The sequence below is a fragment of the Erythranthe guttata genome, chromosome 5, assembly GCF_056151865.1.
Source record: "Erythranthe guttata isolate IM_541 chromosome 5, IM_541, whole genome shotgun sequence".
Classification (NCBI taxonomy): domain Eukaryota; kingdom Viridiplantae; phylum Streptophyta; class Magnoliopsida; order Lamiales; family Phrymaceae; genus Erythranthe; species Erythranthe guttata.
This window is the reverse complement of record NC_142537.1, coordinates 11,556,368-11,628,456: the sequence shown is the minus strand read 5'-3', so window position 1 is coordinate 11,628,456 and position 72,089 is coordinate 11,556,368. Positions and strand designations below refer to the sequence as shown.

Below are 72,089 nucleotides of genomic sequence, written 5' to 3'. Positions count from 1 at the left end.
AATTTTTTGGAGTTAAGAGCTATTTTTTTGGGATAATGAGATCCCACTAATGCCTCTAATTCCCTATTAATAGGAGAAAGTAACAATAACTAAAACATGACTATAAATTGTGTATTTAACCGAAAAAGAAATAACAATAATAAATATTTTTTTTAAAGAAAATAATAAATAAAATTGAAGACTTTGATTCTTAAAAAATGGAAAATAAATATCAAAATAGAAATAATAAATAAATATAGAAAATTCGAATATATATATAATATTAACATTTTATTTAACTTTTTTTGCTTTCAATATTCTGTTACTTAAATATAATCATTTTAATTTGAAATTAATTGATCACATAATATGTTTTACTACAAATAAACATAAATATGTGTTTTTATTCTTGTTTTTAATTTATTTAAATCTAATTTGTGTGTATATATAAGTTTTTTTATTAAAAAAAGAAAAGAGTTGAAGAAAAGAATTGAAAAAAAAAATAAAAAAAAAAATATAAAATTTTTAATAATTTTAGCATATTATTGTATTCTAATATTGGTATTAAAAATATATTTGAAATAAATTATATTTATAGCATTTTAATTAAAATTTGTCCGTTCCGGCCGCGACGGAACCGCGACGTTGCAATGGAACTGGAACGGCAGTGTCCGCGACAGCAGACTGTTCTGTGCCGACGAACTATGCTTGTGATAATACCATAAATGTTTGTGACAAACAATAAGTTGTTGTGCTAATAAACATGTATGACAAACACTACATAGAAAGTGATATAGTTCACCTATTATTATGCAGTAACTTCTTTGTTTTTTTCCCATTGATATCCCCACCTACATGAAAAGCAAAAAAAAATAAGACATACAATAAGTATTCATTAGTGTAATCACAGTGTTAAAAAAATTGAAACATAAACAATTAGAAGAAGTCCATCCCTATGTAGAGTAAGAGGAAAGAAAAACACTTCGATTTTTTTCCCAGTATTTGAAAAATTTAGTGGAAAAAAGCCCATGACAAGGGCACTTAATTAAAATAGGACATCCAACTTTTTTGTCTTCCAAATAAATCCACTCCATTCAAACTTATTTGCAAATAAGGAAAATCCTTTTATATATACCAAAACTACCCCTAATTCATTGAAACCCAATTCAACTCCAATTTCATGATTTACACCCCAATTTAGCCCAATTTCATCAATTAACCAATTTTAACCCTAATTTCAATTTTGACCCCAATTTTACCCCTAATTCTTATCAATTCCACCAATCATGCTCTTACTTCCTTAATATTACACATTGACCCCGGATTTTAACAAATATATCACATTAACCCCCAAAACTTTTTTTTTTCTGAAAATAATTTTTTTTCTGAAATATTTTTTTTCCGGCCAGATTTCGGCGTTGACTTTTTTTTTTTTTTTTTTTTTTTGAATTTTGTTTTCATGAAATTTTTTTCCGGCCGGTCAACGGCCGTTGACCGTCGGGTCTCCGGCGTTGACTTTTTTTTTCTTTTTTTTTTTTTTCTTAAAAAAAATATTTTAATTAATTTTACTGTCTTGGCTGCTAAATTACTGTCTCCGGCAGCTATTTAACTGTCGGAGACAGTAATTTAACTGTTAATTGACTGTTTTTTTTTTTTTTTTTCTTCAAAAATATTTTAATTAATATTACTGTATTCGTTGCTAAATTATTGTCTCCAGCAGTTATTTAACTGTCGGAGACAGTAATTTAACTGTTAATTGACTTTTTTATTCTTAATTTTTTTTTTTAATTAATATTACTGTATTCGTTGCTAATTACTGTCTCCGGCAGTTATTTAACTGTCGGAGACAGTAATTTAACTGTTAATTGACTTTTTTATTCTTAAAAAAAATATTTTTAATTAATATTACTGTATTCGTTGCTAAATTACTGTCTCCAGCAGTTATTTAACTGTCGGAGACAGTAATTTAACTGTTAATTGGCTTTTTTATTCTTAAAATTTTTTTTTTAATTAATATTACTGTATTCGTTGCTAAATTACTATCTCCAGCAGTTATTTAACTGTCGGAGACAGTAATTTAACTGTTAATTGACTTTTTTATTCTTCAAAAAAATATTTTTAATTAATATTACTGTATTCGTTGCTAAATTACTGTCTCCAGCAGTTATTTAACTGTCGGAGACAGTAATTTAACTGTTAATTGACTTCTTTTTTTTTTTAAATTTTTTTCCTTAAAAAAAATTATTTTAATTAATATTACTGTCTTGGATGTTAAATTACTGTCTCCAACAGCAATTTAACTGTCTTAGACAATAATATTAATAATATTACTGTTCGGAAAAATAATATTCATAATATTACTATCCAAAACAGTAATATTACTGTCTGTGACAGTAATTTAGTAGTCAAGACAGTAATATTAATTAAATTTTTTTTTCTAAGAAAAATCAATTCAAAAAAAAAAAAAAAAAAAAAAAAAAAAAAAAAACAGTCAACGCCGGAGACCGGCGGTCAACGGTGGTTGACCGGCCGGAAAAACAATTCAGGAAAAAAAAAATTCAAAAAAAAAAATTGCAAAAAAAAAAAAAAAAAAAAAGTCAATGCCGGAGACTGGCGGCTTCCGGCGGTCAACGCCGGAATCTGGCCGGAAAAAAAACATTTCAGAAAAAAAATTATTTTCTGAAAAAAAAAAAGTTTTGGGGGTTAATGTGATATATTTGTTTAAATCCGGGGTCAATGTGTAATATAAAGGAAGTTAGATCATATTGGGTGGAATTGATAAGAATTATATTATTGAGGGTATTTTAGACTAAAGACATGGGGATGGGCTTAATTGAGAGACTGTTTTTTTTGTGGACCAAAATGCGTTTAAGTCCCATGTGATGGGCCTTTTTGCCATTTGCCCTTTTTACTATTTACCCGACATAACAAATCCTAGGACTTACTTTCTTGAAAATTATAAAATTCGCATAAATATATTATTTTCCATTAAATGATAACAATACTAAGATATTTGTTCCCATATAGGATTTATTCTTATATAAAATGATATTATTTCAAAATTTAATTCGAAATATTTCAAGAATTGTGTTAAAAAAGTCTGTGACTAAATAAAAATGGTATAAAAGTTATATATTCTTAATTATATATACTAATGATAACTTATTGACATACGTAAGTTACGTTAGTTGTAATAATTTATTGTTAGGTTGGTTGACTGCAAATATAGATGAAATAGTTGAGTTAAAGGTCATGATTATTTTATGGCGATGTGATAAATGTCGTCGTTTTCTTTTAATAATACGGTTTCGATTTCAAACGTGATTTTGACTCTTTTTAAGGTTGAATTTGGCAAACTCAAACTGAATTTTTAGTTCCTTAATGAGTTAACTTTCTAATCCAACTTGAATAACCAAGATTGGATGTTGGATGAAAACGATATGAATGAATCAACGAACATCATTTAAAATTCAAAATGTAATTCATTCATGCATAATTGTCTCATCCGACATCCAATCTAGTTTATTCAAGTTGCACAATTCAGCCTAAAACATGGTCAAAATCATGTTAGAAGTTAAAATGACATTTAACATTTAACATTTCAGTTAGTTAATATCCTTTTTTTTTTAAATCCTAGATATCTTTGTTTTGTAACTTTTTTTATAATTACTTAAAATTTGAGATAACTACATCTTTTAAATAAATTATTTTGCATTAAACACAATAAGACTAATATATAATGTCCCATAAAACTAAGCTTGGTTTCGGTTGTTTAGCACACTCCCAATAAACTCTATTTAAGGATATTATAGTTTTCCAATGGATTGAAGGAAGAAGGATATCGACGGTTTTGGATTATGGGTCTTTAATTTGTATGACTCTTGAGTTATTTTACAAACTGTTTCAACTGCCCATCTTTGAAATGGCCGTAGTAGTTTGTTAGCTTAAATTCGTTGTTAATAATTAAATACTAAAACAAAGAAAAAAAAATACAAAACAAAGAAAAAGAAAAAAAATACAAAAGCCGATTTAACACATTATGAAAGGAGAATTAAAACCAACCCTCATTAGGAATGTTGGTACATAGCCTTTACCAATAGGGTAAATTTCTAGGGTTCGAGTCCCTCCCTCCCTTACTTCCCCTTATAATTGACTTGAATTCACTAAAAAAAAATAGGAGAATTAAGAAAAAGAAAGAAAAAAGAATAGAATAATCATAGACCCTCTAAGATTTATATATGATAATATGAATTTGTATATTTTGAGGGGGGAAAAAGCCCTTTTGAGTAATTATATTATTTGGTTAAATTAATAGCATGTTCTAATTTGAGAAGAAAAAAAATTAAATAAAAAGATTGGTAGTGAAATTGCATGAATTTAATTTCCCATACATGAAAATCCCGTTGGATATTCAAATTGATTTTTTTTAAAAGAACAATAGAAGAAATTATCACGTAATACTTCTATCTAACATGTTTCACGTGTAATTAAAGATGAAAGTACAAGCAAAACACGTACTCTTAATTCAGTAAAACATCGTTAATATAAAAGGCCCACAAACTCGCAAGAGGACATCGGCAACCTTCAATCAATCAAGTCCTCGATGTCAAATTCTCGAAGATTTTTTTTTTGTTTTAGCAGAAAAACATATTTATAAATGAATGTGAAGAACCATATTGTCATTATATGAACGTCCAGTACTATAAACTATACATGAATCACATTAATTCTAATTAATAATAATATGTAAATGTGAATTGTAACATCCGTAACATTTGTGCATATACATGTACTTACTAATTCGTAAATGCATTTATACAAATTCAATAATAATAAACTAATTATATTAAGTTAATCTCAATCAGTTAATAATTGTGAGTGATTAAAAATTCTGGTGTGATTATCAATTGTGGTAAATGGGTGGACCATTCACCTATTCAACTTCCATTAATTTTTTCACCTTCAATGATTTCTATTTGCCTTTGTTTACAATTACTACAGACTATAAACTACATGCATTTATAGTTATTTTATAGTTAAATGTGACCGAAGCAAGAACTGAACAGGCATCCTAGATCACTTTATTTACCAAAATGTTTTACAAATAAATATATTATGGTTAATTAAATGAACCGGTAATCAATATATATTACTGAATCATTGTATATTAAATTAACTAATTACATCAAAATAACATTACTACATTGCCCTTGCATATTTGATCTAATTAGGGTCATTTTTGTCTCTTCAAAAAATGGAAGAAACCACCCCATGATTCCTCCTTTTATAGATACGTGTCTAGTCAATTATTTTGTTGATCTTTATTGTATATATATTGTCTTTCTATATTATCCTAGAATTATATTAAAAATTAAAAAGTTGGTAATATCTAAAATAAAAAAAATAAGTATATTCCGAGAAACTAATATAAATTCACGAGGATGTTTTAATCTATTAAAGTTCGGAGAAAGTTTTACGATCAAGTTAAAATTTGCACTTATTTTCGTTTTTCGCATAATGAGATCTGTGACGCCAAATTTCAGGCCATTGTAAAAATTTCAGAACACGATATGTTGCAATATAAACATTTTAAAAGCTTGTATTAAATTTTATAATTTAGAGCGAAATAGAGAAAAATTGGTTGATGACTGGAGTTAGCCCCTTATTTGGTGACATCGGCTATGACTTGGGTTTGGCTGAGTCATGGCCGGGAAATGATGCATGCCAAGTGAGCATTTGCACAAGACAACCACACATCGGCCAATGGGTGGTCGAGTATTGCGCATGCATTGGGGGTGCTTGTCCAAAGATTCAAGGAAAGGTTCTTGCGGTTGGGCACGGGCGTGACTTGACAACCAACACGAGCAAGGGATGGGCAAGAGTTAGGGCTGTCTAGAATGAGTCTTGGTAGCCCGGCACAAGATTGTGGGCAAGGGTGACATGGGCAAGTCTCGGCAGCCTAGGCAGACCGATGCAGGCAAAGTAAGGCAACGTGTGCGGACAAGGCAATCTAGGCGGGCTGCCTAGGAACCGGTAGGGCGGTCTCGGCCGTTTGGCGCGCGTGCGCCCGAGCAAGGCAGGGCGCAACAACTGATTACTTGCAAGATTTTGAAGGACAATTGCGAAGCAGTTGAGGCTGGAAAGCATGCAAAACAGACCCTTGTAACCTGTAAAAGTTAGCCACATGTAAGATATGCGTGGCGCCAAGTGTCCTATGCAGTTAGGGGTGTAAACTGTCATCTTCCTTGTATTTATTTGACTTTGAATACACAATTCCGATCCATCTTGTATTAGAGAATTTAGATTGTAGTTGCGGGCATTCTAAGTGAGGATTTTGTGTGTGCATCTTAGTCTCCTTTGAATTCTTTGTTGGGAAATCAATATAAAGGTTGGGCATTGCCTGTAAACGTGTTGTGTGTTTGTTTGTGCTGCATACTCTTGTCTACGTTTATGTTGGCTTGAAAGGACTTTGAATTTGTGCGTTTGTGTGAAGAGAATCGAGGGAATGCATTTTACGCACATAACCACCTATGTCGAATATTCCGACGAATCTTTTCATTTGCCGGCCGATGCACATGCGAAAGTACAAGGGTGTTTTTGTCTTTCAGCTAAAAATATCATATGGGGTGAAATTGAAATTACCAAGACTCAATTAAACTTAATTTAAAACTTACGTAAATTCGAAATTAATTAAATAAAGGTTTGTGTCTTCTTCTTCCATGGGGAGTATCCTGATGATGCGGTTGTAAATTCTTTCATGTTTATGACCTGATCCTTTCTAATTCATATATATTCCAAAAAATTAAAAAATAATATCATATGATTTGGTCTTCTTTCTTGAATATTGAATCTAGGGTTTACAGATACTCTTCTTACCAGACACGATCTATTTTTCCTACACTTTCCGATTCATTTAAATGTTAATATTCTAAACAAATTATACTAACAATTTTGAGCATTTTCTCTGTACTTTTGCTATCTTTGGGAGTCAACCAGCACAATTCCCTCGTGTGTATATATATATATATATATATATATATATATATATATATATATATATATATGTACTCAAATAAAGGTATATAAATAAAAATGGTGAGGGGAAAAACACAAATGAAAAGGATAGAAAATGCGAGCAGTAGGCGGTGACATTTTTGCGTAAGTTTCAAATTAAGTTCAATTGAGTCCTTGGTACTTTCAATTTCACCTTTGTATGATAGTTTCAGGTGAAAAGACGAAAAATCCATTGTACTTTTGCCTGTGCGTCGCGCATGCGCTGGTAAATGAGAAGATTCGTTAGAAATAGGTGGTTATGTGAGTCAAAAAAGTGGATTGGGATGTGCCAGTGCAAATTTTTTTATGCAAAGTCGAAAAAAATATTATTTGATCATCTGACAATAATATCGTTCACAGACAATTTTGAGAATTCCCTCCTAATGAGGTGGGCATGGGTCTCTTGCATGGTGGTGGCTCGTTCTCTCTTGCAAAGTTTAGAGATCATGAGTTTGGTTGGGTGCCAATGCATGGGTAATTTGAGTTAATATGAGTTAGTTTGACGAAGCATATCAGCAGCATACATGTGAGTGACCACGTGGATTAATCGTCCATATCAGCAGTATATATTGAGATTTTCAGGTCCACGTCAGATTTCCATCCAAAGTAACAGCAAGAATTAACGGCAGGACGGAAACAGCTAAAAATGGCATGTTTAGGGACGAATAATGTCACTCAAACTTGTTTAGGAACGAAAAACGAATAAGTGGTAAAGTATAAGGATGAAAAATATAATTATCCCGTACTTATTTTTTGAGAGAAAAATGGATTATAAATTAGACATGAACAGGAAGAGTACATCACACTCAGTATAGCCATTTGAGCTAGCGCATGTTGGAGACTGTTGCCTTATCTCTTTGTAAACATAAAAGAACCAGCGGAAAATGAATTCAATAAAAGAAAGCAGTCATCGAAGTAGGCCCCAAAAGATGTACGGACGTGCCCAATCCCTCCATATATAATTTGCACGCAATCCCCTTCCAAAATAACCGAGAGCCAATACTTTGATGCCGCTATGGACAGTGCATGAAGAGTTCCTGATCTGATGCTTCGCCCTCGACAGGCTTTCGTCGACCCAAATTTTTTCCTATAATCCACCAAATACACTGAAATATCATGGCCGTTGGGGAAGTGGCATCAAAATTTTGCTGCAGAACTATCTTTGTAAAGCTCGTCAACTAATTGCCTAGAATTCTACAAATGAATAAATTCTGATCTCATAATCACCCAAATGAAGAACAATAAATAGAAGCAATCATAAAGTAAAACAATCAAAAAATCTTAAAGAGAAAAATAAAAATAAATAAGTGAATTTTACATATATTCTTTACAATTATCCAAGTTTTTGTCAGACCGTTACCATGCGCATAGCTGTCCATTTTGACGTACGCCAACAAAGAGAACGAAGCCGAAGATGTTTGAAACCGTGCCACCATCAGTATTTTTCCACACCACGGGGAGGATCTCTGCCACCTGGACTTATATGTCATGATTTTTTTTAATAGTGTTGGAAAAAAATATATGTTATTTTGCATTTTTCTTGATCATTTAATTTGCAATTGTTTTGGGTGTTACCAATGCATAAAACTATAGGAATCCCCTTATCAATGAATTTGGTGCTATATATCTTAATGTCAATGATTCGTCTCCCTGTACATTAATTGCACCAATTAATAAATTGAATTAAAGAGTATTCATATTATACAAACATCTAAGAAACAACAATCAAATATATCGGAATATAGTGATATTACCCTATTGTCCTCCAAACATTGAATATGAAAGGGGTATATTTGTACATACAAAAAATGGAAGAAACCACTAATCATATTGGTACTTTTATAAGTAGTATAGATAGATAGATAGATGATAGTATAGATAGATAGATAGATAGATAGATATAGATATAGATATAGATAGATTAACTAATTTAAGTCAACAATGAAACATTTATCTTTTTCTTCTCCTTTTGGGATTGATTATTTGAGAAAACCCCCTCACATGCATTATAACATTAGACTCATGCATTATAACATTAGACTGGACCCTTTTTTTTTTTTTTTTTTTTTCTATCATTTGGAGACAAATTCAATAGTATTTTATTCAACAAATTATATTATTAATAACCTCTTTGACCATTTCTCAATTTATTTAATCTAGTCACGTCTATCCTAACTACTAGCCGTCTCTCTCATTTCTCTTCACTTTCCGTTCTCTCCACAACCCACGCCTGCACCCACACTCACAACCATCCCCCCCCCCCCCCCCCCCCCCCCCCCCCTACCAACCCCCTTAAGGCGCTTGGGCTCTTAGCCAACGGTTTGCCGGAGTCGACATGCGCATCCACGTCAAGGGCGGCGGCGACACCTCGCAGATCTACGCCATCCGACAATCTGTTTCCGAAGATCTCGTCGCTTCTACCAAAAATATATTGGCGTGTGGTGGTGTGGTGATGGTAACGCAAAATTAAACAAAGGGGTGTTTTTTTCTTTATTAGCAGGAAAGCAGCTCATGAAAATTTCAGGTAATATCTTTTTCTTTTAATGAACTTGTATACATAATTGAATTATGCACTATTTTCTATTTGGAAGATTATGGACAAGAAAAAAGAATGAGGTTTTCGAATTTAGGATTTCTACTTTTGTATATATAATAACAATGTAATATGTATAAATGATTAGTTAAAATTAAAAAAAAGGGGAGTTTATCTGATATAGACTTGTATTTACATCACATTGAAACTGGCTGATACAGAAGAGCCAATTTTCACATTTGCTGATATGAGGAAATTGGATTCAAGCGGCTTGACTTTCAATGGTGCTTATCTTCAGAAAATTGTTGTCTATAAAGTCAATTTCACATGTATATATACAATTTATAGATTGCATTATGATATAGTTGAGTGGGATGTTTAAATAATTGCACAGCTTGTCATGAGATATGCAACTTGTAATTGAAATTTTGATTTATATTTTGTTGGGTCTTAGTTATCCTTCATTAGATTTATTGTCGGTACTCAATATTTTCTTAGTTTGTGTTTGTACCGTAGTTTAAATACGTAAGTTAATCGTAGTTTGGAGAACTTGCTATTTTTATGGTGGATTTCGATAATTTTTAGTGGATTTCGATAAAATTTGAGTGAATTTCATGTACTTATATGTTTTGTTATATATTGTTCATCTGTTGTATTGTATAGTGGACTTCGTTAATTTCATAGTGGATTTCGATAAATTTATTCTGAATTTCGATAAGTATACAGAGTGGTTTTCATATTTATATACTTATTTATACATAGTGATTTTCATATTAATATAGCTGTTTTACACAGAGTGATTTTCATGTTTATATAACAGTTTATATAGAGTGGTTTTCATGTTTATACGACTGTTTTTTTTTTTTTTAATAATTCTTTAGAGAATAAAAAATAATTAGGAATCAACCCATAGCATTACTGAAATGATTTGTGCAGGCACAAATTAAACATTCAGGCACATTTTTTACCATTTCTCAAAAAACAAAAGGTAAAAAACTCAAAAACTCTCTCTACCCTTTCGATTTTCTTTCGCAAAGCCCGTGCAAATCGTCAACAGATCGGAGGTAATTTTTACGTTTTTACGATCCTCTTGTTATGTAGATTACGAATCCGAAAAAAAAAACGAAAAAAAAAACGAAAAAAATCGGACTTTGGCCTGCTCGTGTGAATTTACGTGAGCACTTGGCAAGTGCTCGCGTAAATTCACGTGAGCACATTAACAATTTTTTTTTTTTTTTTTTAATTGCTCGTGTGATTTCACACGAACAGAGACGTTCTGCTCGTGTGATTTCACACGAGCATATCTTCTCTGTTCGTGTGAAATCACACGAGCAATTAAAAAAAAAAAAAAAATTGTTAATGTGCTCACGTGAATTTACGCGAGCACTTGCCAAGTGCTCACGTAAATTCACACGAGCAGGCCAAAGTCCGATACTCGTGTGATTTCACACGAGCATATCTTCTCTGTTCGTGTGAAATCACACGAGTGGGTTAAAAAAAAAAAAAATAAAATTGTTAATGTGCTCACGTGAATTTACGCGAGCACTTGCCAAGTGCTCGCGTAAATTCACACGAGCACTTGCCAAGTGCTCGCGTAAATTCACACGAGCACATGAATAAAAAAAAAGTCCGATTTTGTGCATATGAATAGTACAAAAGGTAAATAGTTATGGTAAAAAGGTAAAAAAATCATGGTAAAAAAGTGCCTGAATGTTTAATTTGGCCTGCGTATATCATTACCCATAGCATTATCTCAGCTGCAGCTAGCTTGTATATCTCTTCCACCATAAATAGTCCCTCTGGGAACTGATCCGAACCTCCATTTGCCTGATGTATACACACACACAAACATATATATACATAGAAGCAAACAATTATTATATATACACAAAATATATAACAGATGAGAAAAATGAATAAAAAAATATCAATTATCAACATCCATTTTTTTAAATTAGTACAAAAAAAAATTCACAATTTTCTAGTAAAAACTAATACCCTAGTTCATCGACCTTCATTAAAAAATCAATTAAGTATTAACAAATGACAAAGGTTTTAAAACCCCATAATTAAAATTTTAAAACTAAAAAAAGCTTACATTTTAAGCGCATGTCTAATCATTTAAGGTTATAATCGTAAAATACTTATAGATTGATAATTTTTTTCATTATTTACAAATTAGCCTCAATTGATAATCAATTTTTATTTTAGGGCGGATTATTCACATTGTAATTACAAAGTGGTTTTCATTATTATTCCCTCATTCATTTTTCATTTCGACAGATTTATGCAATATTAGTAGGTTGGAAAAAAATTATTTATGAAAGTTTCCTGGATTTTGTTCCTACCAACGATGGTGTAACACCAATGTTTGCTTTTGGAAATTAGTTTTCATTTGTTAATTATTTTTTTTCTTGTTCAGATTGATTTAGTGATCCTCGTCGGCCTTGTTGGTGGTGGTGTACTGGTTCACCTTTTGCTGAACATAGTAGTGGTTTACGTTTCAAATAGTTGATTTTCGAATATTCAATTTACTTTTTTTTTTTTTTGTTATTTTTCAGTTGTGTTAGTAGTGGATTACGTACGTTTTTAGTGGACTTCGATAAGTTTGCTGTGGGTTATGTTAAGATTAAAGTGGATTACGTTAATTTTACAATGAATTTTACGGTAATATTACAGTGGTTTTCGATAAATTTGTAGTTGTTTTCGATGAGCATATCGTGAATTTTAATTTGGGGAAAATACAAGTTGCACCCGTGAACTATAGGGCTTGTTACAAACACCCCCTAAACTACAAAACGTAACAAAATGACCCTTGATTTTATCATTTATAGTTAATTTTTTTATTGTTTCGTTTTTTGGACATTCTTACCCCTCCGTTTGTTGTGTTTATATATATATATATATATATATATATATATATATATATATATATAATATACTAACTGTTCAATAATATTTTTATTTGTAAACAATAAAAATATAATATTATTACATATAAATAAATCAACAACAAATAATAATAATTAAAAAAAAGAAAGAAAAAAAACATGTGCAAATGCTCTCAAGACAAGCTCAAGAACAGAGACTGTACGCTCTCTCTCGCATCACCGGAACAACTATGAAAGTCACCTCAATTTAACAAATACTTACACCAAATTAAAGAATAGGAACCACTTTTCATCTCTTCAATCCTACCATTAGGACGTGCATTCAAAAAGCACCGAGTACCAATTTCTTGAAAGGATTCTCAAGTATTTCCTTTAATCCCAGTCAGGCAGTTGTAATCTAAGAATATTTCCTAAAAAAGTTCAAGTTCTAGTTAAAAAAATTGCACATTTTTATGACGTCATAGCTCGCCTTGCATGCAATATCCACAACAATTTGTTCTCTCCTCGATTTAGCCCAGCCGCGGACCACAACTCCGATTCGCGCAGGCTCCCCGGTGCGGCTGATTCCCTTGGTGATTTGGATTTTCGATTTACATGGATGTGGGTGCGATGGTGGTGAGGAAAGAGGATGCCCGCGAGATGCTAGTCAAGATTTAATTTGAAGAAATTGAATGGTAAATCAATTAAAGATAAGGTGCAAGAAGATGTGCTTAGTAGGTTGTACCTAAAGATACAACCCAATAGTGCATACATATTTGAAGGACAAATGGGTAAATGCACTCATATACAAACGGGTGTTTATTTTCCAACGGTTGACTAAAATGGTACGGACCATTTTGTTACATTTTGTAGTTCATGGAGGTGTTTGTGACAAGCCCCATAGTTCAAGGGTGCAAACTACTATACACTTTCCCCTTTTCATTTTTGTAACACTGGTGGAAAATATTTAAAAATGAAAAAAAAAATAAAAAATTGGGTGTTAAAAATCATATTTTTTCAATTTGGTGTGAAAAAAAACTAAAATAAAATAAAAGAAATATTTTGTTTTAAAATTGAAATTAAAAAAACCATATTTTTTCTAGGAAAAAAAAAGAATAAAAAAAAAACTGAAATAACGTGAAATTTTTGAGAAGTTATTTTGGAGACAGTGTGATAATGGCATTTCGTGTAATTTGAGTCAAATGGACTTATGTCAAATATCAATTAATAAAATGGATTTATCATGAAGTCAAAATTCAATACGGGGTGTTTGTCAAATAGCCCCTTTTCTTTTTGTGTTTATCGGACATCCAATTTTGTATGTTTTATTGGGGACATGATATACACCTTTAATATGGAAAATAAATAGGGATACATCCACCTCTTAAATTCTTTTCTTGAGATACCCCTGAAGCGGTAAAAAGATTGCACTGCCCTTACATACAATTTCTGCCCTAACTGCATTAAGCAATCGACCAACTGCATTTAGCATTTCTCGTACTAGATTTATCATTTTCACTGATTTTTTATTTTAATAAATTTCTTTTTGTTTTGTTTTTTATTCCTACATATATTTTACTGTTTTTTTTATTATTGTATTTTTTTATATAATAATTTTTTTAATCTTTCAATTTTTTATTCTAATTTTCTAATTTTTTATTTTTTTTTAATTTTTATTTTTTTTAAATTTATATATTTATTTTTAAAATTTTATTTTTAATAATTTAAATTTTGATAAATTTACTGAATTGAAATCGCTAAACACGACTATAGTATACGTAGACATCAAAATTTTGAGATAAATCACCAATTAATAATCCAACAAATCGATTATTAAATTGGGTCTCACTCAAAGTCCATAATATATTTGGGTTTTACAAGTCAAGAAGCCCTAGCTCCTAGCTATAAAAAGAGGGCTTTCGGTGTATGTAAAAGACAGACTCGCATAGACATATATCGAGCTTCCAAGCTCACGTCTTGAGCCTCCGCCTCGAATTCACAACATATTCGAATTCGAGGTGTTCATATTTATTCGATTCAGGAACAAACTTTTAAGTCCTTGAATCAAATGTAGAATATGGGAGAAGAATCAGGGGAATTCACGAAGATTGTAATCCGCTTTCGTTTGATTAATAAATTTATTTGTTTCTTATTTTTCCTATCTCGTTTATATATTTTGCAGACGCGAAAATTTGAGGTTAATAGTATACTGCAAGTTATATATAGTCATATACTGTCTTTTTAGACCAAAGTAATGGTCAACCGATTATGTAGACTGCGGATTATATAAAAAAAAAAAAAAAAACTTCATCTACACAAAAAACAAAATAAAAAATTTGAATCTTGATAAATCAGTTAGTACCCAACAAATAATTCGAAAAAACACAATGATCAACATCTCCGTACATGAGAAAAAACACGTTGCTTATATATAACTATATATTACTACACGTGACTATAAATAACTATATGTATATGACTACATGTGACTATATGAGTATAGTCATATATAGTGTAGTTAGTATTTATATTTCAAATCCCACATTTCAACACGACAACAAATCCAATCTATCGGTTGCAAAAAAATAGTTTTGAATTGACGAACACCACATCTTCTCAACAAAAAAATTGGTGCATAGAAGTTATTCAAACACCAGGACATGTGATGCTGACAAATTAAATGAGAGTTAAAATATGTTGAGTGCATTTGTGGTGTAATAACTGTATGTTAAAATAATGAAGACATCCATTAAAACTTTAAAAAAATAATACAAGATTTAATATACAGTTAGGTCACCTAGGAGGGGGTGACAAATCGTAAAACTTCTCTGTTGAACATTTATCTCTATATCAAGCCTCAGAACTAAGCAACAAAGTAACAAGAAGTCTATCAGCTCTAACCCAACCTAATCTCCCCAGTCCCCACACCCACCTCCGCAACAGTGGAGAAACTTTATGTTCTATATTTGATAGGATTAAAGTAGATATCTTTGTTGGATAGCTTTAGTCTTTGGTTGAAGATTCTGCATTGCTAGCATTGATTCGACCGTGCATCGATGCCGTCACCAACCGTCGCCGGCGGTTTAAGCCGTCACACCCAAGCATCTGCCGCCCGCCACCACCCAACATCTGCAGCAGCGCTTCTTCTTCCTCTTCTTTGTCGGCACCAGATATGACGAGAGAGAGTTAACGAGTGGGAGAGATGGAGAGAGGGATCTATAAACGGCTAGACGTGTGAGTGGGAAAGACATGGGGTTAGGACATGTATTGAATTGAAACTAAAAGAGCGAAATAGGCCATTCAAGTTGCCCAGGGGACCTGCCTAATAAAAACCTTTAGAACCTCCTTATATATATTAGTTTTTGACAAGGGCAGAAAAATCTTTAGAACCTCCTTATATATATTTTCATAAATAGGGGGTATCACTCATTTACCCTTTTTTATTTGCATTTCTTTTTTCATTTTTTCTTGGGTATTGTTGTGTTGACCGATAATAGGGTGGAAGGTCCTAAACCCGCGGGTTTTCAAGAACCAAAATAATGGGTTTTAAGCGGGTTTAGACCATACGGGTTCATGTTAGGTTTTTAGTATGACCCAATTTTACTGATCGGATCCCATTAATAGTTAAGTAATAGTTTTTTTTTTTTTTTTTAAGCCTCAATTTTGATAAATGTATAAATTATTATATTACATAAATATATATGTGTGTGGAATAAAAAAAAAAGTCATTACAAATAAGCCCATCAATGGGTACTTATTCATAAACAGTCTAGACAAAAAACTCATTTACAAATAAATCCACACATGGTCCAGATTTTTGTAAAAGACTAAAATAGTCCCTCATACTTTAATATGCTCCAATTTCATCCCTAATTTAATTTAACCTCAAATTAACCTCAAATTTCACAAATTATTCAAATTTGACCCAAAACTTTTTTTTTTTTTAAAAAAATTTCAATTTTTTTTTGCCACAGAATTCCGACGTTGTCTTTTCGATATTTTTTTATTTCTTTTTTCTTCCGGATTTTTTCGACGGTTTCCGACGTTGATTTTTTTTTTCTCGTTTAAACAAAAATATTGCTGTGACTGACAGTAATATTAACTATATTACTGTTAAACACAGTACTGAACTACAGTTTAACACGACAATATTGCTATATTAATCTCTAGCACAATAATATTAATACAACAAAACTCATTATTATTGTGTAATAGAATAATATTACTATGTTGACCGTTCAACAAATGTAAACATAATAAAAGGCCAAAAGAATTAAAATTACTGTGAGTAGGGATGGCAATGGGGCGGGTATGGGGCGGGTTTTGCAATCCCCATCCCCGCCCGCTATGAAAATCCCCATCCCCATCCCCGTCAAAAATCCCCACGGGTATTAAAAGAATCCCCATACCCGCCCCATAAAATCTCCACGAGTATCGGGGCGGGTAAAAATCCCCGTCTATTTTTTTTAATTTTTTTTAATAAATAAATATGCAATTTACTTATAATTTAAATCAATATTTAATTATAATACTAATATTTAATTATATAATGGAAACCTAAAAATCCCCATTTTTAACTAATATTTAATATATTACTACTATTTAATTATTTATATTTAATATAATAATTAAAAAATATATATTATATATATAAATAATGCGGGGCGGGTACGGGGAGGGTATAGGCAAACCCATCCCCGTACCCGTATCCGGTCAAAAAAAAAATTCAATCCCCATACCCGCCGCCCCATTTTTTTTCGGGGCGGGTAATACCCGAAAATTTCGGGGCGGGGCAGGGCGGGGATCCGTCGGGGCGGGTCAAATGGCCATCCCTAACTTTGAGTGACAGTAATATTACTACAACAAGAGTAATATTACCGGCAACCATAGTAATATTACAATAATAGACAGTAATATTATTACGTTACTCCGTGAATAACTCAAACAAACAAAAAAATCAAAACAAAATAATAATATTGACGTGGTTGACATCAATATTACTATAACAACAGTAATATTACCGTCAACCACAGTCAGGGAAGGACCGTGAGCCAATTACGTGAGGGGGCTAAGTTCCCGATAGTAAAAAAAATTAGAATAGGTAAAGAAATGTAACTTATTTTTTTAAGATTAAAGTAAACTAGTACTTCACCCGTGCGTTGCACGGATGTCAGTTTCAAAATGAGAAAAATAATAATATTTAAACAATTAGCTCTTTATAACAACACCAATTCAAGTAAAATAAAATGGAAGTAAATAAAAAAAATTATCTCTTAATTCAGAGTTGTAACATATGAAATTCATTTAAATATTACAAAGAATAATACGTGAAGCGCGCAAAACACGATATGAAGATTATGTGAAATTATTTAAAACATATGGTATAACTCTATTTCATGGAATACAATTACTACACCATGTGAATCTTATGCAAAATAACTAACTTAACAACAAACACAGTAGCATGGAGGTAACACAATAGATATTCAAATAACTTGCAAGTTTATCACTGACAACATTCAATTAGTGATGCACATTACTCAAACAACAACACAACATATAAATGTTCCAAAAGAGATACAATGTATACGCCACTACAAATACTGATATCAACACTGGTACTAATATTGATACTCTAATACTAATACTGATACTAATACTAATACTGATACTAATACTTATAATAATACTAATATTAATACTAATATTAATATTAATACTAATACTAATACTAATACTAATACTAATACTAATACTAATACTTCTACTAATACTAATACTAATACTAATACTAATATTACTACTACTACAAATACTAATATTAATACTAATACTAATACTAATACTAATACTAATACTAATACTAATACTAATACTAATGCTAATACTAATACTAATACTAATATTAATAATAATACTAATAATAATACTAGTATTGATAGTAATAATAATAGTAATACTGATATTAATATTGGTACTAATACTAATATTGATACTCGTACTACGGGTACTTATACTGATACTAATTCTAATACTAATACTAATACTAATACTAAAACTAATATTAATACTAATACTGATACTGATACTGATACTGATACTAAACTAATACTACTACTAATACTTACTGATATTGATACAGATACTGATACTGATACTAATAGTGATACTGATACTGACACTGACACTGACACTGACACTGACACTGACATTGATACTGATACTGATACTGATACTGATATTGATACTGATGTTAATAATGATACTGATGTTGATAGTCATATTGATACTCATAGTAATATTAATATTAGTATTAATATTGATACTCATACTAATACTGATATTATTATTGTTACTCATACTACAATGTTGATAAAAATACTAATACTAATACTAATATTATACTAATAATACTGATATTAATATTACTATTGATACATATATTGTTACTATACTGATATTGATATTAATATTGATACTCATACTGTTACTGATACTGAAACTGATACCGATACTGATATTCATACTGATATTGATATTGATACCGATACTGATACTTATACTGATACATGTATTGATATCGATACTAATATTGATAAGGATACTTATACTGATATTAATACTAATATTAATACTAATACTAATACTATTACAAATAGTAACATTAATACTACTATTGATACTAATACTATTACTAATACTATGCTAAAACTAATTTTAATGCTAATGATCTAATGCTAATGATACATAATACATATACAGATACTGGTACTGATACTGATACTGATACCGATACCGATATTGATATTAATACTGATAATGATACCGATACCGATACTGATATTGATACTGATACTGATATTGATATTGATACTGATACTGATAATGATACTGATACTTATATTGATACTGCACTTATACCGATATTGATACCGAAACTAATAATGATACTGATACTGGTACTGATACATATTGTGCTACTGATACTGATACTGATACTTATACTGATACCGATAATAATATTTATAAGGATACTTATACTTGTGTTAATACTAATATTTGTACTAATACTAATACTAATACTAATACTAATACTAATACTAATACTAATACTAATACTAATACTAATACTAATACTAATACTAATACTAATACTAATACTAATATTAATACTAATACTAATACTAATACTAATACTAATACTAATACTAATACTAATACTAATACTAATACTAATACTAATACCAACACTAATACTACTACTAATACTAATATTAATACTAATACTATTATTAATACTATTACTAATACTAATATGTTAATATTGTTAATGTTAATGCTAATACTAATTTTGATGTTAATGCTAATATAGATATGCTAATTATTATGCTAATGCTAATTAGTTGTAATTCTAATATTATCCAAATCCTTATTATATTACTAATTTTATTCGTAACACTAATCATAGTTCTAATCGTAATCCTAATCATAATTCTATTCCTAACACTAATCATAAGCCTAATAATTTTAATACTTATAATGCTAATGCTAATGCTAATGCTAATATTAATTCTAATTATATTCTAATTTTAATCTTAATTATAATTCTAATCCCAATTCTAATGCTAATCATAATCCTAATACTAATGCATGTCACTAACTATCGTACTAAGCATAATCATAATTTTAATTATAATTCTAATACTAATATTAATCATAATCCTAATATTATATTAATCCTAATTACAATCTGAATCATATTTCTAGTATTAATACTAATACTAATTCAAAGAATCTTAATTATAATTATAATTCTAATACTAATATTAATCACAAATTCTGATTTTGCAACAATTTTTTTTTTTTTTTTTTTTTGCAATGATCTAGTATTTAGTATAATTCAATCTCGAACATTTAATATTTAATTATATTATCAAACTGACATTAAAATTATTTAAAATATTATAAGGGTATAAGCAAACGTTAAGACGTAAAAGAACAATAATCATTGTTAATAAGATAAATTATGAAAATCCTCATGAACTTAGGCTAAATTACAGAAAACACCCCCACTTATCGGTGATTACCAAAATCTCTCTGATGTTTGTTTCTGTTTTACACGACCCCTTATGGTGTGATTTTTTTACGGAATCTTTTTTATTCCATGTAATGTCCCAAAAAATATGGAGTCTACCCTTACAGACGTGACATTTCTTTTATCGTACTTTATAAACTAAAAAATTACTCTCAGGGGTGGTCATGGTAATAATAAAAATTTGTGAAAGTGTTATTTAAGAAGAATAAAGATTTCGTGTAAAGTTCACATGAGGGTAATTTTTGTTTTTAAAAAGTACCATAAAGAAATGTCGTGTGTGCATGGTATAATAAACATTATTGGACCACGTAATAAAAAAATTCCTTGACAAATCATACCATAAGGGGGTCGATGTAAGACAGAAACAAACATTAGGCGAATTATTAATATAAACTATTTATGGCAAGAGCACTTCGAGTGGGATTATTAAAGGAGCTATCAAAATATTTAACCACCATTTTTATACTCCAAAATAGTAATTTTTAATTCTAATAGAGTTATGAAATGAGGCATTTTGATACTTCATCATTCAGAATGTAAAAATACATTATGCAATCATGCAGAATAAAATATCAAACATGAGTTATGAATTTAATCACATCAGTGTCCATTTAGAAAATAACATGTGGCAATAAAATATATTTAATTAACAACTATTTAATAACTATGGTTGGAGCAAATACATTTAGATAAATATACAAATAAAATATTAAATAGCACATAAATATTTGCAAACTCATTTTGATACTTTTGAGTTGGAGTTGCTGTAGATATTTACTTAATTATATTTATTAGAGTTATAATGAAATACTTATTAGTGGAATACATTATATAGTATATACGACCATTATACATTTTAAACAAAACAATTGATATTCTTAATGTTAGCCATTAAATAAAGTGGATAAACGAATTTAATACCAAAGATTTAGAATTTATTATAGTTGAAATATATAAAATCTATTCATTTATTTATCAATTGATTAAACTTAACTTAAGTTATTCAATTTCTTAGTATAATCATGATAAGATTTGTATTTTAATTAGTATATAATTTAAAAAGTTAAATCAATCGTAAAATTTATTGTTACTGGACTCAGGGAAGAAAAAATAATTATTTAAATAATAACATTAAATTCATGTAGTATAATTTTCAATATGGTAAATAATTGGGAGTACATTACTCTACACATGGCATAACAAATAGTGTCACTTTTCGCAAGATAGTAAATTCAAACATGTATCTTTCTTTTTTACAGATAATATTAATATATAATATTAAATTAGTAAAAAATTACATATTCTCTAGTCATGTTCATTTAAAATGTATAATATCAAATAATTTATTCTGCAATATTTGTTGTTAATAAATTCAAGTTTATGAATTAAAATTAAAAAAATTCGTAACACCACCAATTATGCACTTATAATAAGGGAAGATTTTAAATCGAATTTAAATAAATTCAAATTAAATTAATTATAAAATTAAATTAAAAAATAAATTTTATTTAGGGTTTCTAAGAAAGTTGATATATTTAGAGCATTTTATAAATGGTAGGATATAAATATATTAATAAAATAATTAAATATATTTAATTACCTTTAATTTTGGAAAATGATGACATGTTTTTTGATGATTTATTTCCACCAATCAATTCGCCACTTGGGATGAAATTGAGGACATTGTCATCAATTGAAATTGACAAATGTCAATCAATTAGCTATGTAATTCAACTTTTATATATTATATAGATAATAAATATTAAAGGGATGAGCTTATTTTATATATCAAAAAATAAACGCTGGGACAACCCTAAAAATCCCTAATGGTATTTCTGTAATTATTTATTTTTAATATTTTTTAGGGGAAACTACAGTTTTTACCCCTGAACTATGGGGTCTGTCGCAAACACCCCCCTGGACTACAAAACGTGACAAAATGGCCTCTCCATTTTTTGGTCAAACGTTAGAAAATTAACACAGTTAATTTAAGAGTGTAATTACTTATGTACCCTTGTAACTCTAACATGGTCTGTATTGTGTGCAGACTTATCATTCCTCTCACTTAGACAAAAAAAAAAACGTTTCTCCTTCACTCTAAGAACGTAAGATCGAAATTTTCCCAAAATTTGATTTTTTTGCTGAAATTTTTCCATGGTTTGAATCATCTGAAAGCGTTGATGTCTGAAGACGTCTGAAGAAATTTGGAGGCAAAAAAATCAAGAAATCTAAAGAGAGACAAAGGTTAGTGTTGCTTTTAGGGCTTTCAATTCCACCTCTTTTTTTCGTAGTTATGTCATGGGTTTGTTTTCGAAACAAATTTCTTGTGTTTATGGTGTTTATTTTGTCCACTTCGATTTTAAATTGGGGTTTTCACTAAATTAATTCACGATTTTGAGAAAATTAGGGTTTTGCAAAAATCTTTTCCGATTTTTTGGGGAATTAATTTGATTTGGTCTTAAGATTTATTTTTTGGATTTTTGTTGGTAATTTATTATTTTCCAGAACAATTTCCATAAATATTGTGACTTTTCATGGGGTTTTCTTTCTTTTGGTATTGAGATTTAATTTTTGGGTTTTTTTTTTTGTTTCTGCAACTTATGTGCATTTGATTAATTGATTATTTTTTCTTTTGTTTAGGAAAACATGTTGGGTGATCAGCTGTATACACTTAGGATTAACTACGGGGGGGGGGGGGGGGGGGGGGGGGTTTGGTGGTGAAAGGGGTAGGTATATCAGAGGCAAGGTACACATTGTTAAATATGTTGATCCAGATTTGATGTCATATTTCGAGATAATTGACTTAGTTAAAGAAATGGGATATCCTGCCACTACTGTTGTTTGGTTTATAATGTCTGCTGAAGTAGAATTGAAGCTGCTTGATAGTGATATTGTTGTGATGGAAATGTTTAGATTGTATGCTTTTGCATGTGTGCATGAGATTGATTTATTTCTAGATGTCGACAACGTAGAAATTGATCCAGAAATCACAGAGGCTGATAATGAGGATAACTCAGAGAGAGATGAGCTTGAGAGTGAAACTGATCCTGATTATGATGCAAGTACTTGATCCTGATTATGATGCAAGTACTGATAGTGAAAGTGAAGATGGTTTGTCTGACTTTGAGTTCTTTGCTGATGGTGATACATTGAGTGATAGTTGTGATCCTATAGGAGACCATGATGCAGAAACAAATATTTCACATCCAGTATCATATGCTGAAGTTGAAAAAGTATTTGTTACATGAGAAAAAGATATTCGAAGTGATCCAGAAATCCTCACAGAACCTAGTTACTCAGATTGTGAGAACACATGCCTAAAATTTCCAGAGTTTGATGAGGGGTCTGAAATGAAAAATCCAGAACTTGCAGTGGGCCTTGTGTTTGCCAATTCTTCTTTATTTAGGAAAGCTTTGAGGCAGTTTTCAATTGTGAGAGGATTTGAACTCAAATTTGAAAAAAATGAGAGAAAAAGGGTGACTGCATCTTGTAGGAATAAATGTGGGTGGAGGATACATGCTAGCTTACAGTGTAAGTCCACATCATTTCAGGTGAAGACAATTAAAGGTGAACCTCGTAGGTATCCTAGAGCATTTAGGAACAAGAGTGCCAACTCCACTTACCTTGCAGAGCAGTACTTGGAACATTTTCTTGAAGACCCCTCTATGTCTATTAAATCATTCAGAAAGCTGGTGAGAAAAGAAGTGAATGTGTATGCACATAGGCAAAAGCTATACAGAGCCAAACAAAAAGCCCTTGAGAAAGCTCATGGCAATGTGTATGAGCAATACTCTAGAGTGAGGCAGTATTGCCATGAAATTCTAAAAACCAATCCTGGTTCTACTGCAGTAGTTAAGGTTCAGGGCCCTCCAATATACAAAGATCCTAGATTTCAGAGGATTTTTTTTATTTTTTGATGCAATGAAAAGAGGTTTTATAGAGAGTTGTAGACCAATTATAGGATTGGATGCTTGCTTCCTCAAGACTTCTTATGGTGGGCAGTTGATGGCTGCTATAGCTAGATATGGGAATAATCAGATGTTCCATTTAGCTATTGCAGTAGTTGAAAGTGAGTGTAGAGAGAGCTGGACTTGGTTTTTAAATATGTTGATTCATTCTGTAACTGGTTTTGATCTAACCTCATGCACCTTCATTTCTGATAGACATAAGGGATTAGTTGAGACTTTTCAATCCATTATGCCAAACACAGATCACATATTTTGTGTAAGGCACTTGTATGCAAACTTCAAGCGGAAGTTTAAGGATAAGGCACTGAAAGATCTTATGTGGAGTGCAGCAAGGGCTTATTTGGAGGAAGAATTCAATAAGAAAATGGATGAGATCAAAGCCTTATCGAATGAGGCTTATGTTTGGTTAAAGAAAATCCCAACCAACTTGTGGTGCAAGCATGCTATCTCAGCAAGGCCAAAGTGTGATATGTTGAGCAACAACTTGTGTGAATCCTTTAACAGCTACATCAAGGAAGTTAGAGAAATGCCCATTCTTACAATGATGGAGGCTTTGAGGAGACAATTTATGTGCAGAATTCAGAGTAAAAGACAGTGAATAGAGAAATGCACTACCAAAATTTGTCCTAGGATACAAGATAAATTGAACAATATCAAAGACGAGGCACTTGAGTTTGAATGTCATATGGCAGATGAGGGGCTGTGGGAAGTGACATTAGGAAATAAGGGTTGAGTTGTGGACTTTAGAAAAAAGTCATGCAGTTGTAAGGAATGGGACATGACAGGAATACCATGTACACATGCCACTTGTGCACTTATGTCTGAGCACAAAGATGTAGAGGATTATGTGAGCCCTTATTTCTCTGTTGACAACTACAAGAAGGCTTACAGTTATACTTTGACTCCTCTGGCAGACCATTCACAATGGTCAATTCCATCAACACAAGCTGAATCACTGCCAATCTTGCCACCTCCATTCAAAAAACAGACTGGCAGACCAAGAAAAATGAGAAAGAGAGGATATGATGAAATCAGTGTTGGAGGCAAAGTGACAAGACAAGGAACTGTGCAAACATGCTCAAACTGTGGTGATATCACTCACAACAAAAGAAGGTGCAAGAAGCCTCCTTCACAAAAATGAAGAAGTGCTGAAAGACCAAAGAATGTAGAAAGGCCAAGAAAAATAACTAAGGTTATGTGTTTATATGATTATTGATTAATTCATTTAGTACATTTGATGTAGTTAACTAAAGTCAATAATTTTGCAATTGCAGGCACCTTCATCTTCTGTTAGTGCAACCACTTCAACCCTACATCAGAATACAAGAACAAATGTTGCAGGACAATCCTCTACACCAATACAATCCTCTACACCAACTGGTCCTTCTACACAATCCTCTACACCAGCTGGTCCTTCTACATAACCTGTTAGAGGACAAAGTAGCAAAAGACATGGACAAAAAAGCAAGAAACCTGGCAAAAAAGGTGGTCCCCATGCTGGAATTGGTAATTGGAATGGGGTGGGAATGTTCAGACCTCCTATGCAGGTATTTTTCTCTCATCATAAATAATCTGTATTTTCAATTTTGAATAAAATATTACTCATTTAAATGCTATGGTGGCAGAGTGGTGCAAGCCAAAGTGGTGCAAATAATGGGTCTCAAGTTCAAGTAAACAATTTTTCAGATGGGGGAAATATACAGGTAACTAATTTATTAAAATGTAACTGATCTTTTATTATACAGTGAATTAATGGTTCATTTTGTTCTCAATAAATGTAGATGCAAGTGCACAATACTAGATTTGGCAATGTGTTCTTCTCCAGCCAGCCAAGATCAAACAGATTTGCTGCCACTTCTGATAATGGAGAAACATGAAATTAAGTGGTATTTTCTGATGTTTCTTAAGATATTGTGTTAATTGAACAAGTTGCTTCTTATGTTAGATTGTTATTTTGATATTTGGAAGCCTGCAAACTAGTATTTTAATATTTTGGCATGGCTGTGTATTAGCATTTACATTTTGGTGGCAGTGAAGCCTTTATATTTTGGGGTTTGCTATTTAGAACAGACATGGTATTTTGGTATGGCTGTTTAGCCTTTCTATTCAAATATGAAATGACATTTATTATCTTGATAATTTCATTGGAAATAGTCTTATTGTAGATACAATGTGTTTCCCTTGTGATATTCTGAGTTCTTTGCAATCAATTTGCATAGGAATATGAAGATGCTAAACATTGAGAATATCTTCACATATCTCCCTATCTGCACATTCTAGTGTTTGGACTTTTTCTTCCAAGTGCTTGTTTGCTCTTGTCATGTTTAGAATAATTTCATGAAGTTCCTCATTGTACAGTTGCAGCTTTTCATTAGCAGCCTCCATTGACTTTATGTTTTCATTCTTCTCATCCAAAAAATTCAACAAGCCTTGCCCAATCTCCAGCCCCTTTGGACAAATTTCGGGCTCCAACCACTGAAAGTACTTGCAACCACTTGATTTATGTTAAGAAATTAATAAGTATATTTATACAGTTACAAATACTATTTGTAAATGATGATTGCAATGAATATGAAATATTTTCTTACATCCCAATTTTAACAGCCTGCAAATCTTCTTCCTGGATTGAGAGGAGTTCAAGTTGTTCGAGTTACAACATTTTTATGGCACTTGCATGTTGTGCCTAAAAAATTAGACAAATAGTGTCGTGATTTGTACATGAATGACAATAATCTTGTGAATTTGAGCTATTACTCGACATTTTTCAATATTTAACAAAAAAAACAGGGATATTAACGTGCTTTATAAGAAGGAAAAAAGAAGGGAAAAAATAGAAAATGAAGAAATTTAGAGAAAAAATGATGAAGAAAAAAGTTTTTGAAAACCTCTATAACTCACACAAACATATAGAGGGTGTTAGTGTTTTAGTGGATTATTAAGTGGATTAGTGGGTCCTCATTTTATGTTCGTGTATGCTTATATAAAAGCTGTTTCCATTGAAGTTTTAATAGAATATTGCAGTAGTTCCCTTCATCTCTTTGTTTTCATTATTATTATCATCTTTATTTACTATCAAGATTTTGGGTTGAAGATGCAGAAATTAATTCTTAATTTCAGGTTTTGGAATGGTGGTGATGGTGGTGGTGCAGCGACGGAGCAGAGGTGGTGTTGGTGTTTGAATTGTGCGAGGTGAAATTCACGTTCAGCTGCCATGAGGGAAGAGGAAGAAGATTGACCAATTCTTCTTTTCTTTTTTTCTTCTTTCTGTTTTTCTATTTTTCTTTTTTGTTGTTTTATTTTTCTAAAAGCCTGGTGAGCAATGTTATCATAACCGGACCGGACACAAAACCGGATAGGTATTCGGGTCACGGTTGGACCGGTTCAACCGGGTTCGACCCGGGTTTTTTATTTTCTTACATTTTCAATTATTTTATTAATTTTAAATACTTTAAAACTACTATTTATTATATATATTTTTATTTTCTTACACTCTCTTCACTTTTTTCATCCAAGTATTCACCTCACTCCATATATTTCTTTTTACATGTTTTTTTTATTGCCACCTACTTTTTCCCTCTCCACTATTCTCTCTCCCGAAGCCTCCATTTTCCTTCTCCTTCTTCCCATATGTTGCACCAGTCAACACCGGTCACAATTCTCTTCAATTTTTTTTTTAATCTCCATCTTCAAACAGCACCTATCTTCCTTAACCCTTCATATATTACCCATCCCATCTTGCATCTATCTTGGGCCAACAGATCCGGCTACCGACGGCAAGATCCGTTCACCTACGATGCATCTATTTTTTACCCAGATCTAGTCACTGACGGCGACCTCCGTCCTCCGCCGCCCAACCTATTTAGCTATATTCACAGAAAAACCGGGTTCTTTGACCGGTTTCCGGTTTTCCGGTTTTGGGCGGTTGAACCGGGTTTTGAGCAATTAACCCCGGGTCTTGATTTTCCCGGGTTTGGAGCATCAACCGGACCGGTCAAGTGCCGGGTCCCGGTCGAACCGGTCGAACCGGCCGGTCCGGTCCGGTTTTAATAACCATGCTGGTGAGATGGAAAAACTACCCCTCTATTTTCACGTGTGAGTTGCAGGCGATAAAACTCATTTTAGTCCCTGAGCTTCGAAGTAAAAATCAAATTAATCCCTGTGGTTTCAATTGGGTTCAATGTGGAAAATAATTTCACATCCGAAATTCCCCCCAAATATCTACATTACCCTTTTAATTGATTTTGTTTTTGCCGACACTGAAAATTATTACATAAATTGGGGGGGAATGAATTTTGGCTGTGAAATTGTTTTCCACATTGAACCCAATTAAAACCACAAGGATGAATTTGATTTTGATTGCAAAGCTCAGGGACTAAAAATGAATTTTACCCGAGTTGCACGTGTGCAATTCAGAGAATAATTTGGCTAAAAATAGACAATTTCGGTGCCGGTGCTACAACTAATAGAGTTTCGGTTGCCCGTGCAACTTTTTTTCGTTCAGGGGGTAAAGTGCAAAAACGTCCATAGTTTAGGGAATTTTTACAGTTAACCACTTAACCTTATATATATATATATATATATATATATATATATATATATATATATATATATATATATATATATATATATATGGGGTAATGGTAAATAGGCCAATGACAAGGGCACTTAATTAAAAGAGGGACTTCCAAGTTTTTTGTCTTTCAAATAAATCCAACTCATTCAAACTTATTTGCAAATAAGGAAAATCTCTTTATATATACTAAAATTACCCCCAATTCATTTGAAACCCAATTTCATGATTTACACCCAATTTAGCCCAATTTCATTAATTAACCAATTTTAACCCTAATTTCAATTTTGACCCCAATTTTGACCCGCCACCACTGGAGACCGCCGGTCGCCGCCGTTGACCGACGTTGACCTTTTTTTTTTTTTTTTTTTTTGAAATTTTTTTCCGGCCGGGCAACCGCCGTTGACCGCCGGGTCTCCCGCGTTGACTTTTTTTTTTTTTTATATAATTTTGTTTTTTCTTAAAAAAAATATTTTAATTAATATTACCGTTTTGGCTGCTAAATTACTGTCTCCGGCAGTTATTTAACTGTCGGAGACAGTAATTTAACTGTTAATTGACTCTTTTTTTTTTTTTTTTTCTTCAAAAATATTTTAATTAATATTACTATATTCGTTGCTAAATTACTGTCTCCAGCAGTTATTTAACTGTCGGGGACAATAATTTAACTATTGACTTTTTATTCTGAAAAAAAATATTTTTAATTAATATTACTGTATTCGTTGCTAAAATACTGTCTCCGGCAGTTATTTAACTATTAATTGACTTTTTTTTTTTTTAATTTTTTCCTTAAAAAAATTATTTTAATTAATATTACTGCCTTGGATGTTAAATTACTGTCTCCAACAGTAATTTAACTGTCTTAGACAAAAATATTAATAATATTATTGTTCGGAAAAATAATATTCATAATATTACTGTCCCAAACAGTAATTTAGTAGCCAAGACAGTAAAATATTTTTTTTCGAAGAAAAACAATTCAAAAAAAAAAAAAAAAAAGTCAACGCCGGAGACCGGCGGTCAACGGTGGTTGACCGGCCGGAAAAAAATTTCAGGAAAAAAAAAGTTAAAAAAAAAAAAAAAAAAAGTCAACGCCGGAGACCGGTGGTCAATGCCGAAATCTGGCCGGAAAAAAAAAATATTTCAGAAAAAAAATTATTTTCGGAAAAAAAAAAGTTTGGGGGTTAATGTGATATATTTGTTTAAATTCGGGGTCAATGTGTAATATTAAGGAAGTTAGAGCATAGAAGGTGAAATTGATAAGAATTATATTATTGAGGGTATTTTTGACTAAAGACATGGGGATGGGCTTAATTGAGAGACTGTTTTTTTGGTGGACCAAAATGCATTTAAGTCCCATGTGATGGGCCTTTTTGCCATTTGCCCTATATATATATAATAGAATCAAATTAAAGGAAAAAGAACAGGGAAATAAATATAATTCTCTGCTGTACGAAAATAAAGGATTATAACAAAGATAATATATTAGCAAATACCACAATCATACTAATGTCATATCTTTATTTATAATTCTTATTGAAAACTTAAAGAATCATTACGCAGCAAGGCTACAGAACCGGTTGATTCGGATTGAGTTCCCCAAGTCTGATCTTCATAGCTTGGAATCTCAGATGATTGTGAAGGTTGAGGAGGAATCATCATATTTTCATCCTCACCTTCTAACATTTTCAAAACTTCACTCATTGACGGGCGATCGGTTGGACTCATCTGTATGCACCACAATCCAACTATTGTCATCTTTCTCCTCATTTTTCGCGCATCATCATCGTCATCCTTTTCCTCATCATCATCATTTTCGTACACATTTCCAATTTCAATGTCTTCGCCTTTATTCAAGTGATCGTAAATCCAACACGGAAAATATTGGCTCGATTTGTTTTCAATATTAGGCCCCGTCCCTTTGTTAAGCCCCAACATTTCCATCAACAACATCCCAAAGCTATAAACATCGGCCTTGTAAGACACTCCCCCGATGCTTCTATTCATTAGCTCAGGAGCCACATAGCCTATTGTTCCCCTAACTGCAGTGAGAGTCACTGTAGTATTATTTGTTGAATAAAACTTTGCCAGACCAAAATCGGATATTTTAGGTGTGAAATTTTCGTCAAGAAGTATGTTGTGAGGCTTTATGTCGAAATGCAGGATTTGTATGTCGCATCCTCTATGCAAATACTCAATTCCACGAGCCACTCCAATTGCAATCTCGTTCTTCCTCTTCAGAGTAAGTGAATTACCTTTTTCCTTATTAAATATGTATTTCTCGAGCGAACCATTAGGCATGAAGTCGTAGACAAGGGCGCGTTTGGATCTTTCTGCACAATACCCGACAAGTTTAACCACCTTAACATGATGGATCCTTCCAATTGTGGCTACTTCATTGATGAAATCTTGCCCATTTGAGCTAGGCTTGGCAAGTACTTTGACCGCTACATCAGGGCCGCTTCGAAGTTTTCCTTTGTAAACAGAACCGTAGCCTCCTTGGCCTAGTTTTTCTCGAAAGCCTTTTGTGATTTTCTTCATATCTGAGTATGTATAGCGGATTGTTTTGAAATCTGTGTTACTTTGCAGGAAGCCTTCAATTACGTCGAACATTGACAAATGCCTTCTTCGAAATTTATAGATCAAAAGACCAAGCATGCAAGGCATTCCAATTACGATCCTCAGTGCTAGGCTGGACATAAGTATCAAAGCTGGAAAACGAAAACCTTGAAGTTATTAGGGTCACTCACTTCAAATTAGAGAATCCTTGCAAGCATTGAAAAAAAAAATATTGTGAAATAAGTTCATAATGGCCTCCTCACAACAAAATTTTCATAATACTAGTTGGGGCAGTAAATTAAAAGCTTGCTTTTAGTTACATGATTTAAAATTTATTTAACAAAATAATATTTTGTCAGTTTATAAGAATCTTTATTTGGGTATAGTTTTATATTCTATATGACTCCAAATATTTTTATTTACGTAATATAATTTTGATCATTAATTTAATAAAATAGTACTTTGTCATTTTAAGAGAATCTCCATTTGGACAGTCTTTTATTATAATATGATTCAAAATAGTACTTTGTCATTTTTAATCTCCATTTTAAGAGAAAGCCGGCGAAGGTTGGCGACGGGGCTCCGAACGGAAGCGGGAACGGAGCGACGGGGAGGAGTGATTTGCTGGTTTTGAGGAGGAAAGCACGGACGATGTTTGGTGCGTCGTACATTTTATTGGAACTTGGTTGGATCCATAAAAATATTTTATTATTTGATTACGGTAATCGACTACAATTTTAAATTTATTTTTTAATACGTTTATTGGTTCTTTGTTTTGCCACATATAATTGGGCTTGGGAGTATTGCGGTGGTGCTTCTTTGTTCGGCCACTATCAATCTATTCTCTAACCTGGAGATTTTTCGTTTATTTTTCTATTACCTAATCTATTAGAGATGTATAATGTTTCGATATTTGATTTTGATGTTTCTATAATTTTTGTTTCGACTTAATTTAGTAGTTGATTACTCTAAGGTATTAGTTAATTAATATATTTTTCGTAGTTAAATAATATATTTTTGAATTGTAGGTGGTGGACTTTTGCCAATAATTGTTGTTATTATTGCATTTGCGGTTGTTGGTGGTGGACTTATGGCCATTAATTGATTTTTTTTTGTGGTTTTTGCGGTTTGTTATTGTTTAGTTATGTTGAATTGTGTTGAGTGCCAGTGACGACATTACAGTTGTTTTTGTTACTATTAAAGTTGATTGCATAATCGATCACTATTTTAGCAGTCAATTTTATTAATCAACTACGATCTTAGTAGTCGATTTCTATTATATAAACCTGACAGGAAAAAAAAGTTTAAACAAACAAGAAAAATGAAAATCAATTTAAGAGAAAAAAAAAATGAAGATGATGTGTAGTGGAAAGAAGATAGTTGAACGGTAATTTTGAGATTAAAAAATATCGTGAGTTTAAATGGAAAAAATATAAATAGACCTCTTTATATTAAAACAATTTATGAGGGGTCTACATCAAAAAATCCATATTTATAAAAGTGGCTAAACGCAAAACAAGCTAAAATTCAGGCGGTAAAGTGCTATCTACAGGTAAAGATATGTTAATGGATAAGAACAATTTTTTTTTGAAAAGATATTCAACAATTTGATACTCACCTATGATACGCCAAAGATTGTCCACGATCCCTGCACGTACACATGTATATGATTAGGAAAGTAGCAGATACGGTACGAGTATTATAATAGTTTGATAAGGGGTGTAACCGATCTAAGGAAATGGTTTATATATCATATTCATATTCATATTACACTTCTTTGTTTTCTTTCACCGCTATTTGACTAATTTTCTTATTAAAAGAACTAATAAATAAATTAAATATTAAAGAAAAAATCCTTCAAATATTGTTAAAATCGTAAAAATGATATCGAAAGTCCATTTTGGTCACTGATAAAATGATTACGTTATTTTTTACCTTTTATTAGGATAAACTAACGCATGTTTAAAAAAATTGAGTTCACTATTTCAACACCAATTATACGATGACCAATTGAAACGTGCGGTAACCTTTGGGCTGGTGTTATTTGAAAGGAATGGATTGTAAATGGGTTCAAGTGGGGAGGATTAGAAGTGACTGTAAATGAGAAGGGTTTTCAAAATCCACCTTAATTGTTAAAACAATTGAAAAATGAGAGATACGAATTTAAAGTTCATTACCAAATGACTGAATCCAAATAAGCCCAAAAATCAAGATGGTCAACCAAGTTTGGCATTAACTTTTGAAGAACTTCTGTTTGCCCTATAATATGCCTAGTACTTTTCAATAATAGACACAAAAGCATCAAGTGTAATATTCTCTTATAGTGACAAGCAAATCATTCAAGAGCATTATTCCCTTCTATTGATAAGAAGAATCTTGAAATTGCAATAGATTTTTTAGGGTATAATACAGTTTCCACCCTGTACTGTGAAAAAGGTCGCATTCACCCCCTTAGTATTAAAAACTACAAAGACTCCTCTATTTTTGACAGCCAGTCAACATAAATTTAACGGTTAGTGCAACTACTCTTATTTCCTCTCTTTGTTTCTTTTACTTTCTCGAAAATTCTCTGCCACCCACCACCAAAATCAAAAAGTGGAGATGATGATTTCCCCACCACCATCGATCCCCTCCCGTCGAAAGGATACACCATCGCCGCCACCACCACCACCCCCATTGCGGTTTAGGTTAGAATGAGTTGTTGTCATTTGGTGGTGTGACGGGATTTGGACAGATGTTGATGGTGGGATGGGATTTGGATGATTTTTAGAAGATGATAAAGATAAATGTTGCTGAATTTTCGTACAGTTTGAAGAACGGTGGGAAGAGAATTGTTTTCTAAATTTCGATGGTGGGATGGGGCTTGGAGGATTCTTGTACATATTTTTATTTTATTTTATAATATTTATTGAATTTCTGTAATAAAGTATTTTTTTTATATATTTTTTGTCATTTTATAAATTATTAGAGCATATTTCATTATTTAGTAATTCCTATTATTTTTTGTAATAAATTTATAATTTGCAATTTAAAATTATAATTATTTATGAATCAATAATTGAAACTTGAAGTTTTACATTTTATAATTGCTTATATAATTTTATAATTTTTTTGTTAATAGTATAAAATAGTATATATATATATATATATATATATATATATATATATATATATATATATATATATATATATATATATATATATATATATATATATACACACACGCATTGTAGTCAAGGGATACAAATGTCCAGAATATTGAAATATATGTGGTCAACGTGCCACATCAGCTTTGACTGGCAGAATAACTAACGACATGTTTTTTTTTTGTAGTTTTTAATACTACAAGGGTGAATGCGACATTTTTCATAGTATAGGGGTGTAAACAGTATTTTATCCTATTTATGTTTTTTTTCCGTTGGGATTTATAATTGTGAGTAAAATTTTGTAAATTGAAGAGAATTTTTTTTTTAAATTTAGGCATATATTAGGGAGTTAGTTTAGCTTAGAATTGAATAATTAGATGATAAATGAAGAATTATTTGAACAACAAAAGAGAGTTAAAGAATTACTAACATTGAAAAGCATCGGCCAACCAAGCTGGGAAGTCACCTGCATGAATAAGAGCATTAGAATGACATAAATGTATTGATTGAATCTTAATAGTGTAAAATTTTAAAATGTTCAAGTGATGAGAAAATGTTCTTCTATGCATGAAAAAATGAACAATATTACATAAACATAATTGATTGAGTCTTACCGCAAAAACTATGGTATCGTCCACCAATTGGCCATGGACTGTATACACATATATAGTTCAAAGGCAAAAACCACGAAACGTCAAAACCATATAGCAGAGCTTTGTGCATAGTTGAAAAGGAAACATTCTCTTCTATTTTAAGTGGCAGTGAAGTCATCACCACGAGGTCTATTTTGCACATATCCTTTACTTGGTTTAAATCTGTGCCAAACATTATATATGCGCGACTTCCATTCACGCCATATAATTTTTTGTCTGCACAATGAGAAGTAATTTCCAAAAGCTTCGAACCATTGACTGAATATGGGCAGCTCATAAAAATAATTGGTACACTTTTTTGCACATGGTAGGGATAAAACATGTAATCCAATAAAGGGTATTTGGGGAATGAGCAACTCTCAATTATTGTGACATTGGGAATAGCAAGACGGATGGTGTTTTGGGTATAGTTGATTTCGTGGACGAGGTATTTATGAGAGTTGAGGTATATTGAGGTGGTATTGTTTTCGCATGAAAGTACGGATTTGGGATGACCGCAGCGTTTTGGATGAGTCATGAGCCTGAAAGGATAGCTAATATTGTGAATTTCGCCACATGAAGAAGGGGTGCAGTTGATTTGGTTTCCATGGGATTTTTGGATGAAATATAATTGGGTTGTAATGAACAAATAAATGAATTTGAGGAGGAGGCTTTGGCTGAGGATATACATCTATGTGTATGAATATTTGGTGATTAATTTGAAGAGCTGTCTATAGCTTATAAGTTTGGGGATATGATTAATTAGATGAAAGAGATGAGAGATAGAAGACTATAGTAATGTGTGAATGGAGGAGTTTGTTTTTTCGTTAAGAATAATTGAGCAAATAGTGAATTCAACACAACTAGGAAATGCAGTCAACTCAACTTGTATGGAGGAAAATTCAAGTCCACCAACTACTTGCAGAAGAAAATGATTGATGTCACATTTTCTAAAAGAATTAATATTGATGGGTGAAGAAACTATTGGAGCAATAAAAAGATTTTTGGAGGATATATTGATGGGTGAAGATTGATATATGTGTGTGTGGAAGGACTGAGTCTTGTTCACAATAATTAAACAAGTAGTCTACCGTGAAATTTACGCTTGTGTGTGGTGTTGCTTCTTCAAAAGGGCAACACCGCACCAATCACCATCCGAGCTAGGACAACTATCACATAACAGGTCATGAGTAATTTCCGTCAAATTATATTGGAGCTAATTGCCAACACCTTTCCTATGTAATCTATAATTGGCAAATACTCCCTGTCAAAAAAAAACTCACCAACGCCCCCTCGTGTAATCATATCTGTCTTTTTAGGCATTGACTAAAAGTGAAATGACAAAAATGCCCTATGGATTTTTCAGCAATTAGTAAAATATATATTGTGTGTGTGTGTGGAAGGACTGAGTCTTCTTCACAAAAATTAAACAAGTAGTCTACCCTGAAATTTACGCTTGTGTTGGTGCGGTGTTGCTTCTTCAAAAGGGCAACACCGCACCAATCACCATCCGAGGACAACTCTCACATAACAGGTCATGATTAAGGAAATAGTCTCTAATTGACAAATACTCTCTCTCAAAAAAAACTCACCAAATCAAAATTGTCTTTTTAGGCATTGACTAAAAGTTAAATGACAAAAATGCCCTATGGATTTTTCAGCAATTAGAAAAATATATATTGTACAGATTTATTTTTTAAAACTTCTCAACTCTATAATTAATTTAATTAAACCAAATTTTATTACACAATTTTTTTTAATTTTTTTTTTGTGTAGTTATTTTTAATTTTATAAATATTATTTATTAATAATTTTGTAATTATAAAATATAAACATAAATTAAACATTTATTGTTGTATTAAAAGATTTTATATGTTTTATATTTTTTTTATATTACATTTTAATTTACATTAAAAAAGGGTTAAATACAAAAACACCCATGTACTATGAACTTTGTATCAAATACTACTACACATAAATACAAAAACCTCCTTCACATTACATTTTTTTCAAAATATGATGAAAATACCCCTACTTAGCCTATAAACATAAGGGTTTGTTTGAGCCATTTTCCACTATATTTTTTACATTTTCGGTCAATTTTACTTGGCAAATTTTGATATTTATATTTTTTTCTCCAAAACATTAAATTACTTAGTTTTTTTTTCTCAATAAAACCTTTTATTTTTGTCATTTTGAATTTCTTCATTTATTTCTTAACCGTCTTCCGGTAGTTCAAATTCTCAACAATCATAGGATTGTAAAGATGTTTGTAATCTTATGATGTTTGAACTACCGGAAGAAATTTAAGAAAAGAAAATGAAGAAACTCAAAATGTCAAAAATAAAGATTTTTATCAGAAAATTAAAAAAAATCGAAGCAATTAGATGTTTTTGAGAAAAAAATATAAATACCAAAATTCCCCACGTAAAATTGACTGAAAATGGCTCAAACAAACCCTTATATACATATATGTACTTAAGTATGGGTATTTTCGCCATATTTTGAAAAAAATATAGTGTAAGGGGGATGTTTGTATTTATGTGTAGTACATGGGGTATGCGATACAAAATTCATAGTACAGGGGTGTTTTTGTATTTAACCCTGAAAAAAAGAAGAAGAAAAAAAAACAAAAATAAGTCTTCTTCTTCCCCGCTCCACCCCACCCCACCCCGGGGAATACGATGCTACACCCGGTGATTTTCACCGGGTGACTCTTTTCTTGACATGTGTTCTTTTTTATTTATTTTATAATTATAATTCTAAAACCCATTGGGCCATAACTGAACCCGTAGTGGGAATCTTATTAATTATGGTGCCTGGTTATATTCACCAGGTGTAGCATAGAATTTCCCTCCCACCCCACCAACCACCCAAATCAACACTTCTTCTCCCCCACGCACCTTTCCCACCATCGGCTCACCTTTCTTGCACCCCCATCTTCGCGTAGTACAATTTCTCCTCCAATTCCACTCTTCCTATGGCAGCCCATATCTGCAATTTGAACAAAGGCGGCGACGACGGCGATTATGTGCTGGAGAAGAAAAATCTTACCTATACACAACTCTCTCTCGCTAAGAAATTGGTGGTGCCAAACGGCGGCGGTGACTAGGGAGAGAAATTTGAAGGAGTAGGTGGGTAGCGGTGGTGCGAGACGGGCCAGAAGGCGGCGGTGACAAGGGAGAGAAATTTGAAGGAGTAGGTGGATGGCGGTGGTGCGAGACAGGCCAAAGAGCGGCGGTGGTGCTAGACGGGCCAGAAGACGGCGGCGATGCCGAACTTTTTCTAGGTTGGGAGGTGGGCGGCGGAATGGAACGAGGAAGAAGATTTGAAAAAAAATTCAATTTTTGTTCCTTATTGCAATTTTGGAAATTTTAAAATCTACAATTTGGTCCTATAAATTATAGTTATTTATAATTTGACAACTCGGATTTTTTTTTATTTATACAGGGGTATCTATGACATTTCACCCTAGAAATAACATAAAAATTCGCAGAGCCCGCGAGTGAGAGACACGATTTGCCTTAAGGGATCTCGATGCATTAACTTTGGTTACACAGGGGGCATTGGTGAGTTTTTTTTAAGGGAGTATTTGCCAATTAGTAATTACAAAGGGGAGGTATTTACAATTTGCTCAATTATATTGTACTGAATTTGTTGGAGAAAAAACAAATAAATCACCATCTCAATTCTCATGAGTTCCACCACTATCAATTGGCTTACAAGGTCCTTGTGGCTATCCGGGTTTCGATCAGTTAGTTATATTAACATTAAACTGCAACAACAAAAATGATACTGTTCTTGTGCTTCCCTCCTCTGTAAATGTTGTTGTGAAGGAAGTCAACTATAATTTAGCCGAAGTCAACTATAACTCACTCATCAGTTAGTTATATTAAGGATTAAATACACTTTACACTCTTAAAGTATGACTATTGTAACACTTACCTCCCTGAAAAATCACTTGTAACAGTTACCCCCCCAACTATTATTTAATTAGGGCTCGTTTGGTTACCGCTATAAGGTTCTACTGACTAAATAGTAGGGCTAATAACATGTTCGGTTGGTAAGATTCACATTTTTTCAAACCCGCTACTAAATTCAAAGCTCTCTATTAAATGCTACTATTTCATTAAATTAGTAGCACCCCTCCCCTGAGATTTATTTAATAGGGGGTGACGAAAAAAGAAAAATACAATTTTATCCTTAAAATTATATTTTATTATTGTAAATTAAGTGGTTTTATAGACAATTCATAAATAATAACTGATTTTAACAAATTTAATAGAAGATCTAATCTAAGAAACTGAACATGCTACTAACTAAAAAATTAATTAGTCAATAGGGAGTTAATCCAATCTCATGTAATCCAATCTAATCCAATATAGGTAACCGAAGGAGCCCTTAGTATATTAAAATTAAAAAGACGCAAATACCCTTATACTTACACATTATTTACTGAAGAATTTAATTGGAAAAAAACTATCTCAACTAACTGAACAATGCAATGAATACTATACAAATATAAAATGTTTATCTAGCTAGGTGGCACTCGAATAAATGCTTAAAGGAAAAAAATAAACATGATTGAATTAATTTATTAAATAAGTTGAGAACAAAAATTATTACATACATCCAAATTTTTACAATTGGAAAAGGCTAGAATCGAATATTTTTTTTTTGATTTCGAGGTTTGTTTATTGTGGGTGCATGATATATTAATTTGTTTTTTGAACAATACTCAAACTGTAAATTTGAATTTTTAATTAGTTGAATATTCTTGTAAAAAACGTGAATCAATCTTTTTTTTCTTTAAATTATTTCATTCAATAAGTTAGGATGATTTTAAAATAAAAATTAATGTATTGGAATTTTCAGTTATTATTTTTAATTAGATAGTTAAAATAAAAATAAAATATGTCAGCCAATAATAAATAATAATTTAAAGGGTATGAGTGTCATTTCAAATTTAATGTGCACTTTCTATAACAGGCAAGGGCGTAAGTGTTACATTATATGCTCCAGGGAGGTAAGTGTTACGAGGGTCATACTTTAAGGGTGAAAAGTGTATTTAGCCTTTATATTAATATTCAATTTAAGGTCGAGATTCCGGTATTCGAAATGGAATTCCGATGACAAAATTTTATCTCCAGCGATAAAAATCATAAATATATGATTCATAAAGTAGAAAATGAGGTGGAGAGGAATGACAGAAAGAAGGGGGAGAAAGTGGGAGAAAGAAGAAACAGAGAAAGAGGAAGAAACGTGAGGAAAGAGAGAGAGAGAGAGGAAAGAGTAATACATAACCGTGATGTTTGTTGGGAAAGGAGAAAGAGCGGAATAGAAAATGGAGAGATAATCAGAAAAAAATAAGAGAAATAAGGTAAATGAAGAAAAACATATGGATAAAGAAGAAGATGTAGAAAGAAAAGGCAGTAGCCTAATACCAATAAGGCTAGGGGTCCAACAATTCATAATACCCGTTTTGGATTTCCTGACAAATGTGCAATTATAAAATTGATCTGGCTCTGTTATTTTGTGTTTTAAGCGGGTTATCCCTCATTTTCCCTGTAAAATATTATGTATTTCATTATTTCATAATTTTTTTAAGTACCAAATGGCAAATATTGCTTTATAATTTATAATTTAATATATTGAAATCAAATAAAATGCAAACAAAATATATTAAAATAGAAAAAACGTATTAAAAAAACAACGAAAAAAAAAAGATGTTAGGGGCAATTCTATCATTTCACACAAAAAATGAAGAAAATTCGCAGAACCCACGAGCGAGACCCACGATCTGCTAGGACCCCCTTGTGTTATGACAAACCTGCACCAAATCCCCTTGTGTTCTTTTTATTGCGTAAAACCTCCCTGTATTTCATTTTTTCTTGCATGAAAACCTCATATCTGTTAATTGTTAACACCGTTAACTAAAAAGAGGATTTCTGCAGGTTTAATGTAACATAAGGGGGGTTTGGAGCATGATTTTGCAACACAAGGGGATCTATGGATAATTAATTTATTGATTTAAAATTCAATTATTTTCTCAAATTATTTATGTTCTTTTCACAATAATTAATCCACAATAAATTATAAAAAAAATATAATAATTCTAATAAAATAGTATATTATGAAAAATCAAAAAAGTTAATAAATTATATCATATAAAAATTGATTTTTTTTTTGAAACATTCACCATGTACACCTATTAAATTTCTATTTTTCATATTGTAACTGAATAAATGTGCTCGAATTAATTTAAGAAAATAATATGAAATTTAAACGAATAAATTAATTATGCATACAAAGCCCGTGTATTGTAGAAAATATGCACTAAATCCCTTTCTATTAAAAAAAAGCATAAATTCTCCTCTATAGTTAACGGCGTTAACTTTTAACGGATAAAGGATTTCGTGCAAAGTAAAATGAAACACAAGTGGATTTTACGCAAAAAAAAAAAAAAAAAAAAAAAAAAAAAAAAAAAAAAACCACAGGAGATTTAATGCAGTTTTTCATGTTCATCTTGGGCCCAACCAGTATGTTTATGTACCTTTTGCTCCAAAGGACACTACTTTTCAAACCTTATAAATAGATCCCGTTTTTCCCATAATTCCTCACTTCAATCCAAAACAGCCTACTGCATATTTAGCCTACCCTTTACAGATTCTCTCGAAAAGTTCTACACAAAGTACAGTTCGTCGTACTTGGGATTTGGAGTGCTCTTATTGCAAAAGTCTTTGCCGTTGTATCTTGGGAGACGATTTCCGTTCAAACCGTTAGCACCGTTGCAAGGAAATTTCGCCTTAAGGACAGAGTCAACTCGCCGCGGCAAACATTCAGTTGTAGTAGCTATTTCCAACATTAATAACTACATATTTAGGGTTCATTCAGTAGTATATTATCTTTTGATGATCTAATTAGTGATATTTTGGAAGAGTTAACAAATTCCCGATCGAAGAGTTAACAAATTCCCGATATATGTGCAGTTGCAATATTTATTTGTCGGAAGTTAGTTATTGTTGGAAATCGACATCTCCAAAACTAAACTATATTATTTATGGTTCTCAAAAAATTATTATTAGTGTGCCACATGTTGCTTGGGGTTGCCTTTACCGTCAAATTTTTTAAACTTTGGAGGTATATAGCCCATTGGCATCTTTAGATCATCAATACTTTGTGTGCATGGCTTGACATAGGTTGATGGCGAGTTCAAGCTTCCTTTGCGTGTATGGCTTGACATAGGTTGATGGGGAGTTCAAGCTTCCTTCCAACTTGTCTTTGATAGCTCCACTGATCAGCGTCATCACTTGATCTACAATATGAATCAGCCCTTCGGGAGAAACTTGAAGTTCTTGAGCTAGAGCCTTCTCGTTTTCAATAGGTTGTTGCTTTGTGGATGTCTCGACTTCGTCTTGAGCCTCCATCTGATTCTCCACAGCTTGACTAGCATCAGCTTTGTCCATCTTGTTGATCAACTTGGCAATTTGAAAATCTCGTTGTTGAACATGCTTTGCTGTAATGGCCTTTGTTAAACTTGCAATTGTCTCTTCCATGGTTGTAGCGTTTGTTGTAATGACGGATGCCACCTCTTACTAGCTTGCTGTTGAACGAGGCGTGGGCTGTGAAATCTCTCGTTTTGAATCTTCCACATCTCCGCTTGTGTTGACAAGGGGTGGTAAGCCTTTCTGAATGGTTTGGGGCGTCGAGCTAGTCTCGGTGGATGCTTGCAGCTTATTAGCCATACTCCTTGTAACTAAGCCCACACTTGATGAATTCGAAGTAGCAGTCTTCATTGCGAACGTAGAGAAGTTACTGCAACACTTCGAGGATCTTCGAGAGAGAGAAGAGATGAGTGGTAGAGATGTCCCACCAGGCATGCCAATTTGTAAACCAAAATTTTTTTGAACCTGTAAAACATAAATACAAGACAAGAAAATAGGGAACAAATAATTTATTAATGAAAACAATGTGGATTATAATCTCCATAATTCCCTTGATTCTTCTATCCTATTCTTTCTTCTCTCCTTTTCTAATTTTGATTTAAGGGCTTAAAAGCTTGTTCTTGAATCGAACATATGATTTCCTATCACGAACACCTCGGATTCAAATATGTTATATGTTATGAATTCGAGGAATCGAACATATGATTTCCTATCACGAACACCTCGAATTTAAATATGTTATGAATTCGAGGCATATGCTAGAGACGTGAGCTTGAAAACTCGATATGTGTTTGTGTGAGTCTGTTTTTTACATGAACCGAAGCCATCTTTTTATAGCCACGAGCTAGAATTTCTTGACTTGTAGGATGGCCCGGTCATTTGTAAAGCCCAAATATATTATGGACTTTGAATGAGACCCAATTTAATAATCGGTTTATTGGATTATTAATTGGTCATTTATCTCAAAATTTCGATGTTTACACATGTATTAGAGAGTTAGTTTACCTTAGAATTGAATAAGATGATAAACAAAGAATTGAATGAACAACAAAAGAGAGTTACTTACATTGAAGAGTATCAGCCAACCAAACTAGGAAGTCACCTGCACGAATAAGAGCATTAGAATGACATAAGTGTATTGAATCTTAATCGTGTAAAATGTTAAAAGGCTGAAGCTCATCTTCGTTAAAATGTTCAAGTGATGAGGCAAATATTTTTCTATGCATGAGAAAATAATGAACAATAAATGCATCGTCATAATTGATTGAATCTTACCGCAAATAGGGTGTCCACGAATTATATTGTATACACAATTCTCGGTCGAAGTCAAAGCCCACAAAACCTCAGAACCATATTGCAGAGCTATGTGCATAGTTGAAAAGGAAACATTCTCTTCTATTTTAAGTGGCAATGAAGTCATCACCATGAGGTCTATTTTGCACATATCTTTACTTGGTGTAAATCTGTGCAAAACATTATATATGCGCGACTTCCATTCACACCATATAATTTTCTATCTGCACAATGAGAAGTAATTTCCAAAAGCTTCGAGGTGAATCCAAGTTTTAAGTCAAGGGGGTGCGGAATTTAATAAAAAAAATATATAAACATACAAAAAAAAATGTTGACTGTGTGAGAAATTGGGAAAAGAAAGTGGAAAGGGGTTTGTTGACTTTTAGGCAGTGCATGTCTAGGAATGTTTTACAGGGTGAACTTAAATTTTCGGAGGTTCGGGGGCAGAGTTCCCGAAAAAAATTTAGAATTTTTTGGTGACAAAATCAGAAAATATGATAATAAAAAGAAGAAAATCAAAAAAAGAAAATGAGCTTTTTTGCATTAATTTGAATTTTGGGTGGACTAATTAATAATAATTGGGGTTTTTTTTTGTATTAATTTGGATTTTGAGTGAGCTAATTAATAAAACTTGGGTGGGTTTAATAGATGTATAGGTATAATATGGGAGGGATTAGTAAATTGAGGGCGGGCTTGAGTCCACCCTCCCAAAGGATAAGGTGTATATATTTTACTGATTTTCAGATTAGTCCCCTTTTAACTTGATATATTTATAGTACCCTAAGTTATTATATATATATATATATATATATATATATATATATATATATATATATATATATATATATATATATATATCAGTGTTCTAAATAGCGGTCGTGGCGGTCGATATATCGGCCGCCATATCGGTATCGGTTATAAACCTTTACGATTTTGTTGAGGCGATTTGGAATATCGATTTTTTACGGCGAGGCGGTTTGTGGCGGTTTTTTGGCGGGTCAAACCAATATATCGGTCAACACATCATTTTTTTTTTTTTTTTTTTTTAATTTAAATTAAAATGAAAATATGTTTTGATTTTTTGTTTTTCTCCAATTCTTTAAACTTTCAAAACCAAACCAAGTACTACCTCGCAATTTATGCTTTGTTATGTTTATATTAATTGTTGATGCGAAAGACTTGCGTAGTATTTGTATTTCGTAAGAATCTTTTATTATATTATGGTCTTATTATTTTTAATTTTTTGTTATTTATTGAGTAATTAGAATTATATAATAACATATGAATGATAGGATAGAATTATGTTTAAATATTCTTTTATATATATATTTTGAGTATTTACAAATAATATTTAGAAATATATTACACTAAATTTAAAAACCGATATATTTCCGATTTATCTCCGATAAATCACCGCCGCGCCGATTTATCGTGTGGCGGTCCCTAACCGCCACGTACCCGATAACCGCCTTTTAGAACCTTGATATATATATATATATATATATATATATATATATATATATATATATATATATATATATATATATATATATATATATATATATATAATTTTTTATTTTTTATTTTTTGTTTTTTTTGGACATATGAGTAATAGGGATAAAACCTGTAATCGAATAAAGGGTATTTGGGGAATGAGCAACTCTCAATTATTGTGACATTGGGAATAGCAAGACGGATGGTGTTTTGGGTATAGTTGATTTCGTGGACGAGGTATTTATGAGAGTTGAGGTATATTGAGGTGGTATTGTTTTCGCATGAAAGTACGTATTTGGGATGACCGCAGCGTTTTGGATCCGTATTGAGCCTGAAAGGATAGCTAATGTTGCGAATTTCGCCACATGAAGAAGGGGTGCAGTTGATTTGGTTTCCATGGGATTTTTGGATGAAATATAATTGGGTTGTGATGAACAAATAAATGAATTTGAGGAGGAGGCTTTGGCTGAGGATATACATCTTTGTGTATGAATATTTGGTGATCAATTTGAAGAGCTATCGATAGCTTATAAGTTTGGGGATATGATTAATTAGATGGAAGAGATGAGAGAAGACTGCAGTAATGTGTGAATGGGGGAGTTGTTTTTTCGTTACCAAATAGTGAATTCACCACAACTAGGAAATGCAGTCAACTCAACTTGTATGGAAGAAAATTCAAGTCCACCAACTAGTTGCAGAGGAAAATTAATATCACATTTTGTAAAAGAATTAATATTGATGGGTGAAGACTGAAGATTGATGTGTGTGTGTGTGAAATTTACGCTTGTGTGTGGTGTTGCTTCTTCAAAAGGGCAACACCGCACCAATCACCATCCGAGGACAACTATCACATAACAGGTCATGATTAAGGAAATAGTCGAGTAATTTCCGTCAAATTATATTGTAATCAATTTTTTTTTTTTGGAGAAAAAACATATAAATCACTATCTCATCAGGTCCACCACTATCAATTGGGATACAAGGTTCGGTATTGGTGTTATTAAATGGAGAAAATAAAACTCTAGTCTGCCAATTTGAATTACATGCACATAAATAAAGATTAATAATGTCTTCCTTTATTTTCTTGCTTTTGTTATTTCCAGTTGTTGCAGTAGTAGTAGTGCAAGGAAACGGTGATGATTGTAGGCCAATCAGATGCAGTAAAAATAGCCCGATAATTCGGTTTCCTTTCAGACATCAAACTCAGCAACCTCAGCACTGTGGCTATCCGGGTTTCGATCTAAACTGCGACCACAAAAAAGATACTGTTCTTGTGCTTCCGTTCTCCGTAAATGTTGTTGTGAAGGAAATCAACTATGCATCTCAAACAATTCTTGTTTATGACCCAGAATGCCTTCCACAAAAGCTACCCCATCTAAACTTATCTACCTCATCCTTCCACTTCCTTCTTGATGAGTTTGACAACTACAAATCAGACTCCGCCATTTTTAAATGTTCTGATGCGGACAAATCTTTGTATCGCTTCATTCCTTGCCTTATTGATCCCATCAACAAATACTATTTTGTTTCTAACACAAATTTATATCTATTCGCTTCTTGTACAAAGATTCATGATATTTCAGCTGGTATTCCATGGAGTATATCCAATAAAAAGGGCTTCCGTTTGGGGTGGTCTGAGCCAACATGTGGCCACTGTGAAGCTCAAGGCAAACGATGCAGCTTATATAATTCAACCAGACTTGATAGTATTCACTGTATCGACATAATTCATCATGGTACGTTTTATCTCATCCCATTTTTCAATTGGAGCTTATTGCATTTACTCCCTCTGTGAAAATCGTTTCCCCTGGTCATAAAATAATTAGCAAAAATTCCCTGTATTTATTTTTAAGACAACATACTCAGACTCATTTATATTTTCTCCATTGACCGGTTGTGAAACGACCGAAATACACTGGGGACCAAATTAAAGTTTTGAAAAATTTAATCAAATAATTCAGGGGACTGAATTGTAATTTTCTGAAAATACATAATATTTATAAAATATTATGTATTTCTTTATGTCATATTTTCATAAAGGGGCATGCTAAATCCCACACTAAAATTTACTAAATCCCACACATAAATTAAAAAAAAATCTCTCTCTAACTTTTTTCTATGATGATTTTTTCCATGTCACTCAAAATTCGTTAATCTTTCACGTGAATAATCATAAAAAGTGAGTTTAGGTTTATTATATTTAATATTTTTCAATTTCATTATGTCTTTTTTATTATTTAAATTCATATTAATTCGATTTTTTTTCTCAAATTCCAACTTTATTTTAGTTTGAACACATGAAGATTTTTCTCAAATTCGAACTTGGAATGATATGGACGTTTTTAGTGCGTGGTTTTGTGAAAAAGTTAGGGAAAAAGAAGAAGGGTGGGGAAGGAGAAGATGAGATTTTAGGGAGAAATTTTTTCAATTGTGTGTATGATTTGGTAAAATTGGTGTGGGATTTAGCATATCAGTTTTATAAATACCAAATATTGCTTTAAAAGTATTTATAATTTAATAAATTTAAATCAAAGAAAATGCAATGAAAATATTTTGAAATAAAAAAAAGAAGAAAAAGATGTTGGGGGCAATTCCGTCATTTCACACAAAAATGAAGAAAAGTCGCAGAACCCACGAGTGACACACGATTTGCGATGAGGGGGGTTGTCATCTTTCACTAATGAATACGGAGTATTTGCTATTCTTTTAATGACGCGGAAAACACGCAGTTGCAATTTTCATAAGAGTAAATGCAATAAGCTCTTTTTATTCGGTATAGATTATCATTTGTCTAAAGAAATATTTTGCTTGTTGGTTACAGAAGCACTGAAGAAGCGACTGATTGCAGGTAAACAATTTCATGCTTTTAATAATATTATTATTATTCATCTCAAAAAAAAAATTGTTATTATTCTAGTAGATGGGTTCTAATCTAACTTATGAATTTTGTTTCAAAGGTTTTGGTTGCTTTCTTGCCGTGATAATCCTCGTCGCTCTCGTCCATCAATACATCAGATTTAGAACTGGCAGGGAGAATCAAATCAAGATTGAAAAGTTTTTGCAAGATTATCGAGCCCTTAAGTCGAGTAGATTCTCTTATTCTGATATAACAAGGATTACTCATCAATTTCGCAATAAATTAGGTGAAGGGTGTTATGGAGTTGTTTACAAAGGAAAGTTGAACAATGAAATAGATGTTGCAGTTAAAGTACTAAACAATTCCAAAGGAAACGGAGAGGAGTTTGTGAATGAAGTAAGCACGATTGGGAGGATACACCACGTCAACATCGTCCGTCTTGTTGGCTTTTGTGCTGATGGATTTCGAAGAGCTCTTGTTTATGAATTTCTACCAAATGATTCCCTCGAAAAAATCATTTTTCAAGCGGGTTCTAAGAAAATATCTCTTGATTGGAAAAAGTTAAAGGATATTGCGCTAGGCATAGCCAGAGGCATAGAATATCTTCACGAGGGATGTGATCAACAAATACTCCATTTCGACATAAAGCCACAAAACGTATTGTTAGACCACAACTTCAACCCGAAGATCTGCGATTTTGGTCTTGCGAAATTGTGCTCAAAGGAACAAAGTGCAGTGACAATGACTGCGGCTAGAGGAACAATGGGCTATATTGCACCTGAAGTACTGTCCAGGACTTTCGGGAGGGTTTCGTATAAGTCCGATGTTTATAGCTTCGGAATGTTGTTGCTTGAAATGGTGGGAGGGAGGAAAAACGAGGATCGTAATGTAAATAATACTAGTCCGGTATATTTTCCGCAGTGGATTTACAATCATATTAATGCGGAGGATAATCCAATGTGGGCCCAAATTGATGAAGAAGGAAATAGTATAGCAAGGAAACTTAGTATAGTAGGGTTGTGGTGTATACAGTGGTGTCCGACAGATCGTCCGTCAATGAAAGTTGTGGTTCAAATGCTGGAAGGAGACAATGGCGATCTCACAATGCCTCCAAATCCATTTCCAGCTACTACGAATTCCGTTGGTGCCGGGCATTATCAAACTGAGATGGCTATCATATTAGAAGAGTAAAGGCTATATATATATATATATATATATATATATATATATATATATATATATATATATTTCTCTTTTATCTTCCATTGTATAATTTGGGTCTATTGATATTTTATCCTTTTTTATGTACCTTTTTTGTTTTGGCAAAAAAAATGTTGTTGTGTGAAATAGGACCTCCTGAAGACCTTGTTTGACGTAACAAGGAAAGTGTACTCATAGTTACTTACAAAATCGATCCACATGGATTACATGTACATTCACTAGTCAACATTTGTATAATAATCTTAGCTAATTACTTTTTAAATATGTAACTCATAATTTGGTGGAACTACAGTGCAAGTCTTTCTGATTTTGGATTGGCAAAAGATGAGCCAACTGGAGATAAAGTCATGTTTCGACAGAGTCATGGGAACCTATGCCGTGATGACATTTTGTTTTTTAGATTTGAAATTTTCTTTGCAAGAATGGCATTTTATTGTCACACAAAATTTTTAGCTTCCCGACTTCCACAAAAACAACATTTTACTGTCACACAAAATTTGCTTGGACACTAGCACCGCGCCTTGCGCGGTATTCAGCGATATTGATTTATTCCCTGAAATCTATATTATTATTTGAGGTACGGACAACAATAATTATGAATAAAGACTTAAATGGAAAAACCATAAGGGGAGTTAAAGAAATCTTACTGAGAAAAATACTGAAGATCTCAATTGGCACTCTGAGTCGACTTGCATTTTCAAGAATTCAGTAAGAAGAACAAGAATTTAAAATTGAAACAATTAATTTATATTACTTATAAAAATTATGTAGTTGATGAGAGAAAATTAACGAATAATCTTACCAACAAAATTTTGCTCAAAACACGTAGCACTGTCGCCATAAAACCAACAATTAAGACATTCGTCGCCACAGAGCACATTGAACCACGCAAGTTCGAACCCGTACGTCAAACAACTATGGACTTGCGAGAGACTAGACAACGTACTACGCTTCATATTCAACGAAGCCCTCACCAATTCACCATTAGATCTACTCTGCACGAATATCCATTAAGAACGAACCGTCAACGCACCGAACTTTGTGTACGTAGTACGCCCGTTAAATCTCCGGTCCACACAATTAGGACCATATTCATCAATTTTATAAAGAACAACTGAATTATTATTACTGATGTTATTGACTGTGCCGTTAGGACAACTCATGAAAGTAATTGCGGATGTTATATCGGGGATTTCTCCGACATACCATGAACCCAGGTATCTGTTGATGCTGTAAGCATCACCCCCACTAAAATTGTAGCCCGATAGAGAGTTGTTGGGGAAAGAGCAAGTGTCGTTTTCAACTACGGAAGCATCGGTAACGCAAATTGTGTAGTTGGCGTAGTTGATCGATTGTACCAGGTACTTTTGAGAGTTGAGGTATAGTGAAATTGTATTGTTTTCGCATGAAAGTTCGTATTTGGGATAACCACAGCGTTTTGGATCGGTATTGAGCCTGAAAGGATAGCTAATATTGCGAATTTCGCCACATGAAGAAGGGTACAATTAATTTGGTTTCCACGGGATTTTTGGATGAAATATAATTGGATGGTTGTTGAGTGTAGATTTTACAATCAATACATTTACTTTACGTGAATCTTTTGTTTAGATTTAATTATACTTGTGCTTTAATTGATTGATTTTGAAAAACGGGAATTAAGGGTTCATCAAGGAAAAAAACTCAAAAAGAAAGGAAAAAGTTGCAAATAAGGAAGTAAATCAAATTGGAAGAATGAATCTCGCAACAGGTTTGGTAGTGTCCACCATTTCGAGCATATCTCACTCAAACGAACTCCAAATCACTTGATTTAAGCAGCATTGGAGAGCTAGTTTCAAGGTCAAAATCGGATTCAAAACCGACCGAAGTGCAGACAAAGCTTCGGACGGCCGTCCCAATTTTGTACTAAAATCTGGGACGACCGTCCCATCATCTGAAATTGAGCAGTAGGCTACGGACGGTCGTCTTAAAATGGCCTGAAATCCGAGACAGCCGTCCGAGACCCCTATTTTGCACAATTTGGAAGTTTTAATTGCACAAGGAAGCTCTTCCCTTTTTATCAAGTCTTAACCACTGTATAAACACAATTCAATGGGATCCAATGACGACAAAATTTTACACCACAAAACGTGAGGAACGAAGATCAACGAAGACTCAAGCATAGTTTATCTTATTTAATTTATTTATTTTATTTTGTTTATCATAAAAATCACGAGTAGCTAAGTCTTTAGTTTCTAAGATTTTATTCGAACCCTATGTGGGATTTATGCACCATTTTCTATGATTTTATGCAAATTTTAATTTCGGGTATTTCTTTTACTTGTTTTATTAAATGCATGAAACTTGACACTTTATATGCTTTTATGTTATTGTTAAACGCATGAATCGGAAAATCGGTTTAATAATTAGAACTTTGGTAGAGAACCTTTGATGTGCTATCATAGGAATATAGTTAGCCTCTTAGGTAGCCATTATTGAGATCTATGCTTAATGCTATGTTTTAGATCTAATTACGTAGGAATACATTAATTTAATCTAGAATATTAGAATCGTAATACACGGGGAAACGGGTTGTGATTAATTTAGCATCTCAGGTTAATAATCCAAGTTAATTACTTGCATAATTGAAGGAATTTGGGAATTAATAATCACATAGGGGAAGATAAAATCCTAGGCTTTTTAATTTGATTAATCTTTGTGTTATTTGCTCTTGATTGCTGTTATTTGCTTTTTAGTAATTTATTTAATTTAGGAATCTTCTCCAAATTAGACTGTGTAGGGTGGGCTTGAAGCCTTGAACATAATTGTGAGAATCTAGTGCTTAGAATTCAGGGTTCGCCGGAACGGGAACGGTGCCCGCCGTTCCGGAATCCCTAACAAAACCGTTCTCCCCCTTTGACGCGGCAGACCACTGTTACGGTCGAAATTTAGCCGGGAAACGGCACCGGAACGGCCCTTGAACGGCCGGAACGGTCCGGGAACAGTCTGACCTTGACGGAAAAAAATTAAAAAAAAAAGAAAAAAGAAAATTGGGAATGAGCCCTTGACGGAAAATGAGATGTATAAAACCGAAAAGTAATTTTTGGAGTTGAAGCTATTTTTTTAGGATAATGAGATCCCACTAATTCCTCTAATTCCCTATTAATAGGAGAAAGTAACAATAACTAAAAATGTATTTAACCGAAAATGAAATAGCAATAATAAATATTTTTTTAAAGAAAATAATAAATAAAATTGAAGACTTTGATTCTTAAAAAATAGAAAATAAATATCAAAATAGAAATAATAAATAAATATAGAAAATTCCAATATATATATATATATATATATATATATATATATATATATATATATATATATATATATATATATATATATATATATATATATATATATATATATATATATATATATATATATATTATTAAAAGTTTATTTAACTTTTTTTGCTTTCAATATTCTGTTACTTAAATATAATCATTTTAATTTGAAATTAATTTATCACATAATATGTTTTACTACAAATAAACATAAATATGTGTTTTTATTTTTGTTTTTAATTTATTTAAATCTAATTTGTGTGTATATATAAGTTTTTTTATTAAAAAAAGAAAAGAGTTGAATAAAGGAATTGAAAAAAAAATTAAAAAATAAAATATAACATTTTTAATAATTTTAGCATATTATTGTATTCTAATATTGGTATTAAAAATATATTTGAAATAAATTATATTTTTAGCATTTTAATTAAAATTTGTCCGTTCCGGCCGCGACGGAGCCGCGACGGAACCGCGACGTTGCAATGGAACTGGAACGGCAGTGGCCGCGACAGCAGACTGTTCTGTGCCGGCGAACCATGTTAGAATTAGATAGTTGAATATTCCCCGTGGGATCGATATCCAGACTTAATTGTCCACTATATTACTCGTACGAAAATGTGCACTTTCGTGTAGGTATTTCAACCAACAATGGTGATGAAGAAATAAATAAATTTGAGGATGAGGCTTTGGTTGAAGGGTTGAAGGTATCCATGTATGAAATTGGTGATTAATTTGAAGAGATCGAGCCAAGTTTGCAGAATATGATGTGATGGAAGAGATGAGAGAGAGAAGACTATAGTGTGTGAATGGTGGAATTCTGTTTTTTTCTTTTAGAATAATTTGAGCAAATAGTTAATTCAGAAATAGTACGACACCCATCATCTTCGTTGATTCCTCTTATTAAATGCATTAAATTTTGTAGAGGAAATTTCACTTGTGTAGTAGTGTAGTAGTGTAGAGGAAAATGATTGATATCACATTTTCTAAAAGAATTGATACAGTTTTCAAACTTGGATCCTTTCTTTCGGTAAATTTTAGAAAATGTTTTAAATGCTATATTTAAATAGGGGTTATTAGTATAACCCCATTCCTCACATATGGGTAAATGAGGACGAATCTCAGTCATTTTCTCATTTTAATGAGAACCCCAATTTATTTGGTTAAATAAACATTCAGCAAAATTATAAAGAAAAAACATCAACGTCGGAGACCGACGGCCAATGAGTTAACATGTCGGAAAAAAATCAGAAAAAAAATATTTTTTTCAAGGAATTGTAAAATGGGAGTTAATGTGATATATTTGCTAAAATATTGGGTCAATATAAATATTTGTTAAGTTAGGACATTATGCATTGGATGAAATTAATGTAAATTATATTGTAAGCGGTATTTTGAACAAGAGACAAGGGATGGCTTTTTAATATAATTGATTTGGTCTTGATATGAGTGCAAATAAGTACTCTTTGAGATTATATGCAATTCGCCCACATTAAATAGGGGTTATTAGTAGAATCCCCCACTCATATGGGTAAACGGGGATGAACAACATCCCTTTTCCAATTTTAAGTGGGTTTTTTTTTTTTTTTTTTTTTTGATAAATAATTTAAAATTAAGGGTTAATTAGGGAGATCCCTCAAAAAACATTTATGTAAAATATGGGTCCAATCTTTATTTGCCATTTAGCAACACTTTGACTTTTATAATTCTCTTAAATCCTAATGCTATTGATATGCTTATCATATCTTTATAAGACATATATTTTCCACCAAAAACCCTACCCCAAAACATATCTCCTCATTTGTAATCTTCTCTCTCTATCTTCTCTGTTCTCTCTCTATTTCTCTCATTATCTTTGTACTTCTCTCTTCCCCCGTTTCTTCTACGGCGACAGACATGACATCGACGACGCGGCGGCTGTTCGTGCTAGGGTAGACCACTGTTGTTACTATTGTTTGTCATTGGTTGCGTGCGGTGCAAGATGGCAACGGTGCGAGCGGCATTGATCACGCGGCGGCGGTTCATTCTATGGCAGATGGTGGATTTTTGCTAGTGTTTGGCGGCAACGGTTCGTTCTGTGGTAGATGGTAGAATTTCGGTAGTGTTTGGCGGCGGCGGTTCGTTTTATAGTAGATGGTGGAATTTTGCTAGGGTTTGGCAGCGGCGGTTCGTTCTATTATGGTAGATGGTGGAATTTTGCTAGTATTATATATATAAGGGTTTGTTTGAGCCATTTTCACTATATATTTTACCATTTTCAGTCAATTTTATGTGGGAAAATTTTGGTATTTATATTGTTTCCTCCAAAACATCTAATTGCTTAGATTTTTTTAATTTTCTGAATAAATTTTTTTATTTTTGTCATTTTGAGTTTCTTCATTTTTTTTCTTAAATGTCTTCCGGTAGTTCAAACATCCTAAGATTACAAACATCTTTACAATCCTATGATTGTTGAGAATTTGAACTACCAGGAGACATTTAAGAAAAAAATGAAGAAATTCAAAATGACAAGAATAAAAGGTTTTATTCAGAAAAAAAAAAAAAAAAAAAAAAAAAAACAATCTAAGTAATCAAATGTTTTGGAGAAAAAGTAAAAAAAAATCAAAATTTCCCAAGTAAAATTGACCGAAAATGTTAAAAAAATATAGTAGAAAATGGCTCAAACAAACCCTTATATTTATAGGCTTAACAGGGGTATTTTCGTCAGATTTTGGAAAAAATATAACAGTAGGGGGGTTTTTGTATTTATGTGTAGTACATGGGAGTATATGATACAAAGTCCATAGTACATGGGTGTTTTTGTATTTAACCCTATAAATTACTACCTAAACCCTAAATTGTTTCATTGTGCCGTCTATTCTCTATTTCACGACGCCTCTTCATCTTTTGCCTCTTTTTCATTCCATTCAACAATGGTGCTTCCCCTTCCCAACTAAATACACATTATCAAATCTTTCACCAAAGCTGCAACAAATCGGCAAACCACACGAGAAGAGTAGGACAATTTTTTCCCCCTCCGTTTCATCTGTTCCCTCTATGTTTTGATATTGAATCCGGTTTAAGCCGGTTTTCAACTGGTTCAACCGGCTCCTTTCCGGGTCCAAATTAACTGACCCCGGTTTTTGACTTTTCCGGGTCTTAGTATTGAACCGGACCGCGCCATCACTGGGTCCCGGTTGAACTAGTCAGACCGGCCGGCCGGTCCGGTTCCAACATGAATTAGAATACAGGTAAACGTGGGTATAAATTAAATTAACTAAAAGGATAAAAATGAATTAAAATATTTAATACAACTTATTATTATTTACAGAAATGCCATCAACTGAAAAAGTTGGATCAAGCCTGCTTTTGAGTTATAGCTTAAAATAACTTATTTTAGATAAGCAAAAGTACAAGTTGGTGTTACAAACACCAAAAAAATAGATTATGAAGGAAAAAAAGCTCATAAGCTGTTTGCAAAGCGTTTGCAAACACCCCTTTGTCTCCTTGATTTTACAGTCTTATATGGGTTTATTTGCAAAATGACTAAAATGCCCTTAAATTATATTATATTATCACCCAACTTCTTCTTCTTTACAACCCCCAATTACATCCAAAAGATTAAATAAAATTCCTTAACTTGGGTTCCGTTGTACAGTTGTTTTGGATAATGAGTGTTGGTAGCACTACTCCGAGGAGGAGTTCGAGCACCAAGAAATATGGCGGATTTGATTCACTAGAAATTTGTGAATGCGGGCTGAAGCTCGTCTTACAGACTTCTTGGACCCCAGCCAATCCAGAATGATGAATTTTATCTTTCGCAAAAAGGGTAAATGTATCTCTTTCATCAATATTAATGAATTATACCTTATTTGAGGATGCCCTGTATTTTGGCAATGTCTTTGTGTTAAGGGAAATATGGTTGCTTTTGTATACGGTTTGGAGGTTTTGTGGTCAAACTTAATTGAATATGTTGAATGTTGCTATTGTGTCTATTTAATTATTGAGCCCTAAACACAATCGCAACTGACTGTCGAATGCTAATGATAACTCTGCATATTCAACACTAACCAAGGGTGTGCAGCACCAATAACATTATACACACTGAATTATTTGTATTTGAAATATATATTCGTTATTGTTAACGATGTTCATGCTAATTACAATATGAAATTCAACTTACAAAATTTTAGGTTAATGGTTGTCAAGCTTTTTATTGCTGCGATCCCGCAATTTGCGACAGATTTAAACACATAATTTAGGTTTGATCAAAAGAATAAATGTTCTGCAAGCCCAAGATTCCACTGCAGATTCGTGTGTTGTTGGATAAGATAGCAGATCTGGAGTTTCTATTGGAGTTGAAGAATGATGAGTAATATTGTACTCATCTTCTTCTTAGCCTCAACTACCTACCCCTCTCCAGAGCCGTCGATGGCGGCACACAAAATTAAATTACAAATATATTTTTGAACTTGGAAATAAATTATAATTGAACCCTGTTGGCACCAAATTTCCGTTTGTGAAGATTGAAGAAATCCGCCATACGTGGAAATTAAAGATTGACAAAGATTTGTTTTTCATGTTTATTTTGGAATTAATTAGAGTCATATTCTTATAATATTTTTATTAGGACTTAGATTTATTTCCATGTATTATATTCTAGTTAGGTATCTTTTGTACTTATCTAGAATAGAAGTAGAAATTGACTAGGATTCTATTACCTAGTTAATCGATTTCTTAGGGCTCAAGTTAGGTTTAGAGTGGTGGATTTCGTGCCTATATAAGGCCCTCAACCTCATAAGAGTCCGATGGAGCTTTAATAAGAAAAATCCCACCATAAAGGCTTTGGAGGGTGCAGCCCGTGCTGCAGCCCTGTCTGCACGGCAGGTGTGACAACAGAACATGTTTCTTCTACCAGGCCATAAAGAAGATCGGCGTTTCGGGAGAAGTGCTTAAAAGATCTCGGGAGAGGTCGATCCGCCGTTTGAAGGAAGTTCAACATTGGAGGAAGTCCAAGAGTGCGGAGGAGGAATTTCTTTGATTATCAACAAGTTCGAGTCGTGTGCAAGAACGGCGTATCACATAAAGAGGGAGTCTTTAGTGTTTTATTATGTCCTATTAATATACACATAAATCTGAACTAGTTTTGCAAGTCCTCGTGGATGTAGGGTACGTTTGTATCCGAACCACATTAAATTCTTGTGTTTTTATTCTGCTTTTAGTAGGTTAATTACTGTGATAACACAAGAATACTGTTGCCACTCCTAATGTCGTAACACGTAGTCTATCTCAACAGAAGAGTGGACTTTGATAGGCATTCAAATTCAACAAATCCCTTTGAAATTTCAAATGTTACCCACTTCTCCTTGAGGGTATTTTTGTCTTTAACATGAACTATCTTATTGGGACCCCTATGCACGGGTAAAATGAGGATAGACTAAGAAATATTCCACGAAATCTAAAAGATTTTGTTCAATTTGACACCGTAAGGATGGACGTGTACGATGGCTACAAAGTACACCCGTGGATGCAATTATACTAAAAAGGGATTTTTATAATTATGCCTCACCTTAGGGGTGGTTGTAATTTACTCATTTTTCTTTTAGCCTGTCCAAAAATGCAAAATAATTGTTACTTTTTCGTCTATTTATTTTGGAAAATAGAGTTGTGCAGTTGAAAAATGAAAAATACGAAAGGAATTACTATAACGAAAAAGTAGAGGAAATGCAAAACAAAACCAAAGAAATATAATAAGAAAGAGAAAATGTGCATAACTTTTCATTATGCTATAAAGAGAAACAAAAAATCGCATTCTGAAGTAGGGGAGAGCATGATATACTGATTAAATGCATTAATTGAAACATTAATAATATTGAAATATCGATAACATTTTTAATTTATTAACCATAAATAGTAACTTACTAATTAATGGTAAAATAGGTATCACAAAAAAAGTTAAGAAACTAAAAATATTCATGCTTTTAAAGGTACTAGAGTAGACTAGATAGGTGGACGTGCGTTGCACGTGTCGTGTTAATTGAATCTAATTCGATAATCTTTTATATATACTTATTCACTACAAGAAAACAAATATTTTTGCGAGCATAATATTTTGCGAGCATAATATTGTTTCGTTACCTTGTTTGTCCTCTAAAGCCCAACGCTAGAAGTTTTAGTAACATGTATCCCTATTTCGTTACGAATACTGGTGACAAAGAAACCTTCGTTACAATAGGTCCATTACAAGAAACAACGTTATCCTCGCTAAACATCTTTTTATTCTCACAAAAAACTCATTCGTCACCAATACTTGTTTTTAATATTCATTTAATTTATTTATATCGTAAACAATATTTGTTACAAAAATTTCTTATGAACACTATATCCTCACTATTACTAAATATTCAAAATATTTTTATTTTATGATCCAATAACGATCATGTCACAAATACTATATATGAAAAATATAAATGTCACTAAATATTTTATTTTTGTAATTTCAGTTTTGCTAATAGCTTGTGAACTTAAAGAAAGTAGTGAATGAGAATCACTATGTACGAGACTATCAAACCAGAATAAATACGTGATTTTACCAACCTTCATCAGGAGAGTTGGTATCTAACCTTTACCAATAGGGTAACGGTCTAGGGTTCGAGTCCCCCACTCCTCTATTTCCCCTTGTAATGGATTTGAATTTACTAAATGAATAAATACGTGATTTTTTTTATTTAAAATAAGCACATTACAAATAAGCCCATAAAAAATATTAACTATATTACTATTAAACACAATAATATTAACTATATTACAGTTTAACACAATAATATTGCTATATTAATCTCTAGCACAGTAATATTAACACAACAAAAGTCATTATTATTGTGTAATAGAGTAATATTAATATGTTTGACCGTTCAACAAAGGTAAACATAATAAAAAGCCAAAAGAATTAATAATGATAATATGTTTGACCGTTCAACAAAGGTAAACATAATAAAAAGCCAAAAGAATTAATAATGATGTGGTTGACAGTAATATTACTGTCATCCAAAGTAATATTACTGTAACAACCGTAATATTACCGTCAACCACAGTCATATTAGGCGGACGTAAAAAACGGATAAAAAATTTAGGAAAAAAAAATTCACTAAAAAAAGTCAACGCCGGAAACCGGCGGCGGAAAAAGCAGACAGGAAAAAAAATCTAAAAATTCAATGCCCGAAAGCGGCGACAAAAAAATAATTTCAGAAAAAAAAAATTTAAAATTAGATTTTTGTGGTCAAAATTGATTAAATTGGGGTTACAATTAACAATTGCGTGTAAAGGCTTGTGGGTAATTTTGTCATATACATTATTTTTTCATTTATTTATAAACATATCAAAGGGAGGGGCTTATTGACAAAAGATATATAACCCCTGAGCCTAGAATAATAAATATGGTTGGTCAAAATTTTATGCACAAAAACCCTTTTAAATAACCACAAGAGAAGTATTTCAAGAACAAAAAGTCTATGACTATTGTAATAAGTTTTTTTTTTTTTTTTTTTTTTTGTTCTTTTGAGAAAAAAAATTGAGTATTTATATGTCACTAAGATTCTTTGATTGGTTTGTGACAACATTATACAATTTGTAATGAAACACGTTTCTTTGTCACTAATAAAAGTTTTCGTAACAATTGCTCACCTTCGTAACTATTCTATGTACTCGTCACAAAAAAGTTATTTTTTGATAACAAAAAAATACTTTTGTAACAATATTACCGTTACCAAAAAGTTTGTTTTTTGTGACAATATTCTCTATAAGAATTATGTTTTTATAAGAAACTATGTCTTTGTTACCAATTATTTTTGTTATTTGAAGATACTTTTCTAGTGTTAGGGGTGAAAATCAGACGTAACTGATCGAAAATGATTTTCAAAAAAAAAAATTTATTTCGGAAATTAAAAGTTGGTTCTGAATATGGGATAATTACAGTTTTGGTCCCCCAAGTTTGCACGTTTTTCACTTTTGGTCCCCCATTTACCGTCGTCAACAAAATACACACTAATGTTGTCACATTTTAACACATTTAGTCCCTCCGTCTGTTTGACCGTTAAGTAGTAACGGTCAACGGTTGAATTTGGGGTTTTTCTTTGAGAAAATTGCAATAACACCCCTGTATTCTTTCAAAATATTCTAAAAACCTCTAAAATTTTATACAACCATAATTTAACCCCTATTTCATCAATTAACCAATTTTAACCAATGACCCTGATTTTTCAAAATATGGTAATCCGACGTTGACTTTCTTTTTAACTCAGTTGACTCTTTTGTCGATTGATCTTTTTTTCCCCTGTTCATCGATGTTGAATGTCGGCTTAACTACGTTGACATTTTTTTTCTTGATTTTTATTTTATTTTTATTTAAATTGTTGAGTAATGGAAAAATATAATTAAAAAAAAATCAAAGCAGATAATCGGCGAGAAAATAATATCATAAAAAAAAGGGCAAATTACGGCCACCCCCCTCAGGTATGGTCAAATTACAAAAAACTCCTCTTGTTTAGGTAATTACAGCCACCCCCCTCCTTTTAAATATTTTTACATAAAATTTATGTAATTCGGTTATTTATCGAACCAAATCGTATATTTAGTTCGGTAAATGGTATGAAATGTTGGCGTACCGAAATTTTGGTTCGGTTTTACCGAATTAACATCCCTAAATTTACCTCTTGAGGGGTCTTTTCGTAAGATAAATATATAGTTGAGGGGGGTGGCTGTAATTACTCAAACAGGAGGGGGGTTTTCGTAATTTCACCATAGCTCAGGGGGGTGGCCGTAATTTGCCCTAAAAAAATCAAAATAAAGAAAAAAGGAAAAAGTCAATGCATCTCAATGACGGAAAAATTTTAAGACAAAAAAAAAAAAGATAAAAATTAATGGCCGGTGTTAGCCCCAAAAACCGTTGTACTAGAGTGGTTATCTCATTTCAAATTACTCCGCACATGCCTAATTCATATTCTTTATATTTTCTTGGGAATAAATTTGGGATGCACTGGCGGTTCCACGAAGAAAAAATTGAGGGAAAGAAATTATGGATTTTAGAATTTTTTTAAATTGTATTTAGGCCCTAGAATTTTAGATAACAACTTTGTTAAAAGTTTGTAATTTTAATATTACGATACTAGATATTAATATAGTATTATTATTGTGTTATACAGTAATTGTGTTGATCGGAAAAAAAGTCAAAGGAAAAAGTTCGTAAAAAATCAAGAAAAATAAAAAAAGTCAACATTGTTAACCGAGAATACAATGTCGGTGAACGACGTCAAAATCAATATTAAATAAAAAAGTCAATGTAGAAAAAAAAGTAAAAAAAAAAAAAATCAACGGCGGTCATCGGTCAGCGGTAATGGTGGTAAAAATCAGGGTCGTTTGTCAAAATTGATTAAATGATGAAATTGGGGTTAATTAGGGTTGAATAAAATTTTAGGGGGTTTTAGAATATTTTAAAAGAATGCAGGGGTCTGAGTGCAATTTTTTTCTATGAAAAATCCTAAATTTAGCCCTAATTCAATAGTTGACGGTTACTTATTGACGGTCAAACAGACGGAGGGACGAAATGTGTTAAAATGTGACAACATTAGTGTGTATTTTGTTGACGGCGGTAAATGAGGGACCAAAAGTGAAAAAACGTGCAAACTTGGGGGACCAAAACTGTAACTATCCCTCTGAATATCGTTCCAAAACTATCGAAATTCAAAAATGCTTCCTGGTTTTGGAAGGACTTGGAACGGCGGAAATTCATTTTTTTTTGAAATTACTTTAGTTTGACGAAATTCAGAAATAATCGATTTTTTTGGAATATTAGGAATTTAATAAAAATATTCCATTTTTTTTTTTTTTCTGAAGTACAATTTAAAGTGAGAAAAACCTTGCAGTTAATTGGTTATTTGGTATCATTGTGGCAGAAGAAGGTTTAGTGAAGAAAAAGAAAAACAAAATCTATACCCGTAAAAATTATGAAATTTCCCGTTTCAAATCCTGAATTCCAGAGGTTAATCATGTTTCCCCAAACACCGAGTTTTTAGTAAGGTAACACATGAATAGAGCATTGATATGCATAATTGGGCCAACCCAATGGAATTACAATTCCTTTACCTAATGGGCCACGAACCCAATACTTAAGACAACTATCACCGATGCCCAACCACCTTCAAGTAAGGTTTGGGCCCGACAATCTCAACTAAGCTATAAATAAATGTTTGAACTCATTCCTTAAGGTACGTCCTATTATCTGAGCAATACTATTAAATGTATTCTCTGGACTATTTCTACTATCAGCACGTCTGACTTGAGCACCGGAGGGGTTTCCGCCGGATCAACCCCCGGCCTAGTTCACGTGTTCTGTGATCGCAGGTATCTCAAGGTCATCAAGCTCGTGAGCCAGTGATCCACTCTGCTCGTGAGCCAGTGATCCACTCTGCTCAAGGTGATCTATCTTTAGCATCATCAAGCATCAAAATGAATCTGGAATCCCGAATTCCAAAATTTCGGAATTTCGTCCCAAACACAGCCCTAGGCAATCCTACTAAAGAGCAAAGCTTAAAAAACAAAACAAACTCTTCACTCCCATGCACAATTGAAAACTCCTTGTCATGAATCAATAACATTTTCATTATGGCAATGGATAACCATTGTACAAGCTGTAAAAGACTATGAACTATAAATCGTATATAAACAAACACGAATCACAATTCAAAAGAGACGAACAAGCACGATTACAAACAAAACCCACCTATAAGGCTATACAATGGCGTATGCTTTGCCGGAAAGTAAAATTGCTCCCCTTTTGTATGTAATCATTGAACGTTCCACGCCGAATACACCTGGGAGGATCATCCGCACTTTTATCTATCGATTTTTACGCTGCTTCCATCGTGGACACTTCGCCATAAAAAATCCTGGCTAGTGAGTAGTAGTTCAGAGTTTTCCTTCATTTATTAAGCTAAACACTAAAATACAGAACGAAAGAAGAAGTTGGAAGGGGAGTAGGTTCCCGACGATCTATCTCCCTTGTGGTCATATAAGTTTCCTCAAATTAAAATGCTTTGTTAAGGCCTTTGAAATTCTTTTACTTAATGTAATTTAAAAGTTTTAGTAATTTGCAATTTCTAAAAACGTCAATGATGATATGTCAGTTATTTGTTCGAAATACAATGAATGTTAGAAAGTTAATTATTATTCCCCTCCGAATATTTATGTAATTTAATTGTTATTATTATTATGAAATTGAAATAATAAAATACCAATTCAATTACCTAACTACCCTCAAAATCTTTTCAATTAAGATGCTATTTTTGTACAAATAAAAAAGGAAGAAACCACCAAGTCATTCCTTGCACCAAAAGGCAAAATCCCTCGCCCCCAGGGCCCCCATCCCTTGGCCCGACAAGGATTGATGGAGGAATGTAAATCATGGTAACTCAACGGCCCGTTCCTTTTATAGATACTAGGCAAGTGCACGTGCGTTTCACGTGTCGTGCTAAATGTTACATATATTTATTTTTTATTTACATTAAATTTGCACAAATTTATCAATATAATATTTTATTTTGTGATACCGTTCACCCAACATTTAAAAATTGACCTCTCAGATACCAAAGCAACGTTTCTCTTTCTAAGACTTCAAATTCCCTACCTCATTCTTCGTCATTAATAAATCCAAATTTAACCTACAATTATTTTTTACGGAATAAGTGACGGACTTTAATGAATTCTCATGGCCAAAACGTCCCCTTTAAGAAAATGAATTTTCAACAATTACAGATTATGTACATAAAAAATGTATGACTGATGCATAAATGCATTCAATCATACACAAATCCGATCTATTAGTCCAAATTCAACAATGTCATCTTACCAAAAATACATGCAATATATCGGACGTTGGAGCTCAGTGGCCAGTTCATCCTTCTTGGTAGAAGTCCAGTGTCACAAATTCAGGAAAATTGTGCTTTCTCAATTTCTGCCATTTTTTTTGTGCATGGTTGGTTAGTTGGCTGAATGCTTAGCTTAAAATTTTGAAATTATTAATTAGATTCACCTTAATGTATAGGAATATTTTGAAATTTGATTGTTGTGGTGAAGAACTATTTAATTATTATGACACAATGAAATCTCACTTTATTTAATAATAAATAAATTTGTAAATTTTATAGTTTCTGATCACTATGTCTGATAATACTCTTCTACTTTTTTAGTCTTGGTAGTTTCATCATTTTTCAAGTTTTCTTCTTCAGTTGTTAAAATATTTCCTTATCCTTATTAGATATTTGAATAAATAAATCTGGAGAGATGCGTGTAATTTATTCATAGTCCATGAACCAATTTACATATTTTCTACATCTATTAGAAAGAAAACCAAATACATTGAATATTCAACTATATTTGCAAAAAGATAAATGTTCTAAGAAAAAAGTATATCGAACCCCTAAAGAAATGCCTGGTCAGATTAGATGCAAGCAATTCAGGTAGCGACAAGTAAAAACAACCACGAGAATTGGCATAAGATTAACGTTATGCAAAATAATGCACCATGTTCATGTTTACTATATTGATGCATGGTAAGAATAATGTATTGAAATGCGCCTACATATATACAGTAGAATTTTTTGGTATTTTTCTTACCGTTTTATGCATCTATGTAATGAAGTTAATACACGAATGATCGTGACCCATTTTGTATAAGAGAATGCATTTTTTTAGAGTTTTCTTTAGAATGCACAAGTAGGGCAATTATTTACTCATTAATAGTTGAATGATCGAGTCCCATTTTGTACAAGGGAATGTGTTTTTCAGAGTATTTATTTTTGCAATTGGCTAATTGGAATTTTTCACCCTTCAATTAGGTGTGTTTGACACTTTACACCCTAAAAATTACTGATAAGTATTCATTTTGCATGATTTTCACTTATCAATTCTTCGAGTTTTGGTCTTCGTTCGTCCGAGTTTTCGGCTTTATTTGTATTTATTATGTTGATGTAATTTTATATCACGAAGCTAATTTATTTTCAATCTGATCGACAGTTCCGATTACTAACTCCACAAAAATATTTATTTGTATCTATAAAATATAAATAGTTGGTATTCTACTTTAGTGAAGTGGATTCATTAAACATATTGAATTTCTTTTATAGCAAATAAATTCAGTGCAGTATTGTTTAACGTAAAATCACGTTTCTCTAGATCACAAAATAGTAATGTTAGAAAATCATTCGAAATACAATGAACAAAAGTTTAATATTAAAAGCATCGCATATAGTAAACATTGGTGTTTTCATGTGTTAATTTCAGAATCACTTCCTCCTCATGAATCCTCATTAGTGAACATATGAAAACTTCATGAAAGTTGTCCATATTTTTTTTTAATTAAGTATTTATTTGCAGTAGCCTTTAAATTGCAGTGCTGATTGTAGATCTGTGATTGTGTCCGATTCCCGTTTTCACCGTGTCACTGCAATGGCTAGTACTTCTTTCTCTGAACGTAACTACAATGTTAGACATAAAAAATGAGTTATTAAATACTCATTTGATATTTGAGATAATATTTTAATATTGATTTAAAACTTATCTACTTCGACCATGGTTATTAAATTTATTATCAATTAGAAGTTTATGGGTGATTTTATTTGTACTTGCCCCATGTCAACTTGTGATTAGATGTTTAGGTAGTTACATTTTTGATAACTCAATTTCCTAAGAGCAACTCCAATGGAGTTATTAAATGAGTTATAAAATATCTTAACTACCATTTGACTCCTAAAATTTAAAAATTGTGTTCTCCAAAGGGGTTATTAAAATGAGTTTGTATTTTGATATTTCACGTCTTTGAATCTAAAAAATAAAAATACTTCCTGCAGATTGAGTTATCAAAAAAATAACCACCTAACCAACCAATCACAAATTGACATGTGGCAATTACATATAAAATTATCAAAAAACTTCCAATTGATAATAAAATTTAATTACCATGGTTGGAGTAGATTAGTTTTAAATGTATTTTAAAATATTATCATAAATATCAAATGAGCATTTGATAATCCAATTTTGATATTTAGCATTGGAGTTGCTCTAAGAGGTGAATTATCAAAGGAAAAATTAGCAAGACCCCCCAACCTAGGAAATGTAGTTAAGGAAAATCCCCCTCCAAAAAATAATTAGAGAAAACTCCCTTAGCTAATATTCCACCCACATGCTATATTCATAATTCCAAATCTACCCTTAATTGTCCAATGTACTCTTTCAAAACCCTAATCTCAATTTTTATTTTTCTCATCTCCTTTCTCGTTATTTTCTTCTCTCTTCTATTATCTTCTCTTTTTTTTTCTCTCTCTTTTCTCCGGCAACAACCTCATGAACATTGGTCACAAGGGCCGCAGCTTCCACCGACAAGGAGAAGAAGAATCAGCCGAAGAGGAAGAGCAAGCGTGGTGGGGACCACGCTCTTCGGCTCCAGCAAGTCGATCCGGAAGGGAGGGGAGCGGAACCACCCACCATTGGTTGAAGTTTCCTAGAGTTTTGTGAAGATCAGATTGTCGTGGTACTTTATTTCGACGATTGAGAGTGGTGGTGCAGCAGGCGGTGGATGCGAGAATTTATCGAAGTGGGGTGGTGATGGTGTGATGTGGCGGCAGTGTGGTGACGATGGAGAGCAGATATAGGGTTTTTTCGTGGATTGGGCGGATGACGGCGCGGGTAGATCCTTAATCGACTATGCTTCATCATAGTCGATTAAGTTAATCGATTATGCTTTGATAGTCGATTAAAGTGTTAATAGACTGTTTTGGTTGGTGATTAAGGTTACTCGATTTTATTTTTTAATTCATTTTTTTTTATTTTTGTGTATTGATGTCGATTTGTATAAATCAATTACAATTTATGTATATTATTTGTTTTGTAAAAAAATGTTGACTTTCGTTTTTATGTAGTTGTGTTTTTTTTTTTTTATTTTTAGTAGTCAGTTCCTTAATCGACTATATTTCATCATAGTTGATTAATATACCTGATAGAGAAAAAAAGTTAAAAACGAAAAAAATAAATTAAAAAAAAATAAAAAAAATAAAAATAAAAAGGAGAAAAACGGTTGATGGGCGGTGATAATGCTGATGAGATGGCATGGGCATAATTGGAAAATGGATGGTCGAAATTAGGATGGGTTTTTCTCAAATGGTGCAAAATAGTTTGGACCTCTCCCTATTAAAAGAAAGTATTGATGGGGTTATATCAAAAAGCTCATATTATCAAAATGGAACCCTCGTTTGATAACTCCATTTGAGTTAAAAAAATTATATTTTTTAGTGTTTAATGGTAGTTAAATGTTTGAATACACTATTTGATTACCCATTGGAATTGCTCTAACGGAAATATCATTTAAACATAAAATTACAGACGTCAACAATAGGGAAACCTCCGTCACATAAGCAAGATAATAGGATGTTTTGAAGAGGAACAATTCCACACCAATTTACATCAAATGCATGCACATCTAGCAAGGTTAGGGATGAAACTTAGATGGATCAGATCGAAATTAGTCTTTTCGGAAAATTTCCAAAAAAAATCAGAAGTACAAAATCAATTCCAATTCCAATTCCAAAATTTTCGAAATTTAAAAATTCATTACATTTCCGAAAGACCTGGAAATTTCGGAATTTTGGATTTTTTTCGGAAATCACATAAGTTTTAAAATTTCAAAAATAACGGAAATTTTCAGAAATTTTCCAAAAATAAGAACATTCACGTCGATAAAAGTAAAACTAAGAACTACTAAATTTCAGTTCAAAAAAATAAATAAAAATAAACCACATCATAATATCGAATAGAACTTCTAACAACAATTGAATATGTCAAATTCCTAAAAAAAACTTAAATCAAATTATTGTTTTAGAAAATAAAACAAACTTTAAATACGAATTATAAAATATATATTATTTATAGGTGTGTTTTTTGAAAGAAAAAAAAAACAAGAATTTTTCGAAATTAATTTCGGCAATTAAATCGGATCGGAATCGGAAATTCCAATTATTTTTAATATAATTCCAATTCCAATCCAAAAAAATCGAAAAAATTCGCAAATCGGAATTTTGAAAGTCGGAATGAAAAAAAGTTGTTCCGAAATCGGAACTTCTCGGATCAGAACCGGCAGAAATTGGAATTTTCGTTCCAACTTGCACTCCGAACATAAGCAAGGTTATAGGCCGCAAAATTAATATTTCTATAGAGATAACTTAAACTTTCATTTTGGCTCAACAACGAGTGCTTGTCCAACATAATAATCTCATCATTTTTCCCATCCAAGTACTCTGTTGGTGAAAATACCTACACGCAAGTGCATATATCGTACAAGTAATATAATGGACTAAAAGTTCGAGTATCGATCCCACGAGGAATATTAAACTGTCTTACTCTAAGCGCTGGATTATATCAACTATGTTCAAACTCACCCTACACAATCTAATATTGAGTTGATTTAACTAAACTAAACTAAATCAATAATAGCAATCAACTAAGCAAGCAAAAACAAGTACGGAAATAACACGACGAGTGATTTACAGTCCTCTTTATTCGTAATGCCAATGAATTTATTATTTTTGTTCGCACAATGAGACACCATTGTGTCTATAATTTGGCTTTTGAATCTTTTGCTATTTCTAGAGCCTGCCAATGCCATTTAGCAACTAAAGCTATAGCCCGTCGTATCATCTTGAAGCCGAATAGCCAATTGCCTCAATGCGGTTACGTTTATTAAAGATCCTTCATCCAAACCTCATTCGACGGCAAACTAAACATTGTTGTTATTCGCTGCTATTAGCCTCAATGGCTAGTCAAAGTACCTAACATTAGAGTGCATCTTCACCTTCTATGAATATAATTGACTGAACCAAATTTAAGTTCATTAGGTCTACCTCTTATAAATTGGATCACTTTATTATCCAAACTAACTATATTTTAAACATGTTTTCCTAAACCTTGGATTTTGATCTATCTATAATAAGAACAACAACAATTATTATTAATAAAAAATAATAATAATAACATATTCTCATAATCTTGTAGCACACAACATAGTAATTTTAATAATTCGTTTCATTCATAGAAGAATCTTTATGAAATATTTGAGAATACTTTTAGAGGGCTAAAACAAAGGCACTAAAATCACTATCGTAAATATGAAACAATCAACAACTGGCTTTCATTTCTTCTTTTTCGAAATTAATCAAATACTTAAACGAATAGCCATACAACCAAAACTCATCAAATTAAATCCGCGGATTAAAAATATTGCAAAACAAAAAAGAACCTGATTAACAAAAATTAAATCCTGGCCATATATATTTTGCCGTCAAAGTATTATGTCTCTAATAGTTGAAAGTTTGTGAGCTTGACTGCAAGTTTGCAATCTTTTGTACAATAAATTCCACCAAATTAATAAATTTGGAGCTCATAAACACCCAAAGGAAGAATGAGAATAGAAGTAATCATATAAAAAGAAAAAAAAAAAAATAGAAGGGGTTTATATGTCACCATAATCCAAGTCTTTTTCGTCAGGCCGTACTAATCACCTTTCAATGTAAGCCAGCGAGGAGAAAAAGAAGTCGAGCATGGCTGAAACTCCCCTACCACCGGTGTACACCTCCTGTCGCCAAAGCTAGTGGTGATCAGCATCACCTATGTCTTGAATATTATTTATTCAATATTGTAAAGTATTTGACATAATTAAATTATTTTTCCTTTCGCCGGATGATTTAAACGGCAATCGTTCGGGGTATTACCAACGTACACATTAAAAACTAAACTATACAAATTCGCAAATCAACGAAATTAGTGCTAGCTAAAATATTCAGAATCAGGGGAAATTGTGTGCATGCCGACTAAATATTAATGAATGAATGAATGAATGAGAGCCATTTTATTTATTTTGGGCAGTATATCATATATGTAGTGTGTGACGGGTAAACCAAGTTGTGGTTGAGGCATGTGTGCATTAACATTTCATAAGAGATGACATTGAAACGTTGTTTTCGAAAAAAAATGGTTTAGTTTCATCGGTTACAGATAGGAATTATGGTTTGATATTGGTACTAATTTCTTTTTTTTTTTTGAACACACAGCATTTTGATATTGTTATTAATAAATATAATACCACTCCTTTGTCTTTGTATGCCCAACAAGTACTGCATCGGTTACAAATTAATATGGGTGTTTATATATTGTTATTAAGATATTACCCAATTATCCTTGTATGCTCTTATCTTCTAGTCTATTATTAAGGACTTTTTAGTCCTCACATAAAATGGAAGAAACTCAACTAATATTCATCCTTTTATAGATAGTAGTAGTAATAGTAATAATAGTAATAGAGTATAGAAATATAAAGGTAGATTAAGGTTGATTTGATTGATTAATTTGCAAAATGAAAGGATCAAATATCAACAACAGAGGTCATATTATTCAACTCTTTCAGGAATTTAGTAGCTTCAACACAATAAAGTTTATTTTATTTTATTTTGACAAACAACACAACAAAGTTTTACAATGGAAAATAAAAAAGAAAACAACTACTCTTCTAATATGATCGACATATGAGTTTGATAATGTTTTCCATCAATGGGATTTGTAGTAGATGGAAATGGATTCGGAGGCATTGTAAGGTCGTCACATTCTCCTTCCAACATCTGCACCACAGCTTTCATTGACGGACGATCTGTCGGACACCATTGTATGCACCACAGCCCTACTATACTAAGTTTCCTTGCTATACTATTTCCTTCTTCATTTTTTGCCCACAATGGATTATCCTCCGCATTTATATGATTGTATATCCATTGAGGGAAATATACCTAACTAGTATTATCTACATTATGATCCTCGTTTTTCCTCCCTCCTACCATTTCGAGCAACAACATTCCGAAGCTATAAACATCGGACTTATACGAAACCCTTCCGAAAGTCCTGGACAGAACTTCAGGTGCAATATATCCCATTGTTCCTCTAGCCGCAGTCATTGTCACTGCACTTTGTTCCTTTGAGCACAACTTTGCAA

General features: G+C 32.2%; 4 protein-coding genes across 5 annotated transcripts in view; 2 read left to right on the top strand and 2 right to left on the bottom strand.

Annotated features, from left to right (window-relative positions):
- Window positions 1-23,345: 23,345 nt before the first annotated feature.
- Window positions 23,346-25,096, top strand: LOC148770622 (uncharacterized). Its single transcript, XM_088817949.1, has 3 exons — window positions 23,346-23,592; window positions 23,786-24,387; window positions 24,533-25,096. The coding sequence occupies exons 1-3, from the start codon at window positions 23,346-23,348 to the stop codon at window positions 25,094-25,096; spliced, it is 1,413 nt and encodes a 470-aa protein (XP_088674075.1).
- Window positions 25,097-30,532: 5,436 nt separating this feature from the next.
- LOC105958429 (LEAF RUST 10 DISEASE-RESISTANCE LOCUS RECEPTOR-LIKE PROTEIN KINASE-like 2.4) lies at window positions 30,533-46,390 on the bottom strand. 2 transcript variants are annotated; one of them, XM_088818810.1, is made up of 4 exons: window positions 46,323-46,390; window positions 35,388-36,320; window positions 35,204-35,239; window positions 30,533-31,779 (listed from the first exon to the last, which is right to left on the bottom strand). In XM_088818810.1, exons 2-4 carry the CDS (start codon window positions 36,094-36,096, stop codon window positions 30,602-30,604), a joined length of 1,923 nt encoding a protein of 640 aa, XP_088674936.1. In that variant the 5' UTR covers window positions 36,097-36,320; window positions 46,323-46,390; the 3' UTR covers window positions 30,533-30,601. The 2 variants fall into 2 exon arrangements, with proteins under 2 accessions (XP_088674936.1, XP_088674935.1); XM_088818809.1 differs by lacking the exon at window positions 46,323-46,390 and adding an exon at window positions 33,246-33,275 and having other exon boundaries at window positions 35,388-36,365.
- A 258-nt stretch (window positions 46,391-46,648) lies between these two features.
- On the top strand, window positions 46,649-49,977 carry LOC105963505 (rust resistance kinase Lr10). The gene is made up of 3 exons (XM_088818811.1): window positions 46,649-47,373; window positions 48,459-48,485; window positions 48,595-49,977. The coding sequence occupies exons 1-3, from the start codon at window positions 46,704-46,706 to the stop codon at window positions 49,683-49,685; spliced, it is 1,788 nt and encodes a 595-aa protein (XP_088674937.1). The 5' UTR covers window positions 46,649-46,703; the 3' UTR covers window positions 49,686-49,977.
- A 21,436-nt stretch (window positions 49,978-71,413) lies between these two features.
- Window positions 71,414-72,089, bottom strand: part of LOC105954851 (rust resistance kinase Lr10) — a 2,142-nt gene continuing 1,466 nt past the window's right edge. The window contains 1 exon segment of the mRNA XM_088817948.1: window positions 71,414-72,089. This exon segment is cut by the window's right edge and continues 481 nt beyond it. Within this exon segment, the coding sequence (XP_088674074.1) occupies window positions 71,605-72,089 (485 nt within the window). The 3' untranslated portion in view covers window positions 71,414-71,604.

Bases quoted from the DNA above. Each gene is read 5' to 3' on its own strand.
- LOC148770622 (XM_088817949.1), top strand. From the start codon at position 23,346: ATGGGATATCCTGCCACTACTGTTGTTTGGTTTATAATGTCTGCTGAA. The intron at 23,593-23,785 runs GTACTTGATCCT...CATGAGAAAAAG, and splicing joins TGATCCTGATTATGATGCAA to ATATTCGAAGTGATCCAGAA. The intron at 24,388-24,532 runs GTTCAGGGCCCT...TATGGTGGGCAG, and splicing joins GTTCTACTGCAGTAGTTAAG to TTGATGGCTGCTATAGCTAG.
- LOC105958429 (XM_088818809.1), bottom strand. From the start codon at position 36,096: ATGTATATCCTCAGCCAAAGCCTCCTCCTCAAATTCATTTATTTGTTC. The intron at 35,240-35,387 runs GTAAGACTCAAT...TTATTCATGCAG, and splicing joins ACGATACCATAGTTTTTGCG to GTGACTTCCCAGCTTGGTTG. The intron at 33,276-35,203 runs GTTAGTAATTCT...GTGTACGTGCAG, and splicing joins GTTGGCCGATGCTTTTCAAT to GGATCGTGGACAATCTTTGG.
- LOC105963505 (XM_088818811.1), top strand. From the start codon at position 46,704: ATGTCTTCCTTTATTTTCTTGCTTTTGTTATTTCCAGTTGTTGCAGTA. The intron at 47,374-48,458 runs GTACGTTTTATC...TGTTGGTTACAG, and splicing joins TATCGACATAATTCATCATG to AAGCACTGAAGAAGCGACTG. The intron at 48,486-48,594 runs GTAAACAATTTC...TTTGTTTCAAAG, and splicing joins GAAGAAGCGACTGATTGCAG to GTTTTGGTTGCTTTCTTGCC.